General features: G+C 37.0%; 2 protein-coding genes across 2 annotated transcripts; both read left to right on the forward strand.

Annotated features, from left to right (window-relative positions):
- The first annotated feature begins 20,314 nt into the window (after positions 1-20,314).
- LOC120075457 lies at positions 20,315-24,756 on the forward strand. The gene is given in 9 exon segments (XM_039028866.1): positions 20,315-20,978; positions 21,096-21,575; positions 21,668-21,862; positions 22,108-22,233; positions 22,236-22,409; positions 22,674-22,945; positions 23,015-23,526; positions 23,635-23,899; positions 23,947-24,756. Coding segments are annotated over 9 exon segments (3,498 nt in total).
- A 10,715-nt stretch (positions 24,757-35,471) lies between these two features.
- Positions 35,472-38,919, forward strand: LOC120076485 (zinc finger CCCH domain-containing protein 22). Its single transcript, XM_039030329.1, has 4 exons — positions 35,472-35,695; positions 35,864-36,178; positions 36,475-36,535; positions 37,581-38,919. The coding sequence occupies exons 1-4, from the start codon at positions 35,570-35,572 to the stop codon at positions 38,570-38,572; spliced, it is 1,494 nt and encodes a 497-aa protein (XP_038886257.1). The 5' UTR covers positions 35,472-35,569; the 3' UTR covers positions 38,573-38,919.
- The last annotated feature ends 26,756 nt before the right edge of the window (positions 38,920-65,675 follow it).

Genomic DNA, 65,675 nt, shown 5'->3' on the forward strand with positions numbered 1-65,675 from the left:
AGTTAAGCATGTATGCGGAGACATACAAGTGGATCGTGCTTTAAGTGAAAACCTAAATGGTCTCAGTATATAGATAAGGAGGGGTATCTTATCCTGGTGACACTACGAGTATGGCTCTCTTTGTCAATATTACAAATGTTGTAAAGTGCTACAAATGATCTGATCTTGATCATTCATGTATTAGACATGCGAGCGGGGATATTCTACATGAAGGAGTTTGTATAAGACCGGGTAACGAAATGTTTAGTCTCATTATATAACGTCATTCATAATTGAGACTTTCATTTCACTAGGATGACCAAGGTAACATGACCTTAATCCTGAGTGAGTTGTGAACTCCTACTTATGAGGGCGATCCTTTGATTTGCATGGGTGAAAGTGTCCAAATCACCGACTCAACAAGCCTACCATTTTGGGGATTCGTCTGATTGGGGAACTGGAAGCTCAGCGACACAAGATGGAATTTACTCCATCCCTGAAGCAGGGGTAAGTAGATAAATTGCTCATTTAAGGGCTGATTCCAAGATGTGGCGTCATACCCTCTCTTGGCTCAAAAGGAGTTTAGTCATAGCGGGACTATGATATATTGTTTATTAGAGGAATCAGTGGTACTTAAGGAGTTAGATGTAACTACAGGGGCAAAATAGTAAATTGGCCCAACTGTACTTACGAGCGATTTATGAAGGGTCATCGTACTGTTGATTGGTTATATTCAATGGACACAAAAATATATTTATAGTGCAAAAAATGCAGTTGTCGGTCTTTAGTGGAGTGCCCTACAGTTAACAGATGGTGGATAATGTGATTAAAGAGTTTAGTCAGTTATTCACGTACCGTTGGAGCTTCAAGCTACAGGTCCACGTCCCTTTGGTAGCTCAATGGATTCAAGTTGAGAATCAGTTTTTGGGTTAATTTGAAATGTTCAAATTAATAAGAGGGGATTTGATTATATTTGATATAATTAAATTAATTAAATTATATATGATATAATTGATATAATGTATTTCATATATTATTGTTGGATTGGACAAACTAATATTTAAATATGATTCAAATATAATTTCTATGAACTAGATTCATAGTTATTAAATTTAATATAAATATGATTTATATTAAAGACCATAAAATGAAGAAAAATGACTATGGTTTATATATTTCATATGATGTGATATTAAAACTATAGGTTATAAATATAATATGATAAGTTAGTTATCTTATTTATTTATATTTATTAATTAAAAATCTTTTTCACAATAACCATCCTTAGTGGGTAGTTGCACGATTTTATGGCTAATTTAGATAAAATGAAATTTGATTTCAAAATCACAGACTGACTTAACAAGTAATCGAGTTTACTAGACGATAGCTTGAGAGACTAAACGATCGAGTATCGAATCTATGCGATAGACTTCATCTTCTACACGACAATGTTATCATTTACTCGATCTTCTCCTCTTCCCTCAAACCAAAATAAGCCAGAGCCCACTACTCCTGGATTCTTACAACGAGAATACCAAGGTAATCTTGTGGTTGTGTCCGGTTTGTTCGAGGATTGAGTTGATACTCGTTGCTGTTCAAGGGAGTTCAAGTTGCTCGTTGTGTTCGTGTTTGATCGAGGGATATACTTGAAGAAGGGTTCTTCAAAGATATTGTCTCTTCATCCTTTTTATTTAATTCAAAGCATGCTGTAATTTATGATTTAATGTATAATCTATTTAGTATGACTGTAAATGTATGAATTCTTTCACAATGGAGTTTGGATAATCTGTTTCTGCTCATAGGTCATCTACAATCAGAGATCTTTTATTAATAACTACAGAGTAGGCTATATCGGATAGTGTTACCAAAATAAGACACCCAACCTTATTCGTATATTATATATCATTTTGACTATTTACTCGAACTTGATCCACTTTTATGTCTCCACGTAAAGTTCAAGTATTCATATAATAGCCATGGATCTTAGTTTCTTGGATTTAGTCTTTACAAGTGCAATTTACAAATTCAATAACAACTTTATTGAAGAAATGTTGAATAACATCTTTATTGATAATAGAAAATGTTTAACTCTACAAACTGCAAGTTTTAAGACATACAACCCAACACAGATATAGTTCCAGAAGTCGAACCTCAGTTGAACTTTTTCTTTTTGGAGAAGGCAACATTTGCCTCCCCATTATTTCTTTTTGTTTTCATTAAAGACTCAAAAAATTGTAGCTCGTTAAGAAGGGTGGTGGGATTGTAGTCAATTTTGTTCATAACACAATTGCTACAAAATTGCAGAAAGTTGTCTATGCTTTCGGACTTAGTCCTTCATCGTAGGTGGCAGCAATTGCATGATAAAGCTTAGTTGGTTGGGGTCATTATGAGACTTCCATTCATATCAACGGTGTTGAAATAGTTCTTCAAGTTAAGGACATGTTCCCTAACAGACGATCCTTCAGCCGTCTGTGTACTGAAGATGAACTTGAGAGCATCATGCATGGCTTGTGAGGAAGATTTTCCAACCATGTCATGCAATGATTCATGATCTGGTGTGTAGCGATCATGGTCTCATGCTTTTTGGCCAAGACTTTAGATAAGCCAGCCAAAATCTAGTCCTTTGCCTTATCATTGAACTTGCCTTATCGTGTAGTATTTTCTAATCGATCGTTTAGCTAATGCTAAGCGATGGGGTAAATCATTTACCATATCGCGTGGCGTTAGTTGCACGATCACATAGGCGCTGAAGGTAGGCGAAGCTAATGCTAAGCGATGGGGTAAATCATTTACCATATCGCGTGGCGTTGGTTGCCAATCGCATAGGCGCTAGAGGTAGGCGATCGTAGTGGGAGCATGCGATGCTCGTCGTTTAGTAGAAGGCGCGAGCTAGACGATCGTGTAGGTAGCAAGCTTCATCTCTTAGTTACTACCTATGCGATCCCACGTATGCGATACAGAGGCGCTAGCTAAGTGATTGCTTAGGCGATAGTGCTTTGTGGCATTGTAGACGCTTAGACGATCGCGGAAGGTGGGCATGAACGATCTCATACCGAGAGTTTCATGAGTGGGCTTAGATCGTTCCGATTTCACAGTGACCAGAACACAAACGATATACAGTCCATACTAACAGTTGTGCAAATTAAACTCATCAACGGCATGCTCAGAATACAATAAAACATAGAGAGAAGGGGTTCATACCAGAGGAAGACGATCTTCGTATGCGTGAACCCAAAGCAGCGAAAAACTCCCACCGAGCTACCAGCAACCGGCAAGTCTATTGACTGTTACTGCTCGATCTGAATGTACACGAACAAGGCCGCGGGGACAACACCACGACAAGGGAAACCCGAGTATCCTCGGCATCAAAAACCTAAAGAGTGGGCTTTGGTGAGTTTGGTAGAGGACGGAGGAGAAGACTTTATGTAGACGATAAGCGCGGGCGAGAAGAACTCTGCTATCGTATAGCGGAGACGCTTATCGGATAGTAGAGCTACACAATCGTTTAGGAAAAATTGGACGATCGTTTAGGAAAGAGGTATATGATCGTACAGAGAACGCGTGAACTAGACTATCGTTTAGACGAATGAGATTTTATCGTATAGGCTCTCGCGATCGCTCTTTCACGAATCCTTTTTGGAGCGCAGGATCAAAAGCACGACTGAATTAATTCTTCAAAATGAAAACGATTTTAAAACTTTAACCCGCCGGTTACCTTAACCTTTGCGGCCTTATGTTCCCACGTTCAAATGTGAATTAATTGGTTAATTATTAAATAATTAATCAATTAATTTAATTAATAAATATAATCATATTATATTTATATCCTATAGTTTGATATCATATATCTATTGCAGTAATTTTCCTCTACTTGATATAAATCATATTTATATCTAACTTCCTCCAAAATAATGTATCTCATACATTTAGCCAATTATATCCCATATAATTAACCAATCCAATTATATCATATATAATTGAACTTTCTCTTGTCAATTTGAACATTTGAAATTAACCTAAACACTGGTTCTCGACTTTATCCAAGCTACCTAGGTGACCTAATGGACCTGTGGCTCGAAGCTCCAACGGTACGTGAATAGGTAACTAAACTCTTTAGCCACGAGATTCACCATCCGTTAACTGTTAGTGATTCCACTAAAGACTAACAGTTGAACTCTTCTTACCACAGATATATTTCTATGTCCATTGGATATAACCAATCATGAGTACGATGACCTTTCACAGATGCTCGTAAGTACAGCTGGGCCTATTTACCATTTTACCCCTGTAGTTACATCTCACTCCTTAAGTACCACTGATTCCTCTAATGAACAATACCACATAGTCCAACTATGTGTGAACACCTCTCGGGCCAAGAGAAGGTGTGTGGCGCCACATCGTTCAAGCCCCGGAATCAGCCTTTAAGGGAGCCATCTATCTACTTACCCCTGCCTCGAGGAAAAAGTGAATTCCATCTTGTGTAATTGAGTTCCCAGCTCCCAAATCAGACGAATCCTCAAAATGGTAGGTTTGAATCGGTGACTTGACCACTCGCACCCATACAAATCAAAGGACTGCCCTCAATGGCAGGAGTTCCCAACTCACTCAGGATTGAGGTCATGGTACCTATGGTCATCTTAGTGAAGTGAAGTCTCTGTCATGAACGGTGTTATATAACGAGATATTAACACTTCGTGGTCAGGACTTATACAAACTCTTTGTATAGGACACCCCCGCTCGCATGTCCCCAATACGAATGATAGGATCAGATCATCCGTGGCAAGTCACAACCCTTGTGACCATTCCACAAAGCGGGCCGCATCTGTAACATTACCAGGATAAGGTTTCCTTCCTATATCCATATACTATAGACCATTTTGGTTATTCATCAAGACATGATTCACTTGTATGTCACCACATATGTGCTTGAGTCACATACAGATAACCAGAGATTTTATGTTTATTGATTTCTGGTAAAGCAAATAAAACAAATAACCGAGTAAAACAACAAGATGTGAAGTAAATATCATATATTAACAATCACAGGTGTTCGTATATACTGTTTACAAACTACAGGACACGAGACTTTAGGGCATCTAAACCCAAAATCTCTCTCATCCTAAGCAGTGGGGTGTACAAAAAACTGAGTACAAAACAATAAACTAGGGCACGTAAAAGCCCAGTACAATAAAATCTCCCACTTGCCCTAGTTCAGCCACGGGTTATCCTGTAGACCCATGCTCCGTAGGTGACCCTCAAACACTGTAGCCGTGAGAGCCTTCATAAACGAATCAGCAACATTGTGGCTTGAAGCGATCTGTGTGACGATCACGTCCCCTCGATGCACTATCTCGCGGATCAGATGATACTTCCGCTCTATTGTTTATGCACCGGTGACTCCGTGGTCCTTTGAGTTCGCACTACCCTACTATTATCACAATAGAGGGTAATGGGCCTAGACATATCTGGAATAACTTCCAGGTCTGTCAAGAACTTCCTAAGCCAGACGATCTTCTTAGCAGCTTCCGCAAGCCGCTACGTACTCCGCCTCCATAGTGAAGTCGGCGATGCACCCCTGCTTAGTGCTTCACACATTATTAGCTTATCCGTTAAGAGTAAAGACTGACCCTGATGTGGACTTGGCGAAAGTCCTTATCAGTCTGAAAGTCAGAATCCGTGTATCTTGTAAGGATCAAATCCCTCGAACCATATACGAGCATGTAGTCCCTTGTTCTCCAAAGATACTTGAGGATGTTCTTCACTACGGCCTAGTGACCCTGGCCTGGGTTAGACTGATACCTATTGACTATGCCCACAGTGTAGCAGATGTCTGGATGAGTATAGAGTATCGAGTATATCAAACTGCCAACGGCAGACGCATGTGGGACCCATCTCATTTCTTCAACCTCTTGAGGCGTCTTAGGACACATTTCCTTAGATAAAGTGACTCCATGCCTGAATAGCAGTAGGCCACTCTTAGAGTTCTGCATCGAGTACTTGAGCAACATCTTGTCAATGTACGATGCCTGAGACAATGCTAGCACTTTGTTCTTACGATCTCGAAAAATTTGGATCCCTAGAACAAACCGAGCCTCTCCTAAATCTTTCATTTGGAATTGAGTCGCTAGCCAGTTCTTAATTACAGCTAGTAGACCTACATCATTCCTAATGAGTAGAATATCGTATAGATACAACACTAAGAAGACTAATGAAGGGTTGATGATCTTCTTGTAGACACAAGGTTCATCAACGTCTTGGTCAAAGCCATACGACTTAATCGCAGCATCAAATCGTATGTTCCAAGATCGAGATGTCTGTTTCAGTCCATAAATAGACCGATTCAGTTTGCAAACCTTTTGTTCTTGACCTTGGGCTATGAATCCCTGGGGCTGCACCATATAAATGGTCTCCTCAAGATTGCCATTCGAAAAGGTCACCTTGACGTCCATTTGCCAGATCTCATAATTATAATAAGTTGCATTGGACAGGAGGATGCAGATCGCCTTTAACATGGCAACAGGCGAGAAAGTCTCCTCTTAGTCGTCTCCCTCTACCTGGGTATAACCCTTTGCCACAAGTCGAGTCTTGAAGGTCTGTACCTTCCCATCAGCACCCCGTTTGTACTTGTAGATCCATTTACAACCTGTAGGGCGAATCTTATCAGGCTGATCTACAAGATCCCATACTGAGTTGAAGTACATCGACTCCATCTCGAGATCCATGGCCTTGACCCATTCATCCCGATCAACATCCTTCATTGCCTTCTTATAAGACAATGGATCCTCAATGTCGCCATATGCTACCATAGCAAGGATTTTCGTGAAATCCAGATAGCAAACGGGTGGGTTCGCAACCCTCCCACTTCATCGAGGTTCCCTCAACTCTTGGGGTGGAACCGACCTACTGGTTGAACTCCCATCAACAACTCTTGTTGATGTAGCAGGCACTTCAACAACTCTTGTTGAAGTTTCAGTAGTTTCATTGGAAAGTTCACGTAATACGACTTTGCTTCGTGGATTGTACTCCCTTATATGATCCTCCTCTAGGAAAGTAGCATTTTTTTTTAAACAAACACCCTATTTTCCATCGGATCATAAAAATAACCCCCTCATGTACCTTTGGGGTAGCCTACAAAGAGGCACAACCTTGACCGTGGTTGCAACTTCTTGGGATTAGCCTCAAGTACATGTGCAGGGCAACCCCAAATGCGAAAATGACGTAAACTAGCTTTACGCCCATTCCACAACTCCAAGACGTCAGAAAGACTTGCCAAGATATAGGCTTCGGCCTTCTCATTCACCCTTGTCCATCGCTGGTATGCCTTCTGAACATTTCGAGCGACATTTGGAGGTGGAATAGGAGGGCAAGCCTCTGTGAGAGCGAATCTGAGATCCTCGATGATTAGGATCATCGTGAACATATGTTTCCATGTTGAAAAATTGTCGCCAGTTAATTTTTCGACACTTAACAGTGATAAAGTGGCTGTAGCCATTTGAAAAAGTTGCTGAAAATACGAAGAAATCTTGATTAGTTTTTGTTAAACCACTTTTAAACCAATTAGTTTTGAAAAACAGATTCAAGTACCCTAAGTTATAGACTTCTATTTTACAATGATGCCCCAGTGAGTCGGGACAAACGCCACCAGTGGGGTGATCAGTTGCCCCTTCACTGGGATGAGACATTCTCAACCATTAGGCAAAACCAACTCTTGGAACTGAACCTAAAAGCTACCATTTTTTCGGTCAAGAATCGTTAACATTTAACTATTCTGTATAAGTGTAACCCCTCGTTTTCGGTGCCAGAGTCCCACCCTAATTCGCTTACCGTAGGGAAAAAACAAATTAGGAAAAGAAACTAAGTTACCTTATCCTCTTACAGGAGATCAAATAAATAAACGCACAAAATTGTCATCCTTTAGGGGGACATTCCCAGGGTGCTTCGAGGCGATGCGCAGTAACTTTATTCAACCTAACAAGGGAGACCGAGGGATATGCTGTCACACTTCCCGCTCCCACTTACTATGAACATTCTCTCCATTCACCTCTATATTGACCTACCAGAACACCATCCGTTGGAGTGACACACCAAAGGTGCCGTGAGACCGAGGATAGATCTCACGGTGTGGACTTAAGGAGAAAAGTGAAAGGTTTAAGTGAAGCATCTTATGCCTAAAGTACCTTCGACTGAATGTTCTACTTAGGGATTCATTAACCTAGACAATCCGACTACTGATTTTAGTCTAAGTGATTTTTTTAAAGTCTGCTCATAAACAACGTTTGTTTATGAAATATAAACAAGTTCAAGTAGTCACATTTAAACACTTTAATAGACTGTCCTTAACTTGCACGCATGCATCAAATCTATTTAATTCACCTTTCCAGGTAAGTTCCCAAGTAGGGGTGTTACGTTTCCGTCAACTTAATAACCCCAGCCTAGACAGAACCTGCTTTAGACAAAAGGTCCCTTATAGATAGATTTGCTACACTTTAACCTTTTATTAGCCAATTTAACCCTATTAAACTGATTAAAAGATTAAAGCCTTAGGGTTGCTAATCATATTAGAACCGTGATCTTAGGCCTATGTGATCAAGGTTTTAAACATTTTAATACATGAATTAAATGTAAGTGAGCATGCGTGTCTTTCTTATTTCTTTTAGTTCTAATTTCTCTTTAACTTTTAAAAAGAAACAACCAAAAAAAAATATTGCGCATAACGCGGCATTTATAACAATTATAAAGTAACCTATGTGTCATGCTTCATGCAATGTCTGGTCATTACTACATAACTTTTATATACAACACGTAATAACCAAGCAAACATGCTATCATTCACTCTTATACTATAACAATTATAATATAAAGATGATGCATGTCAATGCTTTTTATACATGCATAAATATAACTCTTATATTAATGATGCATGAACATGCTCTTACATAATGAAAATCATGCTTCTCTAAATTATAACAATTACAATAAAGAGATAATGCATGATCAATGCATAACCTAAGGTGGGATTTACTATATGTGCATACTCTATGATATATAAAACATACATCACATATATTAAACAAATAGATTAATGGATCGGGATGAGCCTTTAAACGAAAAAAAACCGGAATGAAAAACCCTATCTATTACATTTGTCATCGAGCAAACAGGTTCACAAGCGAACCGGGTCTTGAACTACCAGGAGGTCTCCATCGTGTAGCAATCTTTAGCAGGTAGACGATCGTTCAACGACACTAGATGATAGGAACTTTAGCAAACGATCGCGTAGACGACGACGAGGCTGCGAAGCCTGATCGTCCATGCGATCGTGTAGCGCGGAGATAGGTAAACGATTTACCTTGAGTTATTAAGCGATCGTTTAGTAAACTTAGCGATCGCATGCCTGATCGTCTTCCCAATACGACCAACTCTTGATCGCATACCCCATCGTTCAACCGATGTGTTCAACCACGATCGCATAGCCCTTTATAACACTGGTTCTCGACTTTATCCAAGCTACCCAGGTGACCTAATGGACCTGTGGCTTGAAGCTCCAACGGTACGTGAATAGCTAACTAAACTCTTTAGCCACGAGATTCACCATCCGTTAACTGTTAGTGATTCCACTAAAGACCAACAGTTGAACTTTTCTTACCACAGATATATTTTTGTGTCCATTGGATATAACCAATCATGAGTACGATGACCCTTCACAGATGCTCGTAAGTACAACTAGGCCTATTTACCGTTTTGCCCCTGTAGTTACATCTCATTCCTTAAGTACCACTGATTCCTCTAATGAACAATACCACATAGTCCAACTATCTGTGAACGTCTCTCGGGCTAAGAGAAGATCTGTGGCGCCACATCGTTCAAGCCCTAGAATCAGCCCTTAAATGAGCCATCTATCTACTTACCCCTGCCTCGGGGAAGGAGTGAATTCCATCTTGTGTAATTGAGTTCCCAGCTGAATCCCCAAAATGGTAGGTTTGAATCGGCGACTTGGTCACTAGCATCCATACAAATCAAAGGACCACCTTCAATGGCAAGAGTTCCCAACTCACTCAGGATTGAGGTCGTGTTACCTATGGTCATCCTAGTGAAGTGAAGTCTCTGTCATGAATAGTGTTATATAACGAGACATTAACACTTCGTGGTTAGGTCTTATACAAACTCTTTGTATAGGACACCCCTACTCGCATGTCCCCAACACGAATGATCAGAATCAGATCATTTGTGGCAAGTCACAACACTTGTGACCATTCCACAAAGCGGGCCGCGTCCGTAGCATTACCAGGATAAGGTTTCCCTCCTATATCCATATACTATAGACCATTTTGGTTATCACTCAAGACATGATCCACTTGTATGTCATCACATATATGCTTGAGTCACATAAAGATAACCAGGGATTTTATGTTTATTGGTTTATGGCAAAGCAAATAAAACAAATAACTGAGCAAAACAACAAGTTGGGAAGTGAATATCATATATTAACAATCACAGGTGTTCGTATATACTGTTTACAAATTACAGGACACGAGACTTTAGGACATCAACCCTAACAATTTCCCACTTTTCCTAAAGCGAAGTAGGGTGTATAAAAAACTGAGTACAAAACAATAAACTAGGGCATATAAAAGCCCAGTACAATAAAATCTCCCACTTGCCCTAGTTCATCCGCGAGCTATCCTGTAGACCCATGCTTCGTAGGTGACCCTCAAACACTGTAGTCTTGTAAGCAATAGAACAAAGTGTTTGTTTTATCGTGTAGACGATCGCGGGTACTTAGTACACGATGGTAGAAGAAGCGATACTTTACCGAGTGGTTCAAGACCCAGTTCGCCTGTTTGAATTGGAGATTCCTTGTCTTTGTAATAGTTAGCTTTTATTTTCGTGTTTTTAAGGCAATTTCACCCATTCATCAACTTTTATTCCTTATACATGTGATGTATGGTACTTATATGCCAAAGTGTTTGTCATATAGTTAAAAACCCACCTTATGTTGTGCAATTACTCATGCATCATGTATTATAAATGTTATAATGAAGCATGAAGAAATTACTTAAAAGTATGTGCATGCATCATGAAATATAAGAGTTATATTTTGCATGCAATGAGCATTATCATGCATCATCCTTTTATTATAAATGTTATAATCTAAGGGTGAATGGAAGCATGTTTTACTTGTTTCATTGCCGTTTTGTATAAGTGTTATATAAAAGAAGTAGTAATGAATGGACAATGTATTGAGCATGACACTTAGGCTGTTTATAATCGTTATGAGTGCCTTGCATGTGTTAGCTTAGCATTGTGGTCGTTTCCGTTTATTAGTGTTATAAAGGAAATTAGACCTAAAATCAATCATTCAGAGTTGCATGCGGACTTATGGTGAACTCAAGTTTTTAAAAGGGTTTTAAAATTGGATTGAGATAGACCTAAGTTCAAATTATTCTAAAGCGTTTAGTAACCTAGATTAATCTTTTAAAATCGGTTTAATAAGATTAAATTGGTTGGAATAAAAGATTAAATTTGTTGTAAACCTATCTATAAGGGACCTTTTGTCTAAGGCGGGTTCTGGCTAGGCTAGGGTTCTTAAGTTGATGAAAACGTAACACCCCTACCTAAAAAGATGAATTAGATAGATTTTCAACAAGCATGCAACGATTTGGTCAAAGACTCCATTAAAGAGTTTAATGAATGATGATAAAAAATTGTTCAACTATCCAAAGTAAAAGTTACTCTTGGTAAAACCTAAAAGTCACTTAGTTAAAATCCTTAGCCGTGTTTTTTCTAAGTAAGCTAAACCCTAGTTATAAAATACTCAATAGGAGGAAGAGGCGTATCAGATATGTCTATGATTCCACTCACGTTTCTCCCTGTATGTTCATACCGTGAGATTCATGCTTGGCCTCGAGAAGCCCAGGATGCATCCTTCTTCGGAAGGTGTTTGCATGAGTCAATATCAATGTGGACGGAGAGAGTATTTATATTAAGTGGGTGAAGGGTGTGTGTCAACACGTCCTATGGTCTCTGTCATTGGTTCACACCGTGAGATTATTCTGTACGCCCTTATGTCACCTTCGGAGCGTCCCCTTTCGAATGGGTTTTATGCAATTGGTCAATATCATGGTGAACTCCAGAAATGGATAGGGTCACTTTAGGTTTTTCCCCAATCGGATTTTTTCCTTTCGGATTGGCCTTTTGGGATGGACCTCTAGGGCTTAAAATGGCGGGTCACACTTACAGGAGATTGTTAAGTAAGTTAATGATCTCCCTGCCAAATCAATGATGACTTGTCGTTATAAGAACAAGAGTTGTTCTGGTATTAATAACTAGTTGAGAACTTCTCAATTCAGAGGAGGGATAACTGACCTCCCTTCGGCGGCTTTTGTCCTAAACCTTTGAAGCGTCATTGCGAAACTAGATGTCACACGGGGTTCATGTTAGTTTTGCTAAAACCTTATTGGATGTTGTTTTGTTTTACAACGGTTATTTGCTTAAAACCTAACGTAGGTCAATGTGTTTTTCTTTTCAACAACTCGTTAGTATTTCCATTTAAAGCTTTTAAAAATAACTGTTTATTTATAGTGGAAAGAATCGTGTGAAACGAATGTCGTGGCAAACGAACTCCATCCCACTACTCTCCAAAAGAGGAGATAAGACAGTAAATATGATTTATTGGTCTTGGAGACATGTCTGGTAGAGAATGATGATTCTGTATGGATCCTTGATTCAGGTGCTACCAATCATGTCAATTCTTCTTATAAAGGATTCAGTTCTTGGCAAACGTTGCCACAGGGAAAGATGATTCTTCGAGTCGGTACTGTTAAGGTTGTTTCAGCTGTTGCTGTAGGCAGGCTGAAGTTATTTGTTGACAAGAAACGTTATCTGTTACTAGATAATGTGTTTGTAGTTCCTCATATTAAGAAGAACTTAATCTCGGTTTCTTGTCTCATTGAATAAGGCTATACCGTCTCATTTTCTGAGAATAAAGTGTTTATTTTCAAGAATGGAATGGAGATTGGTTATGGTTCAATGGAAAATAACTTATATGTACTAAGGTCGTTAGTCATAAAAGCCTTGTTTAACACTGAAATGTTTAATATGGCAACAATAACTAAAAGACCAAAGGTTTCTCCAAAGGAAAACACCCATCTTTGGCATCTAGGGTTAGGTCACATCAACCTCAATAGGATTGAGAAGTTAGTGAAAAGTGGACTACTAAAGAGTTTAGAAGAAAACTCTTTGTCGGTATGTGAATCATGTCTCGAAGGCAAGATGACCAAACGACCTTTTTACTGGAAAAGATTATAAAGCCAAGGAAGTCTTGGAGCTTATACATTCAGACCTCTGTGGTCCTATTCATTGCTATCGTGATTTGAGCTGGAGTGTTTTGTATAAAATAGATTGGGAAAATAAAGTTCAAGTATAAATGATGCGTTGATGCTTTAATGCGTTTAGTAATTGTAATGCGTTTGTACGTTAGAAATATGCAATCAGAATGCTCGACACTTCTATTATTGACGTTCAAGTTTTCCTAAACCAGATCCAAGTATAAATCCAATTTAGGTTCCTGGTAAGTCCAGGATCGAACTCGGAGATTCAGTTAAACAAACGCAAACCTTGCGTTGTAGCTATTGTAGGGGTTTTCCTAAATATATTAGAAGAATGTGTTATTTACACTAAAGTTTTGTGCATGTGCAAGAAGATACAAAAGAGTTGAGGTGATTAAATGGATCATGCGAAAATGGATTTTAATGTAAGTGATATGCATCGGTATAAGATGAGTGTACACAAACCAGAATGTGATGTGGATGAGATGGGATGATTTTCTTATCTTTGTTTATGTGTTAAGACTTTATTCAACACTTCTCAATGCGAACAACATATAAAACCTTTCTCTAGGATGCATGCATCTAACATAGAATGCATAGACACTAGTAAGTCTATCTCTAGATGTACTAGGCATACTACTTGATGTGGCTTAGTTATTCTCTTGAACAATCTAAGTTAAAGATGCTTTTACCAATTGATCAAGTTGGCTTGAGCGTTGAAATGAAGTTTTGCATAAAGTATAAATGCATTCAACATAAACAAGAAATAAACAATGGTAAAATGTGATGGATCAAATATATGAATTTTATAAAGAAGCAAATTGTCTTTACAAAAGCAATATTCAATCAAATGCAATGAAAGCGATAAATGAGATGAAATGAACTGAGTTAAGCCGTAGAGTACAATCTCTTGTATCTCCTTGGCTCAATTCTGTTGTGTACAATCACTTGTATAGGAGTTGGACGAAGTATCTTTCTCAAGCTTGGCTTCCTCCGCTCCCTAACTGGCGGTGGTGGTGGTTCTCAACCCTTCTGAATGTCTTGGCACCACAGCATAGCTTAAACTACGACTACACTAATTACAGAGAGTGGGAGTCTTGATAATTTCTATGTACTAACTCTTACTTCGAACTCTGGAGGGACTTCACCTATTTATAGGCGTTGGTCATGTCGACTTGGTGAATGGGCAACATTAAAGTCCATGCCCTGGTCAGCATTAAAGTCCATGCCCTAGTCAATCACCTGACTCTCGAAAGCTTTTCAGACGCCGCCTGCTGCAGATGCCCATACTGAAAGTGGTGATGTGACACAATCAACCTGGATCAACGTATCTTCTTTGCGTTGAATTCCCTCCGCAGCATGACCTATGCGTTAGAACTTTTGCCTGCGACACTTCTTGATTATGCGTTAGCTTCTTGTTAAAATCCTGCAATTCAATGCGTTAGCGCCGCAGTATTTAGTAATAAAACTTCTTTTGCATGAGTTTGCTAATGTTTAGTAATTTCATGCGTTTCTTCTAAAAATGAGGAGAATTTATCATTAAAAACCTTAGTTGTTCCAACTTAAGAGCAAAAATAACTTATATTTCTACAAGTTTATCAGGTCTGATGAATGTTAGAGCTCAGGTGGGTATGCATATTTCATCTCTTTTATAGATGATTATTCAAGTTTGGTACTCTTCCTAATGTAACATAATTGAAGTCCTTGACAAGTTCAGAAGAGTATAAGGCTGAAGTTGAAAACTTGTAGGTAAGAAGATAAAATACTACGATCTGATCGTGGTGGAGAGTATATGGACCTCTAAATTCCAGAACTATATGATAGAACATGGATTGTGTTCCCAACTCTCTTGACCCCTGTGTACACCTCAGCAGAATGGTGTATCAGAAAGGAGAAACATGACCTTGTTAGACATGGTTCGGTCTATGAATGAGTTATGCTCATCTTCCAGACTCGTTTTAGGGTTATGCATTGCAGACTGCATTATATCCGAACAACGTTCCTCGAAAAGTGTTTCTAACAACACTTTTTGAGTTATCGAGAGTCTCGTAAAGTATTTACGCCACTCAAGATTTGGGCTATCCGGCACGTGTGCTACGACTAACCCAAATAATTGGAACCGGCGTTCGAAGGTTTTCTCTTTGTAGGCTACCCAAGGAAACGAGAGGAGATACTTCTATGATCCAATGAGAACAAAGTGTTTATTTTCACTAATGCTATCTTTTTGGAAGAAATCACATGAAGATCATAAGCCACGAAGTAAGCCTCGTTTTACGTGAGATCTCTAGTGAGACTGAGATTGCTGAGGGTTCAACAAAGAGTTGTTGAACAGCGACAGAGCAACAAGAGTTGTTTGAGGTCGGGACGTCTAGTCAACCAGCTCAAGAGTTGAGACTGCCTCGACGTAGTGGGAGGTTTATGAACCCACCGGATCGCTACATGGGTTTGACTGAAGCCCAAAACATCACTACGAATGATGGGGTTGAAGATCCGTTGCCTTTTAAGAAAGCAATGGAGGATTTGATCACTGGACGATGGTGAAGACGATCCTCAAGTATCTTTGGAGAATGAGGGTCTACATGCTTGTGTATAGAGCTAAGGATCTAACCCTTACGGGATACAACGTTGTTGATCCCTTTACAAAGGCCCTCTCGGCTAAAGTGTTCGAGGGTCACCTGGAAAGTCTGGGTCTACAGGACATGCGACATCTTGTCTAGGGTAAGTGGGAGATGACACTGGGGTATGCCTTAGTTTACTGTATATTGTACATTTTTATATTGTATTGTACATTAGTCTCTCGAATCAGTAGGACAAGTGGAAGATTATTGGGATTGGTGTCCTAATTCTCCTGGAGTCTCGTTGTTTCGTAAAGATACACATTATTTAATGAATAAAATAATTGTTATTTAATTCTAGCGTTTACTCATATCCAACAAACAAAGCTCCTTCGTTATCTTATGTGAACTTAAGCATGTATATGTGATATACAAGTGGATCATGCCTTAAGTGATAACCTAAATCAGTCTATAATATAAGGATTAAGGTGGGATACCTGATCTTGTTGATACTACGGATACGGCCCACTTTGTAGAGGTTTGCAAGTGTTGTAAACTACTACATATGGTAGATTTTGGCCATTCATGTGGAGACGTTGAGCGAGGATGTCCTATATAAAGAGTTTGTATAAGACCTGGATCACGAGATGGCTAGACTCTGTATATAACGCCGTTGATATTAGAGACTTGCATCTCACCTAAATGACCATAAGTGACGCGACCTCAATCCTGAGTATTTTGGGAACTTCTGCCTTTGGGGGCAGTCCTTTGATTAGTATGGGTGAGAGTGGCCAGATTGCCAACTCAACATGCCTACCTTTTTGGGGACTTGTCTGATCTGAGAGCTGGGAACTCAATCCACATGATGGAATTCACTTATTTTCCGAAGCAGAGATAAGTAGAGAGATTGCTCCCTTAAGGGTTGATTCTGGGGCATGAACATAGTGGCCACAACTTCTCTTTGGAAGAGAAGACTCAGTCATAGTAGGACTATGACTTATGTTTATTAGAGGGATCGGTGGTACTTAAAGAGACAGATGTAACTACAGGGGCATAACGGTTATCGGCCAACCTGTACTTACGAGCGATCTGTGAAGGGTTGTCGCACAGTTGATTAGTTAAGATGGACACATAATATATCTGTAGTAAAGAGAGTTCAGCTGTCGGTCTTTAGTAGAGTGCCTGACAGTTAACGGATGGTGGATCCCGTGACTAAAGAGTTTAGCCAATTATTCACGTACCATTGGAGCTTCGAGCTACAGGTCCATGAGGTCCCCTTTGGTAGCTTGAATTCAGTTGAGGATCAGTTCTTGGTGTTGATTTGAAATGTTCAAATTGACAAGAGGTAATTTGATTATATGTGATATAATCGGTATGATGTATGAGATACATCTAGTTGACGATTGATGTAAATGAGATTTACATTAAGTACCATGGAATAGAAAAAGAACTATGGTTTATATGTTTCATGAGATGAAATATTAAAACTATAGGTTATAAATATAGTATGGTAAGTTGGTTATCTTTTATATTTATAATAATATTAATTATTGGATAATTAATTCTTTTTCTTTTAAATAACCAAAGTAGTGGGTGGTTATTGGATCATGGTAACTGTGAGTTTAAAAGAAAAGTGGTTTCCTATTTTGAAAAGAAGTTTTTACAAACATTTGAAAAGGTTTTGAGTTTTCTCTCTGTGAAAAGAACTCACGAAGCCGTTAAGTAAATTCGGATTTAATAAACGACGGCTGGGCTAACTAAACGATCGTGTAGGTGCGAGCTAAACGATCGTGCAGTATTTACTAAAGGATCGCATAGTTTTGCTAGACGATCATTGGCCCAAGGTAAATGATCATGTAGTGTCTATAGATGATAGACCGAGCTAAACGATAGGCTAAACGATCGTATAGCTTTTGTTAGACGATCGCATAGCTTTATCTAAACGATTGGGCATTGACTTATACGATAGGTATCCGCCTTCTCCCACTTGTCCAGTCGTGTACGTGATCATTCTTTCCTCCTTCGTCTGCCTTATACCAAGTCCGAACAAAGCCCACCTTCTGAATTCTCACACCGAGAATACCAAGGTCGCCTTGTTGGTGGTGTCAGTGTAACATCCTGATTTTTATTGTGTAATTAAGTTTTTTTTTTTTTTGTTGGCTACTTGGATAAATTATATGAGATTTATGTTTTTGGGCTAAGCTAAAATATGATTTGATTATTTGAAATTAATGGAGTTTTATTTTGGCTTATATTTTGGGAGATTTGGTTATCTATTGAGATAATTAAATGTATATATTAGATTCTTTTTTTTAAAGGAAAGGGAGTATATATATATAAGTATAAATATTTTTTGGGAGATAATTAAGGAATTCGTTTTTTTAAGGGAAAAGGAAGAGTTTAATTTGATTATATATATTTATGGAAAGGGATAAAGGAATAAAAAAAAGGAAAAAAAAAAGAAAAGAAAATTAATTTAAATTTACTTCTCTCTCTCTCCTCTCCTCAACCCACACGCACGCAACCCTTTTTCCTTCCCTTCTCTTCTTCTTTTCCTTCCAGCCCTAGCCGCCGTCTTCCGCCTTCCAGCCGCCAGCCTTGCCGTTCCATTCGCCGTCACTGCCTTTTTGAGATTTGGGATTTGGATTTTGAGGCGTTGCTAACAAAGAAAGATCCATTCTCTTCATCGGAGAGTTTTAGTTTGGGTAAGTTTTGTGTCAGTTGATTGGTTATTCTTTTGGATTGAGATTAATAGTGGAAAAAAATAATAAGTTATTGATTTTGGAATTCATTCTTGATCAGATTGGCTACTTGAATCAAGTTTTGGAATTTGTCTTGGATCAATCCACAACTTTGGGTTGATTCAAGTTTTCCAAAGGTTTTAAGGAATTATTTGTGTGGACTTTTATTGTCTTGCCTTGACGCGTGTTATTACTATGTTTGACGGTGTTTCTACGGGCCGCTAGACATGCGTGAACCGACAGGTTAACGTTCATGTTATTATCATGTTTGACGATGTGCCTACGGGCTGCTAGACATGCGTGAATCGACAGGTTTACGTTCATGTTACTTTTATTTTCATGTTTCATGTTTTAACGTTGTGCCTACAGGCCGCTAGACATGCATGAACCGACCGGTTAATGTTCATGTTATTATTATGTTTGACGGTGTGCCTACGGGCCGCTAGACATGCGTGGGTCGACGGGTTCACGTTCATGTTATTATCATGTTTAACGGTGTGCCTACGGGCCGCTAGACATGCATTTCAAGGCAAGATAGTACGTCTTTTGGTTTTCCTTTCATCATCAAAAACTGATGTAACTGTATGAGCCACGGGCTATTTTTTCTTTGCTCGTGGATGTATAGTCTGATCCGGTAATGGGATCACCTACTGAGTATTTTATACTCAACCTTTATCCTTATTTTTTTTTTAGGTAAGGGCAAGGACACTCAGGCGATTGACAAGAGGAATCCGTGACAGTGCCAAAGGAACCAGAATTCGCTTCCGCATTTAACTATTTATATTTTCCCATGTTTTGTTTTTATCCATTCATGGATTTATCATAATTTAATTAATTAATTTATCTATTAATTTAATCATTTTTTATAAATTGTTTCTTGTTAAAAAGGATGCCCGGGTTGAACGATTTAAGATTTTGAGATATGTTGGAACATTTTTTTATAGACTTAATGCAGTTTAAGATTATGATTATTTTTTTTAATTTACTTTATTTTCTTCAATGAGAATATTTATGCATGCATGCAATAGCGATCCTCTTTTTAGTAGTCCTAGAAAGTGGGATTGTTACAATTGGTATCAGAGCCCGTGTTTTGGGGTTCTGGACTTATTATGTAAGTCCAGATTGTTCCTTTGGCAAAACGGATTCTTCGTCGTCACCAGGTATGTCCTTTATGAAAAGTATTTAGAATAATATGCACCCGAGTTAATAGCATTTATGATTGCAATTGATATGTTTTGTGCTAGTAAGGAAAGTAGCTGAGGGGTGGTTACGAATAACTGTCAGGAAAATGGTTCGTGTTAGGGGAAGAGGCAGTTATAGGGTTACTGGAAGGGGGCGTGTTCCCGTAGAGCAGAATCCGTTAGTTCAGGATCAAGATCCTCATGATGAGGATCCACAAGTTCAAGATGCACAAGTTCAGGACCCTCCGGTACCAGAGGATTTCTTACCACCTAGGGACCCCTCAGGGTTAGAGTGGCCGTAAACCCGGACACAAAGTAGAGCTCAACACACGGCCATGCCGCCACAGATACACCCCACCCCCGTCGCTCCAGCAGAGGTTACCGATTGGGCAGCCACTATTAGGGAAACAGTTACATCAGCTGTGTTGGGTAAGGTAAAGGACATGCTGGACGAACGACTGGCTCAGTTTGCCCAGTTCCATCAGACACCATCACCACAGGATCAGGTACCGTAAGTCCAGACTCAGAACATGATCCAGAACCAAAGCATGTCAGGCCTTTCGGTGGAGGCCAAGCATTTGCGAGATTTCAGGAAGTATAACCCTAGCACCTTCAATGGGTCACTAAAGGACCCTACCAAAGTAGAATTATGGATATCCTTGATTGAAACGATTTTTCGTTATATGAAATGTACAGAAGACCAGAAGGTGCAATATTCCGTTCTTATGCTTATTGGCAAGGCTCAGATCTGGTGGCAGTCGGCAGAAAGGATGTTGGGTGTAGGAGGGGATCCAGTGACTTGGGAGCAGTTTAAGGAGCGCTTTTACGCGAAGTACTTCTCTGCCAACCTGAGGTACAATAAGCAGAGGGAGTTCTTAGAGCTGAGGCAGGGACATAGGTCAGTGGAGGATTATGACCAAGAGTTTGACACCTTATCCCATTTTGCCCCGGAGTTGTTCGCCACGGAAGCCATGAGGGCAGAAAGGTTCGTTCAAGGCCTAAAAGACAGTATACAAGGTATCGTGCGAGCATTCAAACCAACCACTCATGTTGAGGCACTTCGTTTGGTAGTCGAGGTGGACCCACAGTCAGGAGATGAGTTTTCACAAGTATTCGGGGTGGGACCTTCCTTAGGACAAAAGAGGAAGGCGGATCAGAAGGCTTTCGAGCCTCACCCCCATCAAAAGGTTCAATGTTCAGACAGATCGCTTTGTCATTTTAGGTAGTAGGCTGCCGAGACGGGTACAGTGGAGAGGATTCGACCAGTGTGTAGCTCGTGTGGAAGACGTCACTGGGGTCGATGTTTGGCAGGCACCGGAGTTTGTTTTCATTGCAAGCGGGAGAGGCACTCGATAGAGAGATGTCCTGCTAGAGGCACGTTCGATTTTGGGAACCAGTTTGTAGGCCGTGACCAGAGGAGTTCGGGTAGGCCCCAACATCAGCAAGGTCGTGTTTGCTCTACCACCCGGCAGGAGGCCGAGAAAGCAGGCACTGTTGTGACAGGTACACTTCTAATCTTGGGGCATTTTGCGCTAGTATTGTTTGATTCGGGTTCGTCCCATTCGTTTATATCATCGCTGTTTGTTAAGCATGCCACGTTAGAACTAGAGCCTTTACACTTTGTGTTGTTGGTTTCCACTCCATCTGGAGAAATTATGTTAGCAAAGGAGAAGATAAAAGCATGTCAGATTGAAGTAGCAAGTCATACCTTGGATGTGACTTTAGTAGTCTTGGACATGCGAGATTTTGATGTGATTTTGGGCATGGATTGGCTAGCTGCTAACTATGCCAGTATAGACTACTCTCGCAAGGAGGTGATCTTTAACCCTCCCACGTGAGCCAGCTTTAAATTTAAAGGGGTGGGGACGTGGTCCTGCCCAAAGTTATTTTTGCCTTGAAATCCCAGAGGTTGCTTAATCAGGGTACCCGGAGTATCTTAGCTAGTGTCGTCGACATTAGAGAGCCTGAGGTCTCCTTGACTTTGGAGCCAGTAGTACGTGACTACCCGAATGTCTTTCCAAAAGAACTCTCAGGTCTGCCGTCGCATCGGGAGATAGACTTTGCTATCGAGTTGGAGCCAAGCACAACTCCTATCTCGAAAGCTCCATATAGAATGGCCCCAGCAGAACTGAAGGAACTCAAAGTTCAGTTGCAAGAGTTGTTGGATAAGGGTTTCATACGCCCTANGTTCAGTTGCAAGAGTTGTTGGATAAGGGTTTCATACGCCCTAATGTGTCCCCTTGGGGTGCGCCGGTGTTGTTTGTGAAAAAGAAAGATGGGTCATTACAGCTCTGCATTGACTATAGGGAACTAAATAAGGTGACTATCAAAAACAAGTATCCGCTTCCCAGGATTGATGACTTGTTTGACCAGTTGCAGGGAGCTACGGTGTTTTCTAAGATTGATCTTCATTCGAGGTATCGTCAGTTGAGGATAAAGGATAGTGATATCCTAAGACAGATTTTTGTTCGAGGTATGGGCATCATGAGTTCGTCGTGATGTCATTTGGGTTGATGAACGCTCGTGCAGTATTCATGGACCTGATGAATAGGGTGTTTAAGGAATTTCTTGATACCTTCATGATAGTCATCATAGATGACATTTTGGTTTACTCCAAGACAGAGGCGGAGCACGAGGAACATTTGCGAAAGGTTCTAGAGACCTTGAGGGTGCAACAGTTATATGCTAAGTTTTCCAAGTGTGAGTTCTAGTTAAAATAGGTGTCCTTTCTAGGGCATGTGGTGTCCAAAGAAGGTGTATCTGTTGATCCTGCAAAGATCGAGGCAGTCACGAGTTGGTCTCGTCCTACCACAGTTGGAGAGGTACGTAGTTTCTTGGGGTTGGCAGGCTATTATCGTCGTTTTATGAAGAACTTTTCCCATATAGCCACCCCTCTGACCCGGTTGACCAGAAAAGAAGCTTCCTTTATTTGGAGTAAGGCTTGTGAGGATAATTTCCAAGATCTCAAGCAAAGGTTGATTACTGCCCCAGTTCTCTCCTTATCAGATGGAACGGGTGGTTTTGTTATTTACAGTGACGCCTCCGAGAGAGGATTGGGGTGCGTGTTGATGCAACAAGGTAAGGTAGTTGCTTATGCCTCCCGCCAGTTAAAGAACCATGAACTGAATTATCCCACACATGATTTAGAGTTGACAGCTATTGTTTTTGCTTTAAAGATCTGAAGGCACTACTTGTATGGCGAGAAGATACAGATTTTCACCAACAACAAGAGTTTAAAATACTTCTTCACTCAGAAGAAGTTAAACATGAGGCAGCATAGATGGTTGAAGCTAGTGAAGGATTATGATTACGAGATTCTGTACCACCCAGGAAAGGCAAATGTAGTGGCGGATGCTCTAAGTAGGAAGGTAGCTCATTCAGCAGCCCTTATCACCAGACAGAGTCGTTTATATAAGGACCTTGAGCAGGCTGAGATAGCAGTGGTGGTAGGGGAAGTATCTGCGAAGTTAGCACAATTGTTAGTACAACCAAGTTTAAGGCAGAGGATCATTATTGCTCAACACAGTGATCCTTACTTAGTTGAAGTAGCACAACAAGTAAAGACAGGACAAGGTGGTGAGTTCTCCTTGTCAGCAGATAATGATCTTACTTTTCGAAGACGTTTATGTGTACCAGCAGATAGTGACCTCAAGAATGATCTGTTATGGGAAGCTCATAACTCCCCATTTTCAATACATCCTGGCAGTACCAAAATGTACCAGGACCTAAAACGTTGCTACTGGTAAAATAACATAAAAGTGGAGATAGCAGAGTTTGTCAGTAAGTGCTTGGTGTGTCAGCAAGTAAAAGCCCCAAGAAAAAAGCCAGCAGGTTTGTTGTAACCTTTGAGTGTACCGGAATGGAAGTGGGAGCATGTCTCGATGGATTTCATTGTAGGTTTGTCGCGAACGGTGAAGGGTTTTACAGTAATTTGGGTTATAGTGGATAGACTTACCAAGTTGGCACATTTTATTCCAGGGAAGTCTACATATTCAGTGAGTAGGTGGGCCCAGTTGTATATGAAAGAAGTGGTAAGATTGCACGGGGAACCAGTGTCCATCGTGTCTGATAGGGACCCTCGATTTACCTCCAGCTTTTGGAAGAGCCTTCAGGCAGTATTGGGTCTGTCTCTTATACACATCTAGATGTGTATAAGAGACAGGTATTGGGTACTCGTTTGGATTTCAGTATGGCTTTTCACCCACAAACTGACGGTCAAACTGAGCGTTTGAACCAGACACTGGATGATATGTTACGTGCTTGTGCACTAGAGTTTACAGGGAGTTGGGACTCTCACCTGCATTTGATAGAGTTTGCTTATAATAATAGTTATCATGTAACCATTGGTATGTCACCGTTTGAGGCCCTTTATGGGAAGAGTTGTAGGTCACCCGTATGCTGGGATGAGGTTGGTGAGCGAAAATTACTAGGACCTGAGTTAGTACAAACCACGAACGAGGCAATACAGAAGATTAAGGCCCGAATGTTGACGGCTCAAAATAGGCAGAAGAGTTATGCTAATGTTAGGTGTAAGAACCTGCAGTTTGAGGTAGGTGGAAAGGTGTTTCTGAAAGTGGCACCTATGAAGGGAGTGTTAAGGTTTGGCAAGAGGGGTAAGTTGAACCCTCGTTTCATCGGGCCATTTGAGATCTTGGAGCGGGTTGGCCCTGTAGCATATCGGCTGACCTTGCCCACATCTCTTTCTGCAGTTCATAATGTTTTTCATGTTTCTATGTTGAGGAAGTACGTAGCAGACTCATCTCATGTTGTGGATTATGAGCCTTTGCATTTAAATGAGAACCTGAGCTACGAAGAAAAGCCCATTCAAATCCTGGCCAGGGAAGTGAAAGTTTTGCGCAACAAGAAGATAGCTTTGGTGAAGGTTCTTTGGCGGAATCACCAGTTCAAGGAAGCAACGTGGGAGCGTGAGGACGACATGAGGATGCATTATCCCGAGCTTTTTCAGGATTAGAACTTTCGAGGACGAAAGTTTCTTAAGGGGGGTAGAATGTAACATCCTGTTTTTTATTTTGTAATTAAGTTTTTTTTTTTATTATTGGTTACTTGGATAAATTATATGGGATTTATGTTTTTGGGCTAAGCTAAAATATGATTTGATTATTTGGAATTAATTGAGTTTTATTTTGGCTTATATTTTGGGAGATTTGGTTATCTATGGAGATAATTAAATGTGTATATTTGATTCTTTTTTTTTAAAAGGAAAAGGAATATATATATATAAGTATATATATATTTTGAGAGATAATTAAGGAATTCGTTTTTTTAAGGGAAAAGGAAGAGTTTAATTTGGTTATATATATTTATGGAAAGGGATAAAGGAATAAAAAAAAGGAAAAAAAAGAAAAGAAAATTAAATTAAATTTACTTCTCTCTCTCCTCTCTTCAACCCACACGCATGCAATCCTTTTTCCTTCCCTTCTTCTTCTTCTTTTCCTTCCAGCCCTAACCACCGCTGTCCACCTTCCAGTCGCCAGCCTTTCCATTCTGTTCACTGTCATTGCCTTTTTTAGATTTGGGATTTGGATTTCGAGGCATTGCTAACAAAGAAAGGACCATTCTCTTCATCGAAGAGTTTTAGTTTGGGTAAGTTTTGTGTCAGTTGGTTGGTTATTCTTTTGGATTGAAAGTAATAGTAGAAAAAAATAATAAGTTATTGATTTTGGAATTAATTCTTGATCAGATTGGCTACTTGAATCAAGTTTTGGAATTTGTCTTGGATCAAACCACAACTTTGGGTTGATTCAAGTTTTCCAAAGGTTTTAAGGAATTATTTGCATGGACTTTTGTGACCAAGTTGAGGTAAGTGATACTATTACTGGTGCCTTCATGCCAGGCGTTCTAGATTAGACCTATCAAGTTACTTGGTTGACTCTGAAGCATGATTTTTGTTTGATATTATGTTTTGCTAGTTGTATGGTGGTTACAAGTATTATGAGCATGTTAAAATTATAATCAGTACTGATATTATGTATGTGATGCATGAATAGACCAGTAGAGTGGTTTATTGTCTTACCTTGATGTGTGTTATTACTATGTTTGACGATGTGCCTACGGGCCGCTAGACATGCGCGAACCGACAGGTTAACGTTCATGTTATTATCATGTTTGATGGTGTGCCTACCGGCCGCTAGACATGCGTGGGCCGACAGGTTTACATTCATGTTACTTTTATTTTCATGTTTCATGTTTTGACGGTGTACCTACGGGCCGCTAGACATGCGTGAACCGACAGGTTAACGTTTATGTTATTATTATGTTTGACGGTGTGCCTATGGGCCGCTAGACATGCGTTTTAAGGCAAGATAACACGTCTTTTGGTTTTCCTTTCATCATAAAAAACTGATGTAACTTTATGAGCCATGGGCTATTTTTTCTTTGCTCATGGATGCATAGTCTGATCCCTGCATTGGGATCACTTACTGAGTATTTTATACTCAACCTTTATCCTTATTTTTTTTTCAGGTAAGGGCAAGGACACTCGGGCGACTGACAAGAGGAATCCGTGACAATGCCAAAGGAACCAGAATTTGCTTCCACATTTGACTGTTTATATTTTCGCATGTTTTATTTTTATCCATTCATGGATTTATCATAATTTAATTAATTAATTTATCTATTAATTTATTCATTTTTTTTTATAAATTTTTTCTTGTTAAAAAGGATGCCCGGGTTGAACGATTTAAGATTTTGAGATATGTTAGAACATTTTTTTTATAGACTTAATGTAGTTTAAGATTATGATTATTTTCTTTAATTTACTTTATTTTCTTTAATGAGAATATTTATGCATGCATGCAGTAGCGATCCCCCTTTTAGTAGTCCTAGAAAGTGGGGTTGTTACAGTCAGACTCAACTCGACACCGTCGAGGTTTTCTGGAGGTTGTTCGTGGTGCTGTGGAGGTCGTTCGTGTTGCGAAGGAGTTCGTAACCGAGGAGATCATTGAGGACGAGCGCGAAGTGTTCGTGGGGTGTTGCGATCGTGTAGATCGAGCGCTCGAGGTTGCTGTTGTTCGAGGAGCCGTGCACAACGAAGCGTGGAGACATTTCTACTATGTGCGTAGAGTTTTTCTCATTGTTCATTTGAGATTTTCATGTTGTAATTTCTGTATGTTTTGCATAACTATTTGTTTTGAAGTCGACTGTAAATATATGTTAATTCATGATTGTAATTTGGAATAGTCTTATTCCGCTGCTCATGGAAATCTCGATTCCGATTTCCTTTAGTTTTGTGGTTCGATCTTGCACAAAACTCATTTGCACAGAACACCCTCACTCCTTATGTTCTAACATGAACGAATTAGGATCACTTCGTTTATAGCACGTTACAACTCTTTGTAATAACTACAGAGTAGGCCGCATCCAATAGTGTTACCAGAACAAGGTACCCAACCTTATTCATATACTATAGATCATTTTGACTATTTACTCGAACTTGATCCACTTATATGTCTCCACATAAAGTTCAAGTACTCATATAATAGTCAAGGGACTTATTCAATAACAACTTTATTGAATTCCCAGACTACGTTCTAATGTTTACAAACCACGAGTTTTAGGATATAAAATCCAATAAAAATACCATTTTACCTCTGCAGTTACATCTAACTCCTTAAGTACCACTGATTCATCTAATGAACAAACAGTTTATAGTCTAACTATAAACTAACACCTCTCGGGCCAGTGAAAGGTTGAGGGATCATTGTTCAAGACTCGAAACTAGCTATTAAGGGAGCAATTTATCTACTTTCCCAAGCAATGGGAAGGAGTGAATTCCATCTTGTGTAGCTGTGTTCCCAGCTTCCTAATCAGACAAATCCCCAAAATGGTAGGCTTGTTGAGTTGGCTATCATGACCACTCTCCCCCATACAGATCAAAGGATTGTCGTCATAAGAGTTCAAAACTCACTCAGGATTAAGGTCAAGTCTCCTATGGTCATCCTAGTGAAATATTAGTTTCTTCAAGTAATGGTGTTATAAAGAGAAACTGATTATTTTGTGGTCCGATCTATGTATAAAATCCTTTATACAGCATACCCACACTCACATGTCTTTACATGAACAATATGGTTCATATTGTTTGTAACACTTACATCTCATGTAACAATTACAAAGTGGGTCATATCGACTGTATTACCAGGATAAGGCACCCAACCTTCATCCATTTACTACAGACCTTTTAGGTTATTACTTGAACATGAACCACTTGTATGTCAACCACATACTGCATAAGTGATATCATATAACTTTAGATCTTAGTTTATTGGATTGAATTAGTGGTGTCTAAATGTCAAATAAAATACCTATGATTTTATTAGATAAATAAATTGTGTTAACAAAATTACAAACTACGAGATACACTAGATTTAGGACATAAATCCCAATAGTTAGAAGGTGGTTCATTAGCTCCATGCAAATCCTTTCTTGAAGGAAAAATGGCTAAACGTTCTTTTAGTGGAAAAGGTTAAAGAGCTAAAGAGCCCTTAGAGCTCATACATATAGATCTTTGTGGTCCAATAAATGTAAAAACTCGATGAGGGTACAACTACTTCATTTTTTTCATAAATGATTATTCGAGGTTTGGTTATTTATACATAATGGAACATAAGTCTGAAGCCCTTGAAAAGTTCAAGGAGTATAAGGTTGATGTTGAAAACCTGTTAGGTAAAAAGATTAAAACACTTCGATCAGATCAGGGTGGAGAGTAAATGGATTTAGCATTCCAAGGCTATATGATAAAACATGGAATCCAATCCCAACTTTTAGCACCTGGTACACCTCAGCAAAATGGTGTATCAGAAAGGAGAAATAAAACCTTGTTAGACATGGTTTGTTCTATGATGAGCTATGCTCAATTATCTAGCTTGTTGGGGTATACAGTAGAGATTGCAGTTCATATCTTGAATAATGTTCCCCTCGAAGAGTGTTTCTGAAACATATTTTGAGTTATAGAGGGGGTGTAAACCTAGTTTATATTACTTAAGAATCTGGAGTTGTCATGCACACGTGCTAGTGACAAATCCTAAGAAATTGAAACCTCGTTCAAGGTTATGCCAATTTATTGGTTATCCTAAGGAAATGAGAGGTGATATATTCTATGACCTTCAAGAAAACAAGGTGTATCAACAAATGCTATATTCTTAGAGGAAGACCACATGAGAGATCATAAACTACGGAGCAAATTAGTATTAAACGAAGCTACTGAAGAACTAGGGTTTTTGATGCAACTGATTCTTCATCAAGAGTTGATGAAGAAGCTAGCACTTTAGGTTAGTCTCGTCCTTATCAATCATTGAGAGTGCCTAGATGCATTGGGAGAGCTATATCACAATCTGATCATTATTTAGGTTTAATTGAAACTTAGGTTGTCACACCAGATGATAGCATTGAGGATCCATTATCCTATAAATAGGCAATGGATGACATAGACAAGGACCAATGGGTTAAAGCCATGAACCTTGAAATGGAGTCTATGTACTTCAATTCAGTATGGGAACTTGTAGATCTACCTGAAGGGGTTAAACTCATGGTGTAAATGGATCTATAAAAGAAAGAGTGATGTGCTGAGAAGGTACATACCTTCAAAGCTATACATGTAACAAAGGGTTTTACCTAAAGGGAAGGGGTTGACTATAAGGAAACTTTTTTCCTTGTTGCTATGCTTAAGTCTATAAGAATTCTTTTATCCATAGCCACATATTATGACTATGAGATATGGCAAATGGATGTCAAAACTACCTTTCTAAATTATAATCTTGAAGAGAATATCTTTATGTCTTAGCTTGAAGAGTTCGTAGCCCAAGGTCAGGAGCAAAAACTTTGCAAGCTGAATTGATCAATTTATGGGTTGAAACAGACGTTCAGATCTTGGAACATTAGAATTGGTATTGCAATCAAAGCTGTTGGTGTTGAACAAAATGTTGATGAATCTTGTGTCTACAAGAAAATCATTAATGGTAAAGTAGCCTTCTTAGTCTTTAAGTGGACGATATCCTACTCATTGGGAATGATGTAAGGTACCTTACTGGTATTAAGAAATGGCAGGCAGCCAATTCCAAATGAAATATTTGGGAGAGGCGCAATATGTACTTGGGATCTAAATTATTAAGGATCGCAAGAATAGAACGTTGGCTCTATCTCAAGCAACTTATATCAATAAAATGTTGACTCGATGTTCAAAGCAGGACTCTAAGAAAGGTCTATTACCTTTCAGGCCCGTGGCTCACTTGTCTAAGGAACAGTGTCCTAAGACATCTCAAGAAGTTGAGGATATGAGATATATTCTCTATGCTTCAGTTGTAGGCAACTTTATGTATGCTATGCTCTACATTAGGCTAGATATTTGCTATGCAATGGGAATAGTCAGTAAGTACCAGTTCAATCTAGGGTTTGACCACTTGATCGCAGTTAAGAATATCCTTAAGTATCTTAGGACAATGAGGGACTACAAGTTGGTGAATGGGTCTAAGGATTTGATCCTTATAGGATACATCGACTCTGATTTCCAAACTAACAAGGATTCCAGGAAATCCACGTTAAGATCAATGTTTACCCTGAACAGGGGAACTGTAGTATGGTGTAGCATCAAGTAGGGATGCATTGCAGACTCCACTATGAAGGCTGAATATGTAGTTGCTTGTGAAGCAGAAAAAGAAGCAGTTTGGCTTAGGAAGTTCCTAAGTGATTTGGAAGTGGTTCCAAACATGACTTGCCTATCATCTTATACTGTCACAACAGTGGGGCAGTAGCCAACTTTAAAAAACCTTGCAGCCACAAATGAGGAAAACATATTGAGAAGAAGTATCATATAATACGAGACATTGTGCAATAAGGAGATGTGATCATCATAAAGATCGCTTTGCAGCACAATATTGTTGATCCATTTACGAAGGCTCTCTTAGCTAAAGTTTTCGAGAGTCATCTAGAGAATTTAGATATTTGAGGCATGTATATTGTATAATCTAAGGCAAGTGGGAGATGTGTAATGGATATATGGATGACTTAGTTTATTGTATTTATTTATCATCCCGTTGGTTTGGATTTTGATACTATATATATCCCATTGACTAGAGTTTTAGTTCAAGGGTTTTTATTGGATTTTATGTCCTAAAACTCGTAGATAGTAAATGTAAATAATTGACCTTTATTTCTAAAGAATTATCAATGTTATTTCAATAAGTGTTATTGATTTTATTGTATTATATTTTGTATTAATAACCCTAAATCTAATAAACTAACATCCTAGGCCACCTTATGAGTCTTGAACTATATGTGGAGACATATAGGGATCAATGTTTAAGATATAACCTAAAGGGTCTATAGTATAGGGATAAACTTGGGTATTTTATCATGGTGACACTATGGATACGACCCATTCTATATTTGATACAAACGCACTAATCCAAAGCGTTCGTGTAGGTGACATGCGAGTAGGGGTATCCTATGCAATGGGTTTGTATAAGATCGAACCAGGAAAAAGTAACCACTAGATGTAACACCGTTGATTAGTTAGATTTCTATTTCAATAGAATAGCCTAGGCAACTTAGTCTTAATCCTGAGTGTATTATGAACTCCTGCTCACGAGGGATTATCCTTTGATTTATATGGGTGAGAGTGATCATTCGCTGACTCAATAAGCCTACCATTTTGTGGATAAGACGGAGTGGGGAGCTGAGAACATAATAATACAAGATGGATTTCACTCCTTCCCGACTTTAGAGTAATTAGATAAGTGTTCCCTTAAGTGGTGTTTCCGAGACTTGAACAAAAGCCTTCACCTCTCACTGGCCTGAGAGGGTTTCTGTTTAATGGTTGAACCATAAATAGGTTGTTCATTAGAGATGCACTGGTACTTAAGGATACAGAGGTAACCCAAGAGTAAAATGGTAATTTGACCTAGTTGATGTTACTAACACTCGTGAAGGACTAACTTGTTGTCATTGGTTTATATCTGCAGACACATAAATATATCAGTAGTGAGAAGAGTGCAGTTGTGGGTCTTTAGTGGAGTGTACTCACAGTTAACGAATATTGATTAATTTGGTTAATGAGTTTAGTCAATTAATTCATATCGTTGGAGGTCCATGAGGTCCCCTTCCTAGTTCATAAAGGGAATTGAAGTAACTATGTCTTGAATTGAGTTTGAAATATTCAAATTCACTTAGGGAAATTATATAATGTATAATGATGCATTATAATCTATAGTTTATATTTATGGGAGAATTAAATATTTGAAAGAGTTTAAATATTAATTTAATGTGAATTGGATTCATATTAAAACTATAGATTAAAATTCATGTGTATTTGATGCACGTTAAAACTATAGGTCATGAGAGAAATACAATTGAATTATAGGATTGTATGAGCAATAGCGGAAGCACAAGGATCATCTAAGCACTCAAATTCACTAATTTTGGCAAAATATAATGCATGCTCTTGCAGAAAACAAGTGAGTTTCAAGACTTACCTCTTGTAAAACTTCTTCAAAACTCCTTCTCCAGCTGCTATCTACTCCAAATCTTATTGCAGACCATCTCAAGATCTTCCCCACTATTCTCTTGGGCTCTAGATTAAGTTGTGGGACTCATAACAAGCTTGAATCAAGGGATGAAGGAGAAACACTCACTGCAGTAATCTTGTTGAAGAATCCTTTCTTCAACCCCAATTTTCTCTAAAATTCTCTATAGATTGCATGCCCGATTTTCACTCCAATCTCTTCATTATATTGTAGATCAATATGCAAAGGAGAGAGTTGCATGAGTTGCAACTCATGCTTGGAGAAGACAAGGTAAAGAGAATGCTATTTGTGTGAGCTACTTGAAAGAGGATAATGAAAATTTTACTTCTTCCATTTTGTGTTTTGCTTTTTCTAAATTTTCAATTTCATCATAAAATCAAAAATGATTTTATAAAATCTATTTTATTTTAAAACTGAAAAAATTAATTAATTTCATAAATTAATTATTAAATAAAACTTAATTAATTTAATATCAAATATTAAATTAATTTTCACACATATCTATCTTTATATATTTAAATCATATTTAAATATATAGATTCTCGTATTCCGTTTAATTCTCAAATTAAACACGTAATTATATCTGATGTAATTACTAATTCCTTTAATTCTAATTTGAATGTTTCAAATTAACTTATCACGCTATTCTAGAGCTAGTCCGTTACAAGTTAGTAGGGGGACCTCGAGGACCTACAGATCATGGGCTCCAACGATCCGAGATTAATTCGCTAAACTCATTAATCCTCATTCGTTAACTAATGGGTCACTCCACTAAAGCCCATAGTTGCACTCCCCTCACTATAGATATATTATGTTCACATGATTTAACCATAATCAGCAAGTCGACCTTTCACAGGTTGTTCGTAATAACAACTGGGTCAAATATCTGTTTTATCCCCGAGATTACGTCTTATTCCTCAAATCCTTACTAATCCTCTAATGAACAAGTGGTTTGTTATCCAATTACTAAACCAAACTCTCTCAACCCAGTGAGGGGGTGTGGCCCCTTGTTCAAGACCTGAATTTAGTACTCGAGAGAACAAATTTTCTCCTATCCCTAAATCGGGTAGGCATGAACTTCGTCTTGCACCCTATATCCCCAACTATCTATCTAGTCTTACCCCTGAAATAGGAGTCTTATTGAGCCGGCACTGTTGAGCCAATCCTCACTTATAAAAATCTAAGGGCAATCTCGAATAAACAGGAGTTCATAGTTAGCTCAGGATTAAGATCGAGTTACCTAGGTCATCTAGGTGAAATAGTTAGTCTTATACAGTAAACAGCCTTATAAAGTAAGAGTGACTTATTTCTTGGTCCTGATATCATGCAAACTCATTGAATAGGATGCCCCCACTCCTCATGTCATAACATGTATGAATTAGGATCACATCATATGTAGCACTTTACAACTTTTTGTAACAACTACAGAGTAGGTCGCATCCAATGGTGTTACTAGAATAAGGTACCCAACCTTATTCATGTACCATAGATCATTTTGACTATTTACTCGAACCTGATCCACTCTTATGTCTGCACATAAAGTTCAAGTACTCATATAATAGTCATGGGTCTTAGTTTATTGGATTTAGACTTTCATACAATTCATGAAATCAATAATAAGTATATTGATTATAGAAAATGTTTATCGTTTTATAAACTGCGAGTTTTAGGACATAAAACCCAACATGAATATGATTCAAATGTAGAAAAAATTAAATATTTTATATTTTATATAGTAATTATTTAATTGAAGAAATAAACAATTGTTTAATTTAATTAAAACTATAAGTTATGTGAGAAATGTTTCATTTAATATGATTTAAATGAAATCATTAGTTGAATTAAATTTAATTAATTGTTAATATAATTAATATAATTAATTAATCAGATAATTTTCACGTAGAAGGAGTTATCTAAAACGTGGTGTATCCTACGTTGCTCTCTTTTACTCTCTTTGTTGATCAAAAGCACTGCTTTTTTTATCATAGAGTAGAAGTTTTTTCATAGAAAAGTTATGATTTTTTTCTCATTATTTTTTACCTTATCCTTTCCCAATTCAATTGGTTCTCATAAACCAAAGCCTTCAAAAATTTCTAGAGAATAGGGCGGTAGCACTTGTGGTTGTGTAGATTTCGTGAAATCAAAATGGAGTATTGTTCTTTTTCGAGTACTACAAAGGTAAATAAATTCCTATCCTTTTTCTCTGTATAGTTATTCTCTTTAAGCATGCTTAACTTAGGTTCTAAATTTAAAATATGCTAATTTTGGTTTAATTATGTCTCTGTATTATTTTTGAATTACCGAGTATATGGGTATTTCAAAAATTCCAAATTAATAATGAGTTTGGTTTTGTAATATCCATTGCAATTAGGACTTTCATCTCTACAATTGGTATTAGAGCCTTTTGGGTTCGCCCCTTATGCTTATGCCTATGATACGTGATGTACATCTTTGTCTCGATAGGAAGGTTAACATGAACACCTAGTGGGCCTAGTAGTGGGCCACTCACTAGGTATTTTTATACTCGTCATTTTCTCTACAGGTTATGAAAAAAGGAAGGATAGAATGACGAATGACAAAAAGAATTCGTGAGCAAGCCTTTGGGACTTGACATCACTCCCACATATGTTTTTCTCAAATTTCTATGTTTTGGTTTAGGAGGCAGACATTTAAAATTCTTTGACTGTCCTGTTCCATTATTTATTTAATTTATTTTAAACTAGAATTAGGGGATATCCCGAACAGTAACTTTATGCTTTGATTCTTTAGAGCTTTATTTAATAAAAAAAGGTTTTGTTTATTTTCCTTAAATTTACAAAAGACCCATTTTCCAGTTATGCATGCATATAGTAACATCCCTCCAATAAGTGTTAGAGAGTCGATCGTTACAAAGTCTATCACCGATAAATTAATAGTATAAACATTATACCAGTTGAGCTACGCTCTTGTTGGCTATATTTACAATCTTTTAAAATTGTCATTATACATTTAATTATTAGCCCTCAGAAGTGCTATCCTTTTATTTTTGTTTTCCATTGTGAATTAAAAAAAAAAATTAATGGTACATTGGGCCTGAATCCTGATGTTACACTTTCGGCCCAACATAATCCAGAATCGATTTTGATTCAGCGCAATGAAATGAGCGCTGGTTCGATCCATGGCAGTGCGATTTTCTTGTTCCAATAATGCCGCTTTCTTCATCTCTTTCTCCCACACAGAGAAGATCATACAATCTCGCGATAGTGGGCGATGGCGAGCGACGAAGAGAGAGCTCTAGAGCACCAGCTGGAGGTTCAATTGCATGAGCAGAGAGAGTCTCTCGCCGCCTTACAGGATGCCCTAGCCTCCGACGCCTCCAATCCCGAGCTTCTCGAGGTACATCCTTTTCTCCCAAATGAATTTCCTTTTGGCTTTGAAGAACATTCATGAGAGAAATGCGTGAACCGAGTTTTTGCTTCTTATTGAATTCAATTATCTGATTTTAGAAGTTTTAGAGACCTCTCTTCGGTTGATTTTTCTGAATATAATCTGTTTCATGTCAAGGTTCATGAGGAACTTGTCCAAGCAATTAAAGATGCTGAAGAAGGGCTGCTTCACCTTAAACGTTCTAGGTTATTACGAGAAGCAGATTCGGTGTTGCGTGGTCGTGATAGTAAAGCAGCGGAAGATGTTAAGGTGGAGCCTTTTGATCATACGGATGTCGAACCTGAACCTCCTGAGGATCAGAGTTTCGTTGTTGGATCGAAATGCAGATTCCGGCACACTGATGGTCGTTGGTATGACGGTGAAATTGTTGGATTGGATGGTTCTAATTCTGCGAAAGTTTCTTTCCTCACTCCTACAACTGAAAATATGTTGGTAAGCATTCTGGGACGCTATATGTCGTATTTTCCGAAACTGTTAGTATTATTAGTTATTTGCGTTGGGTTTTATGTACGCTTCTATATGGTTGTGGTTGTCTTTGATCTTTTGAGGGAATTCGACTAGCTTCTTCCCTTTAATAGTGCCGAGGATCAGTTTGCTGCCAACTTACTAGATGAGTATTATCAAATGTTAACAGTGACTTGGGTTTTGATTCCCCTAAACTTTTGAGCAATCTCTATGGTTTTTCTCACATCATGATACTAATGCTACATAACACCACCAAAGTGCAGATATGCAAGTTCTTCTTACAGCAAAGATGTCGATTTGGCACTAACTGCCGCTTATCGCATGGTATGTCATATTCTTTCACGTCGACCATGTAGATCCAACAACTCATTAAGTAAAGCCTTCCTCTTGTTTCAGTGGTTGTTCCCACCAGCAATACTATCTTGAGATGCTAGGATGGATTATTAACTCTATTTAATATAGGAACCTGCAGAACGAATGATGAAGTTCCTGTTTCAGTCCAGGACTAAAAATGTTTTCCTTCGTAAGAGTCAAGTATGGAAAAAAAGAAAAATTCTGGTGTTCGCTTTTCTTGTTAATGAATCTTTAATCGTTTTCATTCCTAATAGAAGAATGGGAGTAAATCTTAGATCTTCGATGATTAATTATTTCTTATACCCCTTGATCACAAACAGTTTTTTTCTATTAAAAGAAGAATACAAGAGGTATTGGGGGACTAGATACCCATCAACAATCCTAAAACTAAAGAGAATGGAGACTACACTGAAGAAAAACTGTGAACTGTGAACTAGCTATTTCACCTAAGAGAGAGAGCAAAGAGAAACTGTCATAGATATCTCTATCATTCTTATATCTTTGAAAATTGAATTGCCCATTTTATGCATAGGTAGGTTTCGGAAACTCCCCTTCAATTCAGCTGTCACTATGTGTAAATTCCTTGCACGATACACTCTATGACTACTTCATGTAACACAAGATAGTCTTACCCTTCAACATTTTTGGAAAATACACGTTGCATTTTACCTCCGTTCCAATAATGCCATGGTCATGAATTTCTTTCACCTTTCTTTAATGTTTCCATTTTATTTAATTGAACCTTACCCCAGTTTTCTGTTCACCTTTTCTGAGAATGCTCTTTTTCCTTCTATGGAAAACAAAAGACAATAGCCATGCTGCTATTCTCAATTATATTCTTTTTCCTTCTGTACATCATAAAAGTCAATAGCTATGCTGCTATTCTCTATTAAGCTCGTCAAGCAATTTAGTGTTTGAGGAGGATATATTTTTTACATTTATTTCTTCTTTTCTAAGACTAGGTTTTCATGCCTATGCTGTTACTCAATAAGCTGAGAGGGTTCTTCGTGTGCAGGAGTTGATATCCCTTTAACCTCTCTTAGGAGATACGTGCCAACAATTTGGAATCAGTCACTGGCAGGATCCAGTATCTGGGCTCTCTCATCTAAGAATGACATTTGGAGGCATGCTGAACTTGAATCTTGGGATGATGCGCTTCAAGTTGCACAAGTTGTTTTTAAAGGTGATGGATCCTCTCAAAAGCTTGGACCGGAGGACATAACATTATCGGAGTATGCTCAAATTAATGATGAAGAGGAAAGTGATTCCAGCTTGGAGCAGTCTGACTCAAGTGATTATGAAGAGGATGATTTGCAGGGTTTGGGATTTCTTGAAAGCTCTACTCAGCAGAGGGGCATCCAGACAGAGACCACCATATTTGCTAAATGGGAGAACCATACCCGAGGAATTGCTTCCAAGATGATGGCTAATATGGGCTACTGCGAAGGAATGGGTTTGGGTGCATCTGGGCAGGGGATGCTAAATCCTATTCCCGTCAAAGTTCTTCCAGCAAAGCAATCTCTTGATCATGCTCTAGAGTCACAAAAGGAGAATAATACTAATGACGAGAATAATGGTAAGAAACGAAGTAGAGGCGGTAAGAGGAAGCGTGAGAAGAAGTTCGCTGCAGCGACACGGGCAGCTAAAGAGGAAGAAGAGTCGAGACCTGATGTCTTTAATCTTATCAATAACCACCTTGCAATGCATAATGGAGCACTGAATGGTGGATCCGTGAAGAAACAGAAAGATAAAGGTTCAGCAGATGGGAAGAAGGTGGATAGGCGAACCCTAATTGCGTTTGATGATGAGGTGAAAGACTTGCGAATACGAATAGAGAAGCTTGAAGAAATGGTGAACAGAAATAAGAAAGAGAAGGTTGTTTATGAGGCTGCCTTAAGAAAGCTGAATGAGACCCGGAAAGCTCTGGCCGAGGTCGAGGCAGCTCATGCGTCTGCATCAAATGCAGTTACCAGTAGAGAAAAGGAAAAAAGATGGCTGAAGTTTTAGAGTCTGACTTGATGTTATTGTATAATGATAGCTCCACCTGTAGAAGTTTCATTTCATTCTTCTGAAACCAAACTCCACAGTGAATTATCGAAGTGAATTGTGCGACTCAACTTGTATTCCATGATGGCTTGCCGTTGGTGTATTTTCATCCGGGGCTCAAACTATAAGATTTTCAACCCTCCCCCATCTAATGTGATTTTTGTGGGAATATCACAATGTTGTTAGATTGTATTTTGGCAGGTATAATCCATGGAATGGATTCATATAAACAGGGACAACGACCTATTTTGTTTTTCTGATAATTTAATTCTAAATCATGATATAGGTGTCAGGCTGATTATGGTTCATTTTTCTACCGTATAGCTTATTATAGTTTGGGCCTTTTGTTTCTTTTGTTGAATTTAGATTTCTTTTAATATCCACAAAACTAAAAGTTGAAATGCTCGGATTAAATTCGTAATGTAACTCATATTTTATCTCTAGATATATAATGTGTTTTTAAGACAACCAATCTAACCATATTCCATCTTTGTCTCACTCATCCTTAATTTAGTCAATTTTATTTGAATTAATTCAATAGATGGGCTGCTATTCACTTATAAAACTAGGATGCACAACTTCGGAATAAGTCTCAGATTGTCTAGATTTTGAAAAACTATATATATATATCTTTACCTTTGAAATTTGTTTCAGAAGGTATTTTGAAGAGTTCTTTTCTCAACTAGGATGGAAAATTTATTCTAATAAGATGAAAATTGGCAATGTATAATAACCAAAAGATATGTATGATATCATTTATATATTAGATAAACTAATTGAATACTACGTATTTTATAGGAATAAAATAAATACTTGAATAATTTGTGTTTTATAAGAGTAAAATAAATACTTGAATAATTTAAGAAAATATGTAATAGAAGATATATTGGTTAATAAATAATTTTTTGGAAAATTCTTATAAATAGAAAAATTTCAAAAATTTTTACATTTTATAGTAAAAAGCTCTAAAACTACAAAGTATTTTTGAAACTTTTTGTTATAAAATATAAATATTTTTTTACATTTAAAAAGACCCCTATCAAGGAATTTTGAAAGTATATATATATATATATTATTTCAATTAAAATTTGAAGCTAAGAGATAATCAAATCATTCAATTAAACACAGGCTTGTTGAGAATCGCATCTCCATGCTTCGAAACTTCATCACGAACGACTCAATTAACTCAAACTCTTTGAATTACATACTCGATAGCATGTTAATTATGCCCAAAAACACAGGAACCCTTACAAATTAACACTTTGTAATTTAAAGAAAACTTTAAACAAAGACAATTAAACCTGTAAACATCCATCAACTCCATTCACAAAAGCATTTAACAATTAAACAAAAATGCAGAAAAGCCCATCATGACTGTAAAAGAAGTTCAAAACCGAGTTGAAATTTGGAATATCAGAACAACCTGGCTCTGATACCAATTGAAGGAAATTAGACATGAGGATTTCCATGAGCAGCGGAAGGATCTTTCCAAATTTCAATCGTATATGAACAACAACAATTACAATCACAAACGGAAACACTGTTATGCATAATACAGAAATTACAACATGCTAAACTACATGATCAAGGGAAGGAATTAACAAACCTTTGAAGACTCATCTTCAAGTTCCTTGATCACGAACGCTCGATCACAGTAACATAGCAACACACGAACGTTCGTCCAACACAACCACTATACTGCATGATCACAACGAACTCGAACTAAGTGATCGCCAAGGTCACGAACACCAGTCACCGCAAACGGCCTCCACAGAACCTCGATTATGTCGAGTTGAGTATGACTCCACAAGGAAGATTACCTCGGTATCCTCGGGTGAGAGTCCAGAGGGTGGGCTCTGTGTGGACTTGATTAGAGGTAGAAAACCGGAGGAAGAACAATCGTGTAAACGATTGAGTAAGTGGGAGATGAAACAACCTATCGTATAGGTCGATGCCCAATCGTTTAGTAAAAGTTATGCGATCGTTTAACTCATCGTCTAGCTGAGTGTCTACCGTATAAGAACACTCCACGATTGTTTAGTTAACTCCAAGTTGTCGTTTAGTAAATCTGATTTACTTGACAACTATTCCGTGAGTAATTTCTGAGATTGGAAATCTTAAATCATCAACTTACCAAAATTAGGAAAACATTTTTCCTTTTATCTCAAGGTTACCATGAAACCACCAATAACCTCCCACTCAATTGGTTATTAGAGAAAAAGAGATAATTATCCAATAATTAATATTATTATAAATATAAATGATAACTAACTTACCATAATATATTTATAACCTATTGTTTTAATATTTCATCTAATGAAACATATAAACCATAGCTCTTTTTCTATTCCATGGCACTTAATGTAAATCTCATTTACATTAACCCTCCACTAGATATATCTCATACAGCACACCGATCATAATATATATAATTGAATTACCTCTTGTCAATTTGAACAATTCAAATCAACACCAAGAACTGATCTTCAGCTTGAATCCATTGAGCTACCAAAGAGACCTTATGGACCTGTAAGCTCAAAGCTCCAACGGTATGTGAATAATTGACTAAACTCTTTAGTCACGGGATCCACCATCTGTTAACTATCAGACACTCCACTAAAGACCGACAACTAAACTCTCCTTACTACATATATATTATGTGTCCATCTTAACAAATCAATAGTGCGACAACCCTTCACAGATCGCTCGTAAGTACAACTAGGCCAATAACCATTATGCCCTTATAGTTACATCTATTATGCCCTTGTAGTTACATCTAACTCCTTAAGTACCACTGATATCTCTAATGAATATAAGTCATAGTTCTACTATGACTAAGTCCTCTCTTCCAAAGAGAAGTTGTGGCCACTATGTTTAAGCCCCAGAATCAGCCCTTAAGGGAGCAATCTATCTACTTACCCCTGCTTCAGGAAAGGAGTGAATTCCATCTTCTGTATTGAGTTCCCAACTCCCAAATCAGACAAGTCCCCAAAAAGGTAGGCATGTTGAGTTGTAACCACTCTCACCCATACTAATCAAAGGACCGCCCTCAAAGACAGGAGTTCCCAAAACACTCAGGATTGAGGATGTATCACCTATGGTCGTTTAGGTGAGATGTAAGTCTCTATTATCAACGGCGTTATATACAGAGTCTAGTCATCTCGTGGTCCGGTCTTAATTGTATAGGACACCTCCGCTCTGTCTCCACATGAATGGTCAAGATCTACCATCTGTATTAGTTTACAATACTTGTAAACCTCTACAAAGTGGGTCGTATCCGTAGTGTCACTAGGATCAAGTATCCCACTTTAATCCTTATATTACAGAGCTATTTAAGTTATCACTTAAGGCATATCCACTTGTATATCACATATACATGCTTAAGTTTACATAAGATAACCATGGAGCTTTCTTTATTGGATATGAGTAAATGTCAGAATGAAATAACAATTATTTTATTCATAAAATAATGTGTATAATTGCAAACAACGAGACTCCGGGAGAATTATGACACCAATTCCAATAAAACCAACTAGCAATTAGACACAAACATAATATAATATAATAGTATATATTTTTTAAAATTATTTTCTTTTAAAGCCCAACAAAAAGTAAAAGTTCATCATGTATCCAGCTAGCCGTTAGACACAAACATAAAATAATATTAAATTCATTTCTTTTTAAATTATTTTTCATTTTAAAATTAATCCAAAAATCAAAAGCCACAATATGTTATTCCTCCATGCTCAAAGTGGCACTTTTTGATTGGTCCACTTTGATGACAAAAATATATCATGTCATCCCTTTGAAATTCTTCCATTAAGCTTGTTTCGCCTATATCTTCTTCGTTTGAGCTTCGATTTAGGCAATTCAAATTGCTTTAGAATCGTTGTTCCAAGCTCTACGCAATAAATGATTCAAAACACTCCAATTGTCAATAAATAAAAGTATGTTTGTTATCATCAAAATATTAATTAATTAATTTGAGGTTAAGGGCCCAAAAGGCCAACAATCTCCCTTTTTCTATGATGACAAATAAAGTGAAGAAAAATGAAATCCAAATAGTTGTGTGATATGAAATATGTTCTTGATGCATAATTAACACACATATAATTTCAATTCACTTGAACACAGAATATATTCAACAACAACATGCTTTTATTTTTCTTATTACCTCTCCCCCTTTTGAAATGAATCAAAAAATGATAATTAAGAAAAATAAACAATAACAAGAAAGTTCTTTGTAAAACATGGTCACGTAACTTTCATTTGTTCTCCTATCTATATGCCTTCTAAAAGAAATATAACAAACAACAACACTGTAAATTCTAGAGGCATCATAAAGAATCAACCAAATTTAGGCTAATCCTATTTAAGACTAATTTCACAAACTTCTCCCCCTCTTGAAATCAATTGAACACTCTCCCTTAATAAAGGACAAAAAGACATTAGCACATAATTCAATTTGAGGATAGAAATATCAAATAAATTTTCAAGACATAGTTCTACTGGAAATACAATAACTCCCCCTAAAAGGATAAACAATAAGAACAAGAGAGGTACACATCTATAAACTAATATAGGAATTATTTTTAATCCAACATGAAGTTCATATATAAAAGTGTATAACTCCTCCTGAAATCAAGCAATCTCCTTCTAATAGAAATATGTCAATAAAAACTAAGGAGATGAAATCAATCGTGTAAAATTCAAACAATTGAGATACAAAATATCAAATATTATAACATAAACACCAATTGTTGAAAAACAAGTAATGATATCAAATAAAAGCAAAACAACATTAGCAAATACAAATATAAGCATGATATCAACATAACCAAGAATAATTATGCAACATGGAAAAATATCTATCAATAATAAGACAATCATTCAAATCAAGGGTATACATATTTTCATTCCTATTTCCAACAAACATGACTTTTCTATTACAAGCATTTTCAATCATGCAATTCTTTTTATCAAACACAATTCTTAATCCTTTATCGCACAATTGACTAATACTAAGTAAATTATGCTTTAAACCTCAACTAAAAGCATAGATTCAATCAAAATAGAAGATTCAATACCTATATTACCCTTGCCAATAATTTTAACTTTCTTGTTGTCACCAAAAGTTACGATGTCTCCATCCTTTTTGGATAAAAAAATAAACTTGGATCAGTCTCCGGTCATGTGCCTTGAGCAACCACTATCCAAGTACCACTTATTTTTCTTGGAGGCTTTCAAACAAACCTACAAACAAAAAATTCAAGTATGATTATTTGGTACCCACACTTGTTTGGGTCCAATTGTGTTAGCATTTACAAACTTAGGAATCCATTTCATTTTTGCATTAGCATTAAAAGCATTGTAACTAGACAAGTAACAAGAATAAGCTTTATATCCATACTTGCGACAAGAAAAACAAACAAGATTATGCAAGGATTTATCTCTAACAACAAATTTGTGTACTTTACTCTTCTTGGAGAAATTCTTTCTTGGAGCATTGTAAAACTTTGCTTTTTGAGAAAAGTTTCTTCTTGAAGAAGTAGTGCGACCATACTTCAATTTAAAGTACTTAGGTCTAATATGACCTTCAACACCAAAATTATGACATTTAGGCACAAAACTAGATTTAGTATTTTTAGACATGACATTAGGCATATAGACATAATAGAAGATTCTTTAACAAATATAGTTTTAGAACTTGAAGGAGTAGAACATTCATCAATATAGCCTAAACCTCTCTTATCACTAAAAGACTTACTTGCTTCAATTATTTTGTCCAATCTTTGAGCACCTATTGTCAACTTTTTAATAGACTCTTTAGCTTTATCAAGTTCTTGCAAAACATTTAATTCTTTTTCTTTAGGTGATTTAATCAAATTATCCTTTTCACAATTATCATGCTCAAGAAATCTAACTTTATCAAGCAATGTATTTTTCTCATCACAATCACAAACATGCTTATCACAAGAGACATTTATTCCATCAATTTGCACAGCATGCTTATTCTCTTTAAAGCAAACAATTTCATCAAGTAAAGACGTTTTTTCACTAGTCAAATTATTGTATTTCTTCTTAAGCACAACATATGTTGAGCTAAGTTTTTCCAAGTCATTTTGCATACTTTCAAAAGCTTCAAACAATTCATCATAAGAAGGAGGTTCTAGAGTTACCTCATCATCAAGTTCATCATTTTTGTCACTATGAGCCATGAGACCAAAGTGTGTCACTTCATCATCATCACTTCCACTTTCACTTTCACTACTATCATCCCAAGTAGCCTTCATTGTCTTCTTCTTCAATTTCTTATATGATTTGAGGAGTGGACAATCTGTTCTTATATGACCCGATTTTTTGCATTCATAACAAATAACCTCATCCTTTTTGCTCTTCTCACCTTTTGACTCTCTTTGGGTTGAGGTGTTTTTTGAATTTCTTTTGAGAATTATAATTCTCCTTCACATTAAATAAATCATTAGTACTACAAGGAGAATTTTGTATACTATACATATTATCAAGGAAGTTCCAAATGTCATATGCATAATCAAAATACAAAATTGTATCACATATTTTTCAATCTAATGCACAATATATGATATTAATAGCTTTGGCATTAAAAGTAAGCAACTCATTAATCAATTGCAATTTAGACAAACCATGCTCACAAAACATACAAAACGTTAAAATTCATAGCAAGCATAAATGTTTTCACTTTATTTTTTGGTACATCATAATTTCTATTTCCATCAAAGTATGAGGGTCTATCAACCCAATGATCTAAAGTTGTCATAAATCTAGCAACTAAGCTTTCAAATAATTTTTCAAAATAAGTTATTTTAAATATCAAAACAAGATTTTAACAATGATTCATGTAGAAGAGCTCCTTTCTTTGATACCAATTGTAGGATCGGCATGGAAACCCTAGAGAAGGTGAATAGGGTTTAATCAAACTAATTAAAACTCTTTACTAGTGTGGGCCCAATTAAATAAATTAACAAACTTATTGCTAACAAGTAATTTAAACAATAAATTTATACAAATAATTTCATTTTGAATTAAACAAGAAATTAACCATCACACTATAAAGTACAATTTTTAAATTTAATACAAAGATTGGTAAAGGATATATAAATTTAAGAATTACCAATCAAAATAAACATATATGAGCAATTAAATTTAAGGAAAAAATTGTAAATAATTTCAAGCAATAACATTTGAGAACAAATTAATTGCAAAATTAAATAGTTGAGGGATAGAGAAATTAATACCGAAAATTTTATAGTGATTCGGCACAACCAACCACTTCCACTTCCTAAGCTCCTCATGGGTATGTTACTATGAACTTGACTCTTTCCACGGTTTAGAGTCAAACTTGAAGGAAATCGAATTCGAGATTTCCATGAGTAACGGAAAAAAGATTATTCCAAATCACAATCATGAATGCATCATATATTACAGTCGTATATAAAACAAATTGTTATGCAATTGATATAGAAATTATAGCATGAAAACTCAAATGAACAAAGAGAATACTCTACGAACATCTGAAGATGCATCTCTGGTGCTTGTATTTATGAAGTGGAAATATGGATGATATGCGTTGATGGAATTGCATTGTGCACTCGAGACATTAGGTTCTTTCTTTAGACTCTCTCTCGAGTAGCTCTAAAGAGTATTTTGCACAGCATAAAATAAGACAATCACAAACAATGAACTTCCTAGGTCATGTTAGCTTAGTTCTTCTAACCCATTCGACTAGTTTAGCTACCCATGCGTATTAAGAGAGTAAACAAATGTAGAAATAAAACTTCCATTGTATAGATATGAAGATGAGGTACACAATAACAATGCAAGTATAATAAAAAGCCTGGTAGCAATTTCTTGCTGCCAGACGTTTACACTGTTTCTACTCGTGCTCTAAAGATAATCTCGCTCTCACGAGAGTCGGCCCGCTCTCTGCTCTTATGCCCCAAGGTTCTCTCTCGAGTTTCCCTGAACGATCTCTGGCGCCACCACTCTTCTCTTGCTCTGCCTTAAAATGGAAAGGAAAACTATAGATAGAGGCGTGAAATAAACGGTGAACTAATCAACTGCTTAACCCCTTCTCTGAAGAATGCCCTTGGTATTTATAGAGCATCCATGGTGAAAGGCAGCTTCTCTCTCCTAGTTGTGCAGATGGGACAGCTTTAATTTCTGACTGATGCGCTGAATAATTATCACCAATAAAGCTGAATGTACTTTGTGACCGTTATTGACTGTCAACTTAATTTGGATTCGACTGTCATCAGTTTTTTGTCCCATCGCTCTTAATTGGCCTTTCACCCAAATGCGCGTCCATGTTACGCTGACCAAGTTGCGGCGATCCTTCTTGGGCAAATGTTTGCGAGCACGATCATCGTAAAGCCTTGCGGTGAATTTGTGCTCGACCAATGAATTCTTATGATCACAATCTTTGAATTGCGTTAACACATATTCTGCACAAAAATATAAAAATCAATTGTTCTAATGTGTTGGACGAATGCGACCGCAATATTAAGAAACTGATGCTTAATGGACGCAAAGTAACATATTTCATCAACGCAATCTAACATTGTTTAAGAACTTAGCACTATGATAATGTGCATTTTTGCCCGTTATCACATCCCTAAATTTAAACAATGCTTGTCCTCAACATAAGCTAAAGATTCCTTTAGCAAGTCAACCACACAGTTCTTTTCCTAGACTTCTCAAGGATACTTCATTCAAATCCTATATACCAGAATTTCCTTAAGTCTTATTCAAGTCTCTTCTTAAAATATTTCTAAGACCTTGAGACTGCAAGTTTAACTTCCAAAAGGACTTTACTAAATTCCGAAACATCGCATGATTTATTTCAAAAAAGGAAAATTTTTTTACCGAGGTGTCAAATGATTTTATTCTTGCACAAAAAAATTTCTTCATTGATATTTTTTTTCTGACCTTGCACTGATCCGAGTGCCTTGCCTTTGTTTTGGCTTGCCCCCACGTGTGTCATGCGGACATCCAACTACGAGCAATGCACTCTTTCTCAGACTAAACTCATACCTATTTGGTAGTGGAGTTGCGGTCATTTATTTATGCGTTGATTCTGGTAACTTACTTTCGTCTTGGCTTGCCCCTACGTGTGTCATGCGGATATCCAACTACGGGTAAGTTTCTTTCACAACTTAACTCTTATCAACATGGGTTTCTCATTACGTTGACAGTGGAATTGTTATTCTCAATTTTTTTTTTGAAATAGCAAGGTCGAAAATAAATACTTCACCCCCAAATTTAAAATGTGGCAATGTTCTCATTGCCAAAAGATTAAAACAAGTCATGCGATGGTCATAGAATGCATTGTAAAGAGAGTTTGAAAGAAAGCTAGCAAACCCTTAACTTCGAGAAATATTTTATGAAAAGACTATCTTAAGACTAATTTGACTCTAATATATACGAAAGAAATAAAAGCATATTTTTCATCATTGAAATCATACTTGGCAAAGAACAAAATGCGGTAACTCACTAAATTTATCTATGTCAAATGATTGCGGTGATTAAAGAGGATGCAGTGATAAAACTTTGAAAACTAAAATGCAATGTGATAGTGCAAAATTTAAAATAAAGATAAGGAAGAATACACCCCCAAATTTTGCGTTGTCGCCCGCATTATGTATTGATGCATCCATCTTTGCGGCGATCTCTTTTCTTTGGGTTGCGGTGATGGAGTAAGATAAGTGCTTCTTTGTATAATATCTCCACAATCCAACACCTCGATTGTTGCAAGAAAAACAAAGAGAGGGTCAAATTATTTTAAAACAAAATAAAACTCGTTATCGCATTTTTTTTTTGAAATAAAGATAGTGATAGTAACATAAACATAGATCAGGATTGAAAAGATATAGTAAAAATTCCAAATAATGGAGAAAAGTTGAAGAATCGATGTTTCCCAAAACTTGCGTCCCTAATAGATTGTGATCATTTGATAATGCAGGGACCACCTACTTTCTTCTTTATTCAAAGTTCTTTAGTTCCACGGAGTCTACTTGAAGATGCCAGCCTTCTCCATGGTATACCTTTACTCGCTGCCCATTGACTTTGAATATGTTGGTTCCATCGTCATTTAATAATTCAACCGCGCCATGCGACAATACTTGTCTAATTACGAACGGTCCAGACCAAAGTGACTTTAGCTTTCCCGGGAAGAGTCGTAGACGTGAATTGAAAAGCAAGACCTTTTGTCCAACTTGGAGGTTCTTACCACATATGCGTTGATCGTACCAGCGCTTGGTGTGCTCTTTATAAATCTTCGCATTTTCATATACGTTGTTCCTCCATTCTTCTAGCTCGACCAGTTGCATTTTTTGCGCTTCNCTTGGTGTGCTCTTTATAAATCTTCGCATTTTCATATACGTTGTTCCTCCATTCTTCTAGCTCGACCAGTTGCATTTTTTGCGCTTCCCCTGCCTTCTTCAACTCAAAATTCAACTTCTTTACCGCCCACGGTGCCTTATATTCTAGCTCCAGAGGCAAGTGACACGCCTTACCAAATACCAATGCATATGGGGACATACCTATGGATGTTTTAAATGCGGTCCGGTATGCCCACAACGCATCGTCAAGCTTTATCGACCAGTCTTTTCGTGAAGGTCTTACTACCTTCTCAAGTATCGGCTTAATTTCTCGATTGGACACTTCAGCCTGACCATTCGTTTGCGGATGGTATGCAGTGGCCACCTTGTGGAGGATATTGTACTTGCGCAGCAGCTTCTTGATATTGTGATTAACAAAGTGAGATCCTTCATCACTTATGATGGCACGAGGAGTGCCAAATCGAGTGAAAATATTTTTCTTCAGGAACTAGAAGACTACCGCCGCATCACTTGCGGTGCATGCTATTGCCTCTACCCACTTTGAGACATTGACGACTAATAAAATATAGTGTTTACCATTCGAATGAGGGAATGGCCCCATGAAATCAATCCCCCATATGTCGAATAATTCCAGCTCCAAGATAGGGTTCATTGGCATTCCGTTTTTCCATGAAATGTTGCCTGTGCATTGGCACCGATCACATTTCATTGTATAGTCAGCCGCATCTTTAAATAATGTAGGCCAAAAGAATCCACTTTACAAAACTTTGGCTGCAGTGCGTTGCCCTCCAAAGTACCCACCATATGGTGAGTCGTGGCATTGTGACAATATGCGTTGTTGAGCAGCATTTGGTACGCATAACTGAATAATCTGGTCTGCAACTCTTTTATACAGATTTGGCTCATCCTAATAATAATATTTGCATTCGTGCTTGAGCTTCTTCTATTGGTGATAGGTGTAATCTTCAGGGAATTGTTCGCAAACCAAATAATTGACGATGTCCGTATACCAGGACAATTCTTCTATATGGAATAGCTGCTCATCCGAGAATACGGCACTCACCTTAGACTCGTTGCGGTCAACCTTAGGATTTTCCATTCTAGACAAATGATCCGCAACCTAATTCTCTGTCCCCTTCCGGTCAATTATTTCGATGTCAAATTCTTCAAGGAGGAGAACCCATCTGATTAACCTTGGTTTTACGTCCTTCTTTGTCATTAAGTATTTGATCGTCGAGTGATCGGTGTGGATGAGTACCTTGGTTCCCAACAGATATGCCCAAAATTTTTCCAATGCAAAAATCACAGCCAAGAATTCTTTCTCTGTAGTGGTATAATTTGTTTAAGCAGGGTTTAAAGTTTTACTCGTATATGCAATGGGATGCAAAATTGTTTTTCTCTTTTGCGCTAAAGTTGCTCCCATTGCATACCTACTTGCGTCGTACATGATTTCAAATGGCAATGTCCAGTCTGGCGCAATCAAGACGGGTGCGGTAATCAGCGCATCTTTTAAAACTCTGAATGCATTGAGGCAGTTGTTGTCAAACTCAAATTTTCTGTCCACCCCTAACAATGCACTCAGTGATCGTGCTATTTTAGAAAAGTCCTTGACGAATCGTCTATAAAATCTGGCGTGCCACAAGAAGCTTCGCACAGCCTTCACGCTGGTTGGAGGTGGAAGTTTTTCAATTGCTTCAATCTTTGCTTTGTCCACCTCCAACCCTTCCTGGGAGACTTTGTGTCCCAACACTATACCTGTCTCTTATACACATCTAGATGTGTATAAGAGACAGCCCGAAAGACCTTATGTCCCAACTCTATGCCCTCCTTAACCATGAAATGACACTATTCCTAATTGAGCACCAAATTCGTCTCTTCACATCTTTTCAAAATCTTCTCCAAGTTGGCTAAGCAGACTTCATAAGTGTTCCCATAAACGGAGAAGTCATCCATAAATATTTCCACAGAGTCCTCAAGATAATCTGAAAAGATCGCCATTATGAACCTTTGGAACGTGCTTAGCGCATTACAGAGGCCAAACGACATGCGACGAAAAGCAAACATCCCATATGGGCAGGTGAATATGGTCTTGTCTTGATCTTCAGGAGCTATCATGATTTGATTGTATCCGACATACCCATCCAGGAAGCAGTAACAATCATTCCCTGCTAGTCTGTCTAGCATTTGATTGATGAATGGCAGAGGGAAATGATCTTTCTTTGTGGCCGCATTCAACTTGCGGTAGTCCATGCATATGCGTCATCGAGTGATGGTCCTTTGCGGTATTAATTCGTTGTTCTCATTTGGGACTACCATCATTCCGCCCTTCTTCAGCACACATTGTATGGGGCTGACCCACGTGCTATCTGCTATGGAATAGATTATGCCCGCATCTAGCCATTTGATAATCTTCTTCTTGACGACCTTCTTCATCGTAGGGTTAAGTCTGCGTTGATGTTCAATTGTTGCTTTGTGGTCGTCTTCAAGACGAATGTGGTGTATGCAGTACGCAGGGCTAACTTCTCTGATGTCAGCTAGCGTCTAGCCAATTGCTCGCATATGTTTCTTGAGAATGCTCATCAACGCATTCTCTTGATCTTTGTTGAGCGTAGAGAAAATGATCACTGACAGCTTCTCATTCTGCCCCAAAAATGCATACTTCAAATGGGTTGGTAGGATCTTTAATTCAAGTGTTGGTGGCTCTACTAGGGAAGGTTGCGTTGTTTTTCGTTCTTCTGTTGGCTTTACTTCTTGCTTTGCGATCATTTCTTCTTCCTTGTTTGTTTTTTCTATGATCGCATTGCAGGCAGCAACGGATGTGCTGGCATCTTCTTCTTCATACTCTTCATCAGACTTTTCTTCTTTAATCAAATTCAAGTCATCATCAGAATCATGTAGGCCTTCTTCATTCAGAAATTTCATGGAATGAATTATATTAAATTTGAGCTCTTGTTTGTTGATACTCAGAGTGATTTCCCCTGACATTTTCACAACCTAACATTTCTTCTAACCTAATCCCTCCCGAGTTGCGTGGAAGTTCGGTTGAAATTGGCAGCACCCTTTGCGATTTATTTTTCTGCCCACTCGCAATCTAGCCCATTTGTAATTCGAGATTGCGGATGGACGTGTCCTGACTTTGAAGCACAATTTCGTTTTTCTCTATATATTGCTTCAATAGGCTCTCCAAATAAGAGGATTGTAGTGGTTGTTGTGAGCTACTTGCTTGATTGCTCGGTTGACCGTTGTTGCGTGGGAAGAATCCTGGTGGCCCTTCTTTTTGCGCCATAGGTTGGAAATTTTGTTGTTGATTCTTCCAAGAAAAATTGGGGTGGTTTCTCCACCCAGGGTTATAGGTGTTTGAAAAGGGGTTATTCTTTACAAAGTATACAGATTGTGGATTTTTCGAGCAATCTTCCATCGCATGCCCATCACCGCAAGTCGCACAACTTGCGGTGTTTTGACTGATTGCGTTGATTTGCCCACCTTGCGGTGTTGGGCTGCTGATCACCATTCCTTGGATCAAATTCATCATTGCGGTCATTTGGTTTTGTAATGAAACAATACCACTGTTGTTTGCGTCAGAGTTTTTAAGTCTCAATCTCTAGTCACTCTCTCTCCAGTCTTCATGGTTCTTAGAGATACGATCCAGGATATTCTTCGCCTCATCGTATGTTTTGTCAAACAGAATACTAGCGGCTATCGCATTGGAAGCGGTCTACGAAGCAGGATTCAAACCATGATTGAAAATCTCCATTTGAAGGAAGTCTGGTAACCCATTACCTCATCCTAGAATGCGTTCATGCTTGCGATCATACAACATGCATACAACAGTAAACCACCTCTCGGTGTGAATGCTACAACTTCTAATGCTAGAACACATGTGATGTACGTGCAAAGGTGTCTATAAGGCCTACACATAAGCCTCTAATTCTTGTCTATGTGATGATACACAAACAATGCGACCACATATCATCATACTTATTCTTAGGATGCATGCGATGCCAGTTGACATATAGAGCTTATCTCTAAGTCTCTATCTCTTTTTTATGCAAGTCTAATCTTGCTCTCTCGAGTCCAGATTCTAACCTAGCTCTCTCGAGACATTAGGTTCTTTCTTTAGACTTTCTCTCGAGTAGCTCTAAAGGGTATTTTGCACAGTATAAAACAAGACAATCGTAAGCAATGAACTTCCTAGGTCATGTTAGCTTAGTTCTTTTCAACCCATTCGACTAGTTTAGCTACCCATGCGTATTAAGAGAGTGAACAAATGTAGAAATAAAACTTCCATTGTATAGATATGAAGATGAGGTACACAATAACAATGCAAGTATAATAAAGAGCCTGGTAGCAATTTCTTGTTGTTAAGCGTTTACACTATTTCTACTCGTGCTCTAAAGATAATCTCGCTCTCACGAGAGTTGGCCCGCTCTCTACTCTTACGCCCCAAGGTTCTCTCTCGAGTTTCTCTGAGTGATCTCCGACGCCACCACTCTTCTCTTGCTCTGCTTTAAAATGAAAGTAAAACTATGGACAGAGGCGTCAACTAAACGGTGAACTAATCAACTGCTTAACCCCTTTTCTGAAGAATGCCCTTGGTATTTATAGAGCATCCATAGTGAAAGGCGGCTTCTCTCTTCTGGTTGTACAAATGGGACAGCTTTAATTCCTAACTGATGCACTGAATAATTATCACCGATAAAGCTGAATGTACTTTGTGACCATTATCGGCTGTCAACTTAATTTGGATTCGACTATTATCAGCTTTCTGTCCCATCGCTCTTAATTGGCCTTTCACCCAGATGTGCTCACCATGTTACGCTGACCAAGTTGTGGCGATCCTTCTTGGACGAATGTTTGCGAGCACGATCAACGCAAAGCCTTGTAGTGAGGTTGCGCTCGACAAATGAATTCCTATGATCACAATCTTTTCATTGCGTTAACGCATATTCTGTACAAAAATACAAAAATCAAATGTTCTAATACATTGGACGCATGCAACCGTAATATTAAGAAACTGATGCATAATGGACACAAAGTAACATATGTCATCAACGCAATCCAATATTGTTTAAGAACTTAGCACTATGATAACATGCATTTCTGCCCGTTATCAGTCTTTACGCTCCTTTGTGCACAACCGCTCGAAGAACAACCATAAACGCTCGATCTACACGACTGCAACACAGAAATGAACACAACACGAACACTTCGCGCTCGTCCTCAACGATCGCCTCAGCCACGAACTCCTTAGCAACACACGAACGGCCTTCATGGCACCTCGACGGTGTCGAGATGGGTATGACACCACCAACAAGGCTACCTTGGTATTCTCGGTGTGGGAATCCAGAGGGTGGGCTCTGTTTGGACTTGGAATGAGGCAAACGAAGGAGGAAACACCGATCGTGTACACGACCTGTCTCTTATACACATCTAGATGTGTATAAGAGACAGCCTATAGACATTACACAATTGTTAACTTTGGCAAGCGATGGTCTAGCAAAACTATGTGATCGTTTGGTAAATATTGTACGATCGTTTAGCTCGTCGCTGCACGATCATTTAGCTCACCCAAGTCGTCGTTTAGTAAATCTATATTTACTTGACGACTCCGTGAGATCCTTTTACGCGAGAGAGAAATATTAAAAACTTTTTTATGAAAACCTTTTCAACAGTTTGTAAATCTTACTAAAATTAGGAAAACCATTTTCCTTTTATCTCACAGTTACCATAAATCCAATAACCACCCACTCAATTGGTTATTAAAGAAAAAGAATTAATTATCCAATAATTAATATTATTATAAATATAAATGATAACCAACTTATCATACTATATTTATAACCTATAGTTTTAATATTTCATCTCATGAAATATATAAACCATAGTTCCTTTTCTATTCCATGGTACTTAATGTAAATCTCATTTACATCAATCTTCCACTAGATGTATCTCATACATCATGTCGATTATATCATATATAATCAAAATACCTCTTGTCAATTTGAACATTTCAAATCAATACCAAGAACTGATCCTCAACTGAATCATTGAGCTACAAAGGGGACCTTATGGATTTGTAGCTTGAAGCTTCAACGGTACGTGAATAACTGACTAAACTCTTTAGTCACGGGATCCACCATCCATTAACTGCTAGGCACTCCACTAAAGACCGACAGCTAAACTCTCTTTATCATAGATATGTTATGTGTCCATCTTAACCAATCAGAAGTGCAACAACCCTTCACAGATCGCTAATAAGTACAGCTCGGCCAATAGTCGTTACGCCCCTATAGTTACATCTGTTTCCTTAAGTACCATTGATCCTTCTAATGAACATAATTCATAGTCCTACTATGACTGAGTCTTCTCTTCCAAAGAGATGTTGTGGCCACTATGTTCAAGCCTCAGAATCAACCCTTATGGGAGCAATCTCTCTATTTATCTTTGCTTCAGGAAAGAAGTAAATTCCATCTTGTAGATTGAGTTTCCAGCTCCTAGATCAGACAAGTCCCCAAAAAGGTAGGCATGTTGAGTTGGCAATCTGGCCATTTTCACCCATACTAATCAAAGAACCGCCCTCAAAGGCAGGAGTTCTCAAAACACTCAGGATTGAGGTCGTGTCACCTATGGTCGTTTAGGTGAGATGTAAGTCTCTAGTATCAACGGCGTTATATACAAAGTCTAGTCATCTCGTGGTCCAGGTATTAAACAAACTCTTTGTATAGGACACCCCGCTCGCACGTCTCCACATGAACGGTCCTACCATCTGTAGTAGTTTACAACACTTGCAAACCTCTACAATGCAGGCCGTATCTGTAGTGTCACCAGGATCAAGTATCCCACCTTAATTCTTTATACTACAGACTTATTTAGGTTATCACTTAAGGCATGATCCACTTGTATATCACATATACATGTTTAAGTTCACATAAGATAACTAAGGAGCTTTGTTTATTGGATATGAGTAAATGCCAGAATTAAATAACACTTATTTTATTCATTAAACAATGTGTATCTTTACAAAACAACGAGCTCCCGGAGAATCAGGACACCAATTCCAACAGAATCGTATAACGTTCTTTTTTCGGACGCAAGAATGTACCCAATCCTTTCCACGGTTGAGGATCAAATCGTTACAACGATTCTTTTTCCAGGATCAAGAAAAAACCCTTACAATAGTTTGAAAAAATAAATAGCATACTTGAAAAACTCTCTAAATAGAGTGGACTTACAAATTTAGCATTTAATGAATCAATCCTCACAACATAAATTATCTCTCTCAAGAAGAAGATGAAAAGAAGAAAATTGAAGCTTAGAGAAAGAGCAACAATGGAAAATTTGTATTTTTGGGGAGGATTGAAAATTATGAAATTTTTTCTAAACATTTAGAGAAGAATATGAGTTTAAATAGAGAGGAAAAATGGTTGGAAACCACATTTAATTTGGACCATTGGATCTTGAAACAGAAAATTAAATCATGGAGATTTAAACCCAACTAGCCGTTAGACACAGATAATATATATATATAAATCATTTTCTTTTAAAGTCCAACAAAAAGTAAAAGTTCATCATGTATCCAACTAGTCGTTGAATACAAACATAAAATAATATTAAATTTATTTTTTTAAAATTAATTCAAAAATCAAAAGCCACCATGTATCATTATTCCCATGCTCCAAGTGGCACCTTTCAATTGGTCCACTTTGACGAAAAAAAAATGTCATGTCATCTGCTTGAGATTTTTCCATTAAGCTTATTTCGCCTATATCTTTTTTGTTTGAGCTCCAATTTAGGCGATTCAAATTACATTGGAAACGTTGTTCCAAGCTCTACATAACACACACTTCAAAATACTCAAAATGTCAATAAATAAAAGTAGTTTATAATCATCAAAATATTAATTAGTTAATTAATTAAAATTAATTAATTTAAGATTAAGGGCCAAAAGGCCAACATGTGCACCCAAGAGAGTTCATATATAAAATTATAAGAGAATCAATATCGTTACAAAGATTACAGGTCAAGCAGTATAATAGGTCACATTGAAACCGAAATTAGGGAAGAGAGGAAAAGTTGGAATAGACCTCCATGTCACTATACACGTCAAGGTCAATTGTTGTTGACTCAGCAATTGACCACCAAATCATCTGCCTTGACATTGAAGGGATTTGAATTCCTCAAAGTGAAAGCAACTGAATGCGTTGTGTCTTGATTTTAATTTACAAAAAAAAAAAAAAAAAAAGTCAGAGAAATATGGATAAACAAACTAAATCCTAAACATGCTTCTACTGTGAAATTAAAGAGGAAAAGCGGGAAATGATAACTTATCCTTGAAGGACGTTTTCATTTTTCCTCTTCATAGCAAGATCACAAACTGATCTCCTTCTCACCAACACGAATAGAACTTCACAACAGCAACACCAATGGGGAACACCACTACAAAATCTTCCTAGTTATTTTCAAGGTGAGAATCAACAGAGAGGTGTGGGTTTCTGTTGGTTGATTTTTGTGAAGGGAGGAGTTTTTGTTTGAGAGAATTATACACAGAGAGATCTTGGAAGAAGATGAATAATTATGATAATGAAAATTGAAAACTTAAAAACTCCCCTTTGTGTTTCACGTATTTGAGAGAAAAGGGATCTTGAGGGAGTTATCAAATCCCCTTTTTAATTTAAAAAAAATAATAAAAAACTAAATTTTAATATATATATATATATATTAACTAATTTAATATATATCATATTAAACAACATTATCACATATAATATATAATCTATGGTTTATGTTATATCATATATAATATAACCCATAGTTTATTATTCTCTCATATAACCTATTGTATTAATATGAATCATTTTCATATTAATTTTAACCTATAGTTTTTATATAAATCATACTTATATAATTAATATTTTATCATATTTATTTCTCTTATTAAAACTTTATATTATAATGTATCATATACATTATATTGATTATATCTTCTACAATTAATTCTCTTTAATTAATTCGAACAATTCAAATTAATCTAAAATTAATTTGATTCTCATTAATCCTTACTAAGCTTATATGGGGACCTTATAAACATATGGATTGAAGCTCCAATGATACTTGATTAATTAATTAACTCTTTAATTAAATTAATCAACCTTCATTAATCGTTGGTCATTCCACTAAAGACCGACATTTACACTCTTCGCACTATAGATATATTTATGTGTCCATTGGATATAACCAATCAACAGTGTGTTGACCTTCCACAAATTACTCATATGTACAGTTGGGTCAAAATTACCGTTTTAGCCTTATAGTTGAATCTAACTTCTTAAGTACCATTGATCCCTTTAATGAACAACATAGTCCAACTATAACTTAACCCTTCTAGGGCTAGGAGAGGGTGTGACGCCACATTGTTCAAAACCCATAATCAGCCTTTAAGAGTGCAATTCTTACCCTAACAATTCGAAGGGGGTGAATTCTTTCTTATGTAGTTGTGTTCCCAATTCCTTAATCAGATGAATCCCAAAATGATAGACATATTGAGTCAACAAATCTGGGCACTCTCACCCATGCTAATCAAAGAGATAGATCTCACGGTGTGAACATTAGGGAGAAACATGTAAAGGTTTAAGTGAAGTATCATATACCTCAAATATCTCCCATTGAATATTCTACCTAGGGATTCATTAACTTAGACAATTCGGCTACTAAATTTATCTAAGTGTGGGTTTAATTTGCTCAAAAACAACTCTTGCTTTTGATAATTAAACAAGTTCAAATCAAGTCCCATTAAACACTTTAATAGACTATCATCAAATTTGCATGCATGCAGTAAATCTATCTAATTCACCCTTCCAGATAGGTTCCCAGGTAGGGGTGTTTCCGTTTTCGTCAGCTTAAATACCCCAGCCTAGACAGAACCCGCCTTAGATGAAAGGTCCCTTATAGATAGATTGGTACATATTTAATCTTTTATTATTCAATTTAATCCTAATAAACTGATTAAAAGATTAAACTTAAGTTTCTAATCTCATTAGAACCGTGATCTTAGGTCTATCTCAATCAAATTTACAACTCTTTTAAAAAATGATTCAACCTAAGTTTGCATGTATGTCTTTCTTATTGATTTTAGTTCTAATTTCCATTATAACTCTTATAAGGGGAAACAACTAAAACCATCCATATTGCTAAGCTAGACTAGGTATTTATAACTTTTATAAATTAACCTATTTGTCATGCTTCATGCAATGTCCATTCATTTTTATATATAACTCTTATATAAATTGTAATGAACTAAGCATACATGCTTTCATACACCCTTATACTATAACACTTATAATATAAAGATGATTCATGAATATGCTTAATGTATGCATACATTATAACTCTTATATTATATGATGCATGAGCATGCTCTTATGTAATTTAATCATGCAAGCTACTATATTATAACTTTTATAATATAAAGAAGATGCATGAATAAATGAATAACCTATAGTGGGATTTAAAACTATATGGCATACCATATGACATATAATTTGAACATACATCTCATATATATTCATCAAAATTAATGGATTGGGATGATTAACCTAAAAAACCAGAAATTAAATCTATCTATTACATAAACCATCGAGTTAACCAATTCAAACAAACGAACCGGGACTTGAATGTGTAGCTTTTCCTTGGGATCGTCGAGTAACGTTGGTCGAGTAGCCACGATCGTGTAGCATGGATCGAGTGCCTTTGACTATGCAGAGAAGCATGAAGGCCACTCGATCATGCAGTGCACTGAGTATAACACCTGCCTAAACGATCGAGTAGACGACAACTATGCGATGAAGCATGATTGACTAGACGATCGAGAAGTAGTTGTTGAGTAACACTTATCGAATGATCGAGTAGCCAATGACTATGCGATGAAGCATGCTGGCCTACTCGATCAATTAGTGGGCGTGCCTACCATGCAATTAGTATCCCATACGTAGCAATCGTTTACCCCCGTCGTTTACACGATCAAGTAGCCAATGCAAATTGATCGAGTAAACACTTTACCCGTTCGATTAGCATCAGCCATACGATGGTTTAGTAAATGTTACACGATCGAGTTAGAACTTTTCTACTCGATCGTTTAGCCTGGGCTACACGATCTGACCAACCTTTGGTCTTCTTCTTCCTCGAAGTAAACTGCATCTTCATGCCTTGAAGCTTCATCACGAGCGACTCTTACAAACTCAAACACTTTGAATACAGATTCGATAGCAAGTTAATATGCCCAAAAACATAAGGGCCCTTACAAATTAACTTTGAAATGTAAAATAAGGCAATAAACAGAGGCAATCATCCAATAAACTCCATTAATTCACATCCACAAAAACATTTAACACTTAAACGTAATGTAGATATGCTTAAAACCCACCAAGAATGTAAATGCAATTCAATACATCAATGGATTTGGAATATCAGAACAATCTGACTCTGATAACAATTGAAGGAACTCTTATTCGAGAGAACCATTGAGTGGAAGCAAGATCATTCGGAACCCATTGTGAAAGAATAAAGTATTTACAAACATATAACCACAGTTATGCATCATCAAATAAATTACAACATTACTTTCAGTTAAAAACAAAGGAAATCGAGTGACATACCTTTGAAGAACTCTTCTTTAAGTATTTCTTCGATCTACACCAGTCACGCATCCCAACAAACTCGATCACGAGCACGAACACAACGAATAACCAGTGAATTCACGAGCTGTCAGATTCTCGAACCCAATCAAGTAATACTCGATCCTCAACCCTCGAACAACAATACTCGACACTACCACCTGGTTGCCTTGGTATTCTCGGTGTGAGAATTCAAGAGGTGTAGACTCTGTGTGGATTTGGTAGAGAGAAAGAGGATGTATATGATCGAGTAAGTGGGAGAATGAGAAACCTCTATCGTATAGAGTTAGATACTCGATCGTCTAGTAAACGAGAGGCAGTCGTCTAGTAAACTCGCTCGTCGTTCACTCTCTGAAAGGCTATTGTATAGTTTTTCTTTTCACTCGATCAAATGTGATGCCATTATGAAAAATGAAAACAATTTTCACTTTTATTCGTCAGCTATTAAAACTGATCAAAACTTCCCACTTGCAATCGGTTAATGGAGAAAAGAACAACCACCAACAATTATCACATAATTGTTTTTATTATAAATAAATATAATAACTAATTTATCATATTATATTTATAACCTATAATTTTAATATCACATCATATGTAATACTTAAACCATAATTCTTTTTCTTCTTTATTTAATATAAATCATATTTATATTAATTTCATCAATTAATATATCTAATACATCAAAACAATTATATCACATATAATTGAATCAATTTAATTATAACATATATAATCAAATTCCTTCTTGTTAATTTGAACACTTCAAACTAACCCAAAAACTAATTCTCAACTTGCATCCATTGAGCTACCAAGGGGACCTTATGAACCTGTAGCTTGAAGCTCTAGTGGTACGTGAATAACTGACTAAACTCTTTAATCACGATATCCACCATTCGTTAATTGTTGGACATTCCACTAAAGACCGACAGCTGCACTCTTCGCACTACAGATATATTTATATGTCCATTGGATATAACAAATCAACAGTATCTTGACCCTTCACAAATCGCTCGTAAGTACAACTGGGCCAATTTACCATTTTGCCCCTTAGTTACATCTAACTCCTTAAGTACCACTGATTCCTCTAATGAACAATACATCATAGTCCTACTAAAAGTGAACACTTCTCGAGCCATGAAAAGGTGTGGCACCATATTGTTCAAACCCCAGAATCAACCCTTAAGGGAGCAATCTATCTACTTACCCCTACTTCGGGGAAGGAGTGAATTCCGTCTTGTGTAGCTAAGTTCCTAGCTCCCCAATCAGAAGAATCCCCAAAGTGGTAGGTTTGAGTCGATGATCTGGCCACTCGCACCCATGCAAATCAAAGGACCTCCCTCATAGGCAGGAGTTCCCAACTCACTCGAGATTAAGGTCATGTTACCTATGGTCATCCTAGTGAAATGAAAGTTTCTGTTATGAACGACGTTATATACTAAGACTAAACATTTCGTGGTCCGGTCTTATACAAATTTCTTTGTATAGGATACCCCCGCTCGCATGTCTCCACATGAATGATCAGGATCAGACCATTTGTAGCACTTTACAACACTTGTAACATCTACAAAGCGGGTCGTATCTGTAGTGTCACCAGGATAAGTTTTCCCTCCTTTATCCATATACTACAGACCATTTAGGTTATCACTTAAGGCATGATCCACTTGTATGTCTCCATATACATGCTTAAGTTACAACGATAACCATAGATCTTAGTTAATTGGTTTGTGGTTAATGCAACTAAAATATCTCATATTTCATAGACAATAGTGAAGAAAATATCTCATACTATTACATCACAAATGTTTGTTCATACACGTGTTTAGAAACTATAGGGCCCTACGAGATTTAGGGCATCAACCCCAACAATCTCCCACTTGTCCTAAAACTAGTGGGGTGTACAAGATAAATATAAGTACAAAACAATAAACTAGGGCACTAAGGCCCAGTACAAAATCTCCCATCTGCCCTAGTCCTGCCATGCTCTATAGGTGACCCTAAAAAATTGTAGTCGTGAGAGCCTTCGTAAACGGATCAACAACGTTGTGCTCTGAAGCTATCTTCATGACTTGTTGGCTTTTTGGCCCTTAATCTCAAATTAATTAATTAATCAATGTTTTGACGATAACAAACTCAATTTTTTACTAAAAATCTTAGTATTTTAATATGTTCATAGCATAGAGCTCGGAACAATGATTCCAACATCTCTTGAATCACTCAAATCAGAGCTAAAACGAAGATGATATAACCGAAACAAGTCTTTAGAGAAAATACCGTGGTGGATGACATGGCATAACCAGACCATTTGCATGTAGACATGTGACAGCATATTGGTTGAATAGTGGATCATTAAGAGAATAACATATGATGGACTTTTGATTTTTTGATTGATTTAAAATAAAAAAATTGAAATTTAAAAGAAATTTAAAAGGAAAATAAACTTAATATTATTTTATGTTTGTGTCTAACGGCTAGTTTTTTTATACATGGTATATTTTTTATTTTTGGATTGACTTTAAAAAGAATGAATTTAAAAAGAAAATAAATTAAAAGGAAAATGAATTTAATATTTTATGTTTGTGTCTAACGGCTAGTTTTTGGCACATGGTATGTTTTTTTATTTTTTGGATTAATTTTAAAAAGAAAATGAATTTCAAAAGAAAATGAATTTAATATTATATTCTGTTTGTATCTAACGACTAGTTTAGTTTAAAATCTCCACCATTGATTTTTCTTTTCCAAAATCCAATGGTCCAAATTAATTGTGGTGTCTAAAAAATTTTCCATCTCTATATAAACCATCTTTCTCTCTAAATTTTAAACTAACACATTTCATAATCCTCCAAAACCTAAAAGTTCCATTGTTACTCTCTCTAAGTTCCCAATTTTTTTTTTCTTTTCATCTTATTCTTGAGAAGTGTTATTGTATTGTGAGGATAAACTTGTTGAGTGCTTAAACTCGTAAATCCAACTCTAGTGAGAAGTTGTATTGTGTTCTTCAAAAATTTTCAACAATTGTAACGGTTTTGATCTAAAATCCGATGGAACAGGATTAGGTTTGCTCTTGAACCCGTAAAAAAGGAGCGTGGTGTAATGGTTGGGCTCTAATCCGTGGAAAGAGTCGAAAAGATTTTATTCCAAATTCCAAGAGGCAGTATGGGGAGTGAGTAGGTCGAGTTTGACCGAACCAACTATAAAAATTATGGTGTCTTCTTCTCTTAATTCTTTCCTTTTTTATTTTTGCAATTAATTTAAGTAATTTATTATATGTTTTAGTTTGTTTCTTATTTATTTTGCTTAAAAATTTGATAGTTTAGAGAATATCAATTATCACTATTAACTTTTTGACATCTTATTTTTGCATCAAATTTGAATTTTTCCTTTATTATTTATAAAAAAGTGTATTATTAGTTTAATTGGGTTTATTAGAAACAAAAAAATTTAATTAAACCCTAATTCACCCCCCTTTAGGGTTGCCATATCGATCCATCAATTGGTTTTCAGAGCGGTTTGCTCTTCTTGAAATATTTATTTCTTGAATAAACTTAATTGTTTTTTTAGCTATGTCAACTTTAGGTTTTATCCTTTTACCATAGTACATCTATTACAAAGCTTCCTTCCTGTAATGTACTAATTATAGTTGATTGGAAAAATAGAATTTCTTGCTTTCTATTAATTATGATTTATGGAATATTGTTGAGGAAGGTTTTTAAATTCCAACAAAAGATGTTGATGGTGTTAGCACTATAAAACCTAAGAAGAATGGTCAATAAATGAAAAGAAAGCATGTTCTTTAAATGCCAAAGCTATTAATTGCTATTTTTTTGCTTTTGAATGAAGTTGAGTATAATAGAGTGTCTATTTGCAAAAACCGCTAAAGAGATATGGGATAATTTAGAAATTACTCATGATAGTCAAGTAAAAGAAACAAAGAATTGACATGTTAGTTCTATCAATATGAAATGTTTTAAATTGATGAAAAAATGAAGCCTATTTCTGATATTTTATTAGATTTCACTTACATTGTCCAATGCTTTAGAAGTTGGGAAAAAGTACTCAAATCTTGAGAGAATAAAGAAAGCTATTGTGTGTCTTTTGCCTAAACAATGGGAGCCTAAAAATCACGCCATTTAAAAGGCAAAGGATCTCAAATCTCTCTCCATTGAGTGAACTCATGGGCTCGTTGTTGACGCAATGAGATAAAGATCAAGAAAAACATGGAGGATGAGAAAGAAAAAGAAGGAAAAGAGTATAGCTTTAAAGACCATCTCTTTAGAAGTTGACTCCCAAGATGAAGATGGCCTTGATGAAGATGAATGTTGCCTATCTTTCACGTAAGTATAGAACTTCATCAAGAGAAGAAGCAATTAAAGAAGCACTCTCCAACCAAAAAGTCAAAAGGTGAAAAGAGCAAAAAGGATGAGGTAATATGCTATGAATGCAAGAAGCCGGTGTCATATTAGAACCGATTGTCCTTTTTCTCAAAATCATCCAAGAAATCCAAGAAGAAGCAATGAAAGCTACTTGGGATGATAGTGATGAAAACGAAAGTGGGAAGTGATAATGAAGAAGTGGCCAATTTTTTGCTTCATGGCTCATAGTGACAAAGAGTATGAACAAAATGATGAGGTAACTCTAGAACCTCTTTCTTTATAATGAATTGTTCAAAGCTTTTTGAAAATATGCAAAATGATTTAGAAAAACTTAGTTATAAGTATGTGTGTTTAAAAAGAAATTACAATGTTTTATCTAGTAAAAACAAAGTCTTTTACTTGAAAGAAATTGCTTGCTTAAAAGAGAATGAGCATGATGCTATGCATATTGATGAAAGAATATCTCTTGTGACAAACATGCTTTTGATTGTGATGAGAAAAATGCCTTGCTTGACAAAATAAATTTCTTGAGCAGATAGTTGTGAAAAAGATAATTTGATTAAATTACAAGAAAAGGTAATTAGTGCTTTGCAAGAAACTTGATAAGGCTAAAGAATCTATTTAAAAAGTTGATAAATTAGTGCTC

Source organism: Benincasa hispida, chromosome 4 (assembly GCF_009727055.1).
Source record: "Benincasa hispida cultivar B227 chromosome 4, ASM972705v1, whole genome shotgun sequence".
Taxonomy (NCBI): Eukaryota; Viridiplantae; Streptophyta; class Magnoliopsida; order Cucurbitales; family Cucurbitaceae; genus Benincasa; species Benincasa hispida.

Excerpts from the sequence above, each read along its gene's own strand:
- LOC120076485 (XM_039030329.1), top strand. The coding sequence starts at position 35,570 with ATGGCGAGCGACGAAGAGAGAGCTCTAGAGCACCAGCTGGAGGTTCAA. Across the intron at positions 36,179-36,474 it reads CTACAACTGAAAATATGTTG|ATATGCAAGTTCTTCTTACA; the intron begins GTAAGCATTCTG and ends ACCAAAGTGCAG. Across the intron at positions 36,536-37,580 it reads TAACTGCCGCTTATCGCATG|GAGTTGATATCCCTTTAACC; the intron begins GTATGTCATATT and ends CTTCGTGTGCAG.